We start from the raw sequence: 72,089 nt of genomic DNA, 5'->3' as shown, positions 1-72,089 counted from the left end.
ACAAGTCAGCCATCTTCATAGTTCATTCTGGTCTGAGAACTTTTAGCAAGATATTTACCTTAATATATAGGTATCTAAGAGGTCAGTTTTACATTTATTTACACAGATTTGGAAAATATACTCTAATCATTTGCATGTTGTGAGCCTTACATGCCAATCATGGATATTAAAAAAGTGGCATCTAAGAAGTGCTAGGGTTGCTCAAGAATTGCGACCTTTACTATTGAACAAATGAAGCAATACCGAAAGGTCAGAGCTACAGCCAATGGCTGGCATTAAGGAATGAGGAGGAGAAAAGCCCTAACTGATACTATTAACTATCTAAAGTTTCATTCCCAACAGTTAGTTTTGTTCAACTTTGGGGAGATTGAGACATGCAAGCAACCCTAAAGGGGGACTGAGACACATAGACTGAAAAAGCCACTTTCCATCACCTTCCCCCAAATGTGCTGCAACTGAGGCTCTAATGCTCAGACCCAAGAATCTCACTGCTTATTTAGAACATTAAACATGACTATCCTTGTAATTAGAGCAAAATTCTTATGGTTTCAATAAAATGAAATTATATTTTGGAACATTATGGCTTATGTAACACGATTTAATTTTGAGCACAGTAGTAATTAATATATTGTCCATGTAGGTGTTTGGAAATTAGTCAGTGGGTGAATAATTTAAATGTTGACCAGATTGATCTTGTAAGGACTGAAATTATAAAGACAAGGGGAAAAAAAAAGATCTGTTGATTTCAGATTTGTTTGGATAGTGTTAAAGTTAGGGAAAGAATTCATTTCCTGAGGGCAGCTAGGTGGCATAGTGGATAGAGCACTAGCCCTGGAGTCAGGAGGATCTGAGTTGAAATCCAGCCTCAGACACATTACCCTGACTAGTTGTGTGACCGTGGGCAAGTCACTTAACCCCCCACATCAAAACTTGGAACTAATGGACACAATTTGGTTCACAATAATGGTTTATTATGATAGTGATTGAAGTTAATATCAGCAGTGGCCATTGTTTGGGTGCATGTGCTTTCTCTTATACTTATGTGAATAGATACAACAGTGTCAGAAAAAAACAAAACAAAAATGAATTAAAACCTGGATTCAAATTCTATCTCTGATCCCTATTGACTACGTGATCCCAGTCGAGTTATTTAAACTCTCAGTGCCCCAGACAAATGCTCTAATTGTCCATATTGACTCCTGCCACGTGCATACACACACACACACACACACACACAAACACACATGCACGTGCATGTGTGTACATGTATATATTCATATATACATGTACATATATATGTATACACATACATACATACATACATACATATATACATACATACATACATACACACAATTGCAAGAAGTGTTCCAGTCCTAAGTAGGGAAGGATTGTTTTGTTTTGTTCACGGTACAGGAGAGGGAGAAGAATTGATTGTTTGACTATATTCCAAATGCCAGACATATCTCATTATTTTCAGTAGACTTCTTGATGCTTTAGGAATTAACGTCTATCATCCATGGGTTGCTCTTTATACTTTCTTTCTCTTTATGGCATGGGACATATAATCACAATATCTACCATTAGATAACCATCCAGTGAGAATGTCCCTGTCAGCACTAAGCTGTGGAGACTTGCCAGATCAAAGATTCATAGACTTAGACCCTGAAGGAAACTTGGAGGTCAACAAGCTGCTACCTTTCATTTTATGGATGAGGAAACTGAGGCCAAGACAGATTAAGTTACTTGGTCATGGTCACATAGACAATAAATGTCAGAGCCAGGATTTGAACCTATGCCTTCCTGACTCTTAGTAAAGTTTGTTTTACACTATAACTTGCTGCTTGTCTACTATGTTATAAATCAGATTATCAGTTTTGGCTGAATTTGAAATCTTAATTATATTATCTTACTAATTGTTGTCTTAAATATTTAGTATTTCTGGGTTTAGTTCCTTCTTGGTCAACTGACAACTGTATAATCTCATTGTTTTCTCTCCTCTAGAAAATTCATGGAAGCATAAGATTTAGAATAGCCTGGAGTCCCCCTGATTAAATTAAAACAAATTCAACTAACACATTAAATGCTTGCTATTTAAAAAGAAAATATATCATCCTACGCGACTTCATTATTTTGCTTATGAGGAAAATGAAGCCTCAAAATGTTAAGTGACTTGCTCAGTATCATAGCCAAAAAGCAGCAGAGGTGGTCTTCAAACTCCAGTTTCCTGGTTCTAAATCCAATGTTCATTCCACTAAAGCTAATTTAAGAAATCTATTCTATATTTCAAGATGGAATCTTGTATGATATAGTACATGACTAGCTTTTTAAAAATTCTATTGCACAACCAGTATATGTAGAACTGTAAAATCTGTATTGATATGAGTCAAAGTTATCTACAGATATTTGGAAATATTTTTCAAAAATAAATAATGTTTATATTTCTTAACATGAAAAATAGATATTGCATCTCACCAAACAAAATTCCACTGAAGCAGAAAAGAGCTGGGGAAAATAAAGTTGACATTTCTACCCCATAGGACTCTTCACTGGGCATTTTTGATTTGCTCACACTAATAGAAAAGGAAAGATTATATAAGTTTGAGAAAGGGGAGAAATATTAGCCTCACAAATATGGTCTTTTTAGTGTCAGATGATGTAATTTTGCTTTCTTCTCTTGTTCAGTTAAACCACATATTTTTAAAAGGAGAGAAAGAAAAAAGAAAAAAGAAGGAAAATAATGTTGAAATTATGAAAGAGAGAAGGAGAGGAAGGAAGGAAGGAAGGAAGGAAGGAAGAAAGGAAGGAAGGAAGGAAGGAAGGAAGAAAGAAAGAAAGAAAGAAAGAAAGAAAGAAAGAGAAAGAAAGCAAGCAAGCCATATATTCTATGACCTGAATACAACTGCTGGGGACTAAAAGAATGTCTTTGGATCCACAAACTGAGAGCACCCCTCTCCTGAGTTGGTCTACAGATCAGCAGGAACAAGTATGGCCTTGCTAATGACCTTCTTTCAAGCTGTCTGTGCCAAGCTCCCTATAGTGCTACTAGGTGCAAGACAAGTGTCAGCAAGGGGCCATTAGAGAGCCATCACTGTGTGCAAAGCAGGCATTTTAAAGTCCTTTTCCATCTGCTTCATTCTGAGGCCAGTGACAAGGCTTGCAACTAAAGAGCTTTCTCCCTATATTCACTAATTCAATTACGAGCAGGACCAATTTGAGCTGTTACCTGCAATGTAGGAGTCACAAGACAAATGAGAGAAGCAACAGTACCTCAAATGCAAGCAATTTCTTTTCGGTCACTTGCAATGCTTCCTCATCCCCCCTCCCAACAAACTTCAGGCAGCTGTTGAATTTAAAGGACTGAAGATATGCCATTGGGAATACTCACTGTGGATACTGTGTCATTCTCTGTTCTCAACAGACACATCAGCCTCCTGCACTACCACCACCTACTCCTCATTTTCTTCTTTTTCCTCCTCCTCCTTCTCCTGCTTCTTCTCCTTTTCCTCCTCCTCTTCCCCCTTTTCCTCCTCTTCTTCCTCCTTCTCCTTGCCCTGAGCCTGGGTCACACTCTGCTCCTTAAAAGGCATATTAGCAAGGATTCAAAACCTGTGAGCACTTCAATAGGACTGTCTCCTGCATGTAAAAAAAAACAGTAATAATAATAATAATAATAATGACAGTAATAATAATAATAATAATAATAATAATCAGATAGGAGAAGAAGGAGGAGGAATAAAGAACACTGAAAAGTGGAGAATTTTGGATAGAAGGGGCAATATATTGTTTTGGAGATGAATACTCATGAATTTGCTTGGTTCCTGGCTTCCATGGCTTTTTTTCAAGATTCAACTCAAATCCCATCTTCTGCAAGAGGCTTTTCTCAGTTCCCTATGCCATCTTCCCCACTAAGGCCTTCCTTGGAGATTATCTCTCTCATATACTGTCTACATCTTATACATAAATGGTTGTTTTGCATGGTATCATTGCTATCTGAAGTCCTCGAGGTCATGGCAAAGGTTATTACTTCTCTTTGTGTTCTCAGTTCTTTGCACACTGACTAGCACACAACAGGTGCTTAATAAATGCTTTTTGACTGAATGAGAAACAATCCTCATTATCATCATCATCACCATCATTACATAGCTCTTTAAGGTTTGAAAAATACTTTATATATGGTATTTCATTTCACTCATAATAATTCATTGAGATAAACACTGTTATTGTTCCCATTTTATAAGTAAGGAAATCAAGACAGAGTGATTGTTACTTGTCCACAGCTAGTAATTATGTAACGTACAGTTTGAACTCACATCTTTCTGACTCTAAGGCTAATGTATTATCAACTATATTAACTGACTATTTCTGCAAATAGGTAGCATGTCTTATTTTTCACTGTTAAGATGCTGTTTGCAGATGTATTTATTTCACTCAATCACACTGCCAAATAATTTAATTGATAATGAGAGATAATTTGGGTGGAATATTAGGCATCTAGATATTACAATGAATAGAGCACATAATTGAAGTCAGGCAGACTTGAGTTTAAATCCTGACTAAGACACATTGTATGACCCTGAACAAGTCACTTAACCACTTTCTACCTCAGTTTTGTCATGCATAAAATGGAGATGATAACAGCACCTACTTCCCAGGGTTGTTATAGGAACAAAAAATGGCATAATATTTGCCAAGTGCACAGAAAACTTAAAAGTGCTATAGAAATGCTAGCTATATACTTATTTTTATTTATCATTATTATTATTATTATTTCTGTCATACATTTGGGGACGCTGAGTAGTATATCATTTATCCAAAGAGCCAGGGATAAACTGAGCCAGATCTATGAAATCCAGGTAGCATTCTTGACCTCATAGGTATTTTCCTCCTCCTGTTTTTATTGTCACATATGACTGAGGAACTGGAATGGCTTCCAACAACTCATAATGTTCTCATCACCATCTCCTAACAATCTTAGCCCAAAGGACTTGAATGGGAATTCAGAGGACAAATTATTTCCTCTCAGGTCAGTGGTCTTGTGCTTTGCTGCAGGATGAGAGGAGTTTTGGGGAGGCAATAATTCCTTTTTTGGAAATTCCATGGCTATTTTTGGTCAGGTCAGTAGATGGAAGGATGATTGAATCATTTCCCATTGTTTGAGATGAAGCAAACAGGAAGAGAGCAAACAAAGAAGAGGAGGCAGAGAAGCCAGGTGTGCTCACAGGAAGAGGAAGAGAAAATGCAAAGAGAATGTAATCAGGATGGTAATAATGACAAGGAGAGAGTACTTTAAAAATTGCAAAGCGCACTCCATAGACTAACTCACTGAAGCCTCCCAATAACCCTGCTTAGTAGATAATAATCTATTGTTATCTCTTTTTGTTATTAAATTTATTTACTATTTAATATTATTATTTATTATCATTTTTCCCTTTTATTAATTGGGCAGCGAGGCGGTGCAGCAGATAGAGAACTGGGGCTGAATTTGGGAAGTTTCATCTTCCTGACTTCAAATATGGTTTCAGACACTCACTAGCTGTGTGTGACCTTGGGCAAGTAATTTAAGCCTATTTGCTTCAGTTTACTCATCTGTAAAATGAGTCAGAGAAGAAAATGGCAAACCACCTCAGTATCTTTTCCAAGAAAACCCAAAATGGGGTCATGAGTCAGACACTATTGAAACAACTCAATAACAACATGTTACTATTGCTTTATTTTTAATAGCTGCAAAATAAAGATAATTTGGTGCTTGCTAGAATAGTGAAAAAGAGGCAAGAAAACCAATTCTTTTATCTCTATAGCATTTTGAGGATGAAAAGAATATAAACTTGTATAATTCTGATGTTAAATAATTATCAGTGTAACTTTATTTTGTACAATTCTTGCAGGTGAAGACATCTAAGAGAACTGAATAAAAACAATTTTAACATCTTGGACTTTACAGTTTGTGAATATTTTTGTGTATTTTTTTTTATTTGATCCCTACAAGAGCCCTGGCAGGTAGGTGATATTATTATTCCCATTTTACAGATGAGGAAACTGAGTCTAAGAAAGCTAATTAACTTGCCCAGTGTTACACAGCTGGTAAGTATCTGAGGCAGGGGTCAGACTGAAGTCTGCCTCACTCTAGGTAGGGGTGTTCTAGCCACTGTACACCCAAACTGCCTAACCTTCCACATATAATAACTGTTATTATCAAATAAAATATTTGATAATATTGGCAATGTGGTTGAGTAGAATCAATACTAGATTTGGCTTCAAAGGACTTGTCTTCAAATCCCAGTTCTATTATTTACTCAGCGGTCTCCTGGCAAATGTTTAATAGCCAGGTATTTAGAAAAAAAGTATCTAATCAGCCTCTGAAAAACCCAGAAAATATCACCCCAGAAAAAAAAACCTGGAACAGCTGAACTAGAAGAAAGACAGGGAACAGCAGTGCATCAGCCCAGCAAACGGGTCTCCCAGTGCCTCAGGAAAGATAAGGGAAGCAGCATTGCAAGAGCCCCCAGGCAGATAAGCACCCTGCAGCATTCATCTGAAAGGAGCTGAAGAAAGCAACCTAGAGTCTTCCTAAAGCCCCAGCCTTGCTGATTCCAACCCTACACCAGGTAAGCTGTCAGAACCCTACAGCCTCCAACTGTCAACCAGGAGGAGATCCTGAAGCCCAGGTGGTAGAGCCAGCAAACACCAACCCCTGGACCTCCGAGTGCCTCAGTGAGGGTGGGAAACTGGCAGAAACCAGTTCAGAAAACCACCAGGTGCCTTGGCACTATACCTCAAAGGAATCTCTCAGTGCATTAGCAGAAATGAGGGAGGCAGCTTTGCAAGGGGTCCCAGGGAGATAAACACCATGTAGCACCCATCTAAAAGGAGCTGAAGAAAGCTAAAGGAAAGGAAAAGCAGGCAACCTAGAATTGCCTGAAAGTTATAGCCTTGCTGATTCCAGTCCAACATCAGGTAAGCTGCCAGAACCTTACAGCCTCCAATTGCTAACATAAGAGGCCCCAGCACACAAAGCCAGTGACCAAAACCTAGGCTCCTAACACAAGAAGCTTGGGTCAGTGCTCTCTGTTCCCCAGCAGGAGAGCTCAATATCTTTAAAGGCCAGGGAATAAGGAAACCATGAGTAAAAAAAAAAAATGTACCATAGATTCATATTATGAGAAGAGTGAAGATCAAGATAGAAATTCTGAAGAGGACAACATTTGCAACAAACCCATGGCTGAAACATCAGAAGGGAATATGAACTGGTCTGAAGTCCAAAAAGCCTTCTTAGAAGAGCTCAAGAAGGATTTTAAAAGTCTAACGAGAGAGGTAGAAGAGTCCTTAAAAAATACAATTGGCCATTTGGAAAAAACTACACTGAAGAAAACAAATCCCTAAAAAACACAATTGGCAAACTGGAAAAAAAAGTATACTGAAGTAAAGAAATCCCTTAAAAATACAATTGGCCAATTGGAGAAGGAAGTACAAAAGCTAACAGAAGAAAACAATCTGTTAAAAACTAGAATGGGACAAATGGAAACTAATGACTGTATGAGAGAGCAAGAATCAGTCAAACAGAAAAAAAAATGAAAAAAAAAGATGAAAACATAAAATACCTCATTGGTAAAACAACCAACCTGGAAAACTGACCCAGGAGAGACAATTTAAAAATTATTGGACTACCTGAAAATCATGGTGAAAAAAAGAGCCTGGACAATATCTTTCAGGAAATCATAAAGGAAAACTTCCCTGAAGTCCTAGAACCAGAAGGTAAAATAACCATAGAAGAATACATGGCTCACCACTTGAAAGAAATCCCAAATTGACAACATTGAGGAATATAATAGCAAAATTCCACAATTACCAGATGAAAGAGAAGGTGTTGCAAGCAGCCAGAAGCAAAAAAATTAGATATCCTGGAACCACAGTCAGGATTGCATAGGACCTTGCAACTTCTATATTAAAAGACCACAGGGTATGGAACATGATATTCCATTGGGCAAATGAGCTTGGATTGCAGCCAAGGATCAACTACCCTGCAAAAATGAGCATGATTTTTCAAGGGAGGAGACAGATATTCAATGAAGTAGGGGACTTCCAAACCTTCCTGATAAAAAGACCAGAGCTCAACAAAAAATTTGATCTTCAAGTACAAGATTCAAGAAAAACATAAAAAGATAAATGGGACAGAAAGGTGCAATATGTTGTTAATAAAGGTGGGCTGTTTACATCCCTACAAGAGAAGAGGACACTTGCAACTCTTGAGAAATGTATTGTTATTACACCATGTTAAAGGAGTGTACATAAAGGGGGTGGATATTAGTTGACTCTAATGATAAAAAAAAATCTAATCAAGTGGGTTTAAATGGATCCAAGTTAAGTGGATTAGTCTGATTTTAGAAAATGTACTGAGAAAGGAGGAGGCAAACAAGGGTAAATTACATTACAGGAAAAGACAGAAAATCCTATTACAGCAGAGGGAAAGAAGGGTGGTGTGGAGGAAGGGGGAGAAAAATTTTAAACTCAAAACCATATGGAAGTGATTGTTGATAAATCAAAATAAATTAATAAATTTTTTTAAAATTAAAAAAATTCCAAAAAAAAGAAAAAAAAGTATCTAGAAAACACTTTTAAGTTTAATCTGTATTATTAACATTTCTCCATCCTGTTCTTAAATTTAGGCAATCAGTAGTTAGTTTTAAAAACAAGGTCTAATTTGTAATATTTGCTTATTTATTTCTGAGGTGTAAATGGTCATACTGAAAATTTGAATAATTGGCTCTTGTGAGGCAGTATGTGTTCACTCCAGCACAACCTTGTAAAACTATTTAACAATACTTAGCCACTTCTCTCTGGACTTCAGTTTTCTCATCTAAAAATCTGAGAGTTGTACTATATCAGTGCTATTTGACTCAAATAGAAATGAGAGCCATTAAAACATACATAAGGATCCCTGTAGGATGCATAGTAACTAGAGGGGAAAAAAAAGTTAACATTATCTATGTTTTATTGTACTTTTATTTGTTTTGTTAAACATTTCCTAATTATAGTTTAATTTGGTTAGGAGTGCACTCTGGAGTGTTGTGGGGTACGTGCTGCCATCGAGCCAAATGTTAAAAACATCTGGATTAGATGACCTCTCGGGTCCCTAACAGGTCTAAATTATACAAACAAATTTGGCGTAAGCAACACTCAGGAATAATTGTAGACAAAATACATGGAATTCTTATGATATGAAGCAGAAACAAGACCATAGTGCTTTGATTACTTGACCTTTAGAATGTGTAATCAAGGTAGGTATTATCTGTTAGCAAGAACCATTCTCTGAAAGATAAAGGAGGTCATCATTATCAGAGTCCCAGCGGTTGCAAGAAGATTTTTTCTTTTGGTCTGATCCTGGTGAGAAAATTCCTTTTTCTAAAGCACATTAGCAGCCCTTCTGGAGTCTTGAGTTTTAGAAATTTTCCTGGGAGTACTGAGAGTTAAAGTAATTTAGTGCTGTATAGCAGAGGCAGGATCTGACCCCACATCTTCCTGAATGCAAGACTTACTCTCTGTCCAAAGATCTCTACCACCTTATCCATGAGGTTCCACAAGGAAGCAAAAGTCATCAGAGCAGGAATTAAATATTTACAAAATTAATACCTATTCAATCTTCCCTCTTCCTCAACATTAGTCTATCCCCACTGATATGGCCATTATCTTTATGAGTCAATTTCTGAATGGTTATGGATAGGCACTTGAAAATGATGATTTTAACATAAAAGCATTAAGCCTTAAGAAAACTGGTGATCTCAAATAAATTTTGAAGAAATGACCTTTATGATCTTGTTATGAAAACCAAATATGAAGTAAAGGATATTATAACATATTATATCACACAATTTTGTTTTGAAAAAGCATGTTCCCAATTGTCAATATTTGTTCTAAGAATTGGGACATAGCTGCAAGGTTAATGTAAATTTTGTTAATATAATCTAAAATTTAAATATACATTTTGAAAATATACAAAATATGTTTATTTTTACATAAATATAAAATTAAAAAAAATATTTGTAAGTTTTAAATTAATTCATTCCAGTCAAGGAAATGTAATAAGCATTAGTTAAAAGCTTACCATGTGTCAAGGACTATGGTAAGCTTTGGGTATAGAAACATAAGCTAAAAGAAAGTCCCTGTCCTCAAGTAGCATATGTGTTAATGGGGAAAGACAACGACAACAAAAAAAGGAGATCTAACCAGGGAGGCAGGGAAGGAAAAGGTAAGGTATCCATTGTAGGGGGCCTCCTGATGAAGTAATAGAGTCAGAAACAATAATGGGGGAAGGAGAGAATGAGGCATGGCCAACCTGAGCCTGTCCCTAAAATAGAGACACAGGGGGAACATGCCAATGGGAGAAGGAGGTCAGAGAAGCGGAGATGTGTTCCAGGGTGAGAAAGAAGCTGAAATATGTGACAGTCATAAGAATATGAAGCAAAGTCTAGAGGAGAATATAGGAATTTTCCTTGGATAATGAGGAATATCTCTCTCTCTCTCTCTCTCTCTCTCTCTCTCTCTCTCTCTCTCTCTCTCTCTCTCTATATATATATATATATATATATATATATATATATATATATATTATATTTGAATATCTCTATATATGCATGAGTATGTGTATGTATATATATTTATATGCATGTATATATACATACATACATATACATATATGTATCCATGTGTATATGTATATGTTTAAATACATCTAATCTTTTCAGAAACACAGCTTATATATAAAATTAGGCAACTATGTCAGTTTTTAAAAGAATTTCAAACTATTGACCATCATGTAACCATATGTTTGAAATCAGTAATAATTAAAAATACAAAGTAGACTCCTCTGAGTTCTTAGTTCATACTCATTAAATTGGCAAAGATGGCACAAGTGGAAAGAATCAATGTTACAAGGACTATGGGAAGGTAGATACACTAATGCATTGTTAGTGGAGTTGTGAAATGCTTCAATTATCTTGAAAAACAATTTTGAATTATATGAGAAAAGTGTCCCTACCCTTTTGACACCACATCTACCTCCTAGCCATAAATCTCAAGAAGGATAAAGATAGAAATGAAGATACAAAATATAGCAAAATATTTTTGACAGCAATTTCTATGTCAATAATGTAACAGAAACAAAGTAAGTGAGCCTCAGTCCAGAAATGGCCGAACAAACTGTAGTAAATGAATGTACTGGAACACTAATGTTTAGTAGTAATTGATTAACATCCAGAATTGAGAGAAACTTGGGAAAGTATGTAGGACCTTATGCATAGTGAACTAAACAGAAATAGGAAAAAAAATATACTGGGTGACTACAATAATGTAGCTGAAAAAATATTTACAGGAAATTAGAATCTGAGCAATGGCAATAACCCCTCTATGTCTCAGGGAACAGATGATGAAACATAACTCTTCACTATATGTTTCCAGTTCAAATCCTGCTTATGCTCATAGTATCTGTGTGATCTTGGATAAGTCATCTAATCTCTGAGTCTTAATATCTTCATTTGTAAAATCATAGGGTTAGGAGAGATAACCCACAAGAACTCCTCCTGTTCTAGAGCTGGGATCCTATAATAATCTTGGTACAGAGGCAGAGGACTTAGGTCTCTGTGTGTGTGTGATTGTGTGTCTGTGCAATATTCTCTACACAATGATAGTGTCAGTTGTTTCTGTTTCAAAGGAGAGTTCAGTTCTGGGGGAGTGGAGTAAGGCAGGGAGTGTATCCAAAAGTGATTGTAAAGGAAACACAAATGACATAAATAAAATGGTTAAAAAAAAAACCCCAACAACAACCAAAATACCATTTAGTTCTAATTTTGTGGTGTTCCATGCTTATTTTTCCTAGATTAATCTTCATTAACTTCAGTGCTCTTTCAGAAGGATTAAAAAAGATGTTTTAAATATTTCCTTTAAAAAAAATCTCCTCTACCTTGGAGATTGGAGATGTTTTCTCATTTAGATAATAGGATTGATTGTAAAACCAGGCTACCTGTCCTTCTTTGAAATTACATGAATCATTTGACAGAAAATGAGAAGCCCTCACCCTAGTAATTGCTGTCAGTTTTTGACACCGATTTGTACAGATACCATAGAGAAAGGTGGGAGACTCAAAGTCTGGTTCTGCCTTTAACCCTTGAGATTTGCACAGGGCTCTCTGTGACTCCTCATTCTTTCTGACCTCATTCTCTACTCTGTATTCTGCTCTCTGGTGACAGCCCAGTCTGTTCTCATCCCACGTCTGAGAGAAGACAAAGAGTGAAAGGATGATTGCAAAGACAGAAACACCTTTTTTATTTTGAGAGTGCTAGCAAAGGAGAGCCTATTAACACACTTCACTTATTTTTAATCGCGTTCTCATGTCAAAAGGTAAAGATGCTCAGGTTCCATTAAAGCTCTCCCTCCACAGACACAAATTAAGTGGAAGTATCTCTTAATTTCACTTCCACTATGATTCCCAATGGCTCAAAAAGAGGAAACAGAAACTGTGCCATTAGTCATACTGTAGCTTCAGAGTTTGAGTCACAATTCACTTTCAATGGAAATGTTTCCTCATAAGCTCACTTCTTTCATCTCTGATCCATTTGAAAGGGAAATCAAACACGAGGTATGTTCAGCTAAGGACTTGGTTTGTCACTCAGACCTCTTCCTGTGATTCCCCCAATCTAAATCTGTCCTTGCAGTCAGTCTACAGAGGGAAGAGAGAGTTGAAGATGCCAATTCTCTGAATAAATACCCATCAAGGTTTGTTGATATTTCATTACAGTGAATAATGTGGAGCAAGGTCGTCACTTCGATCTGTTAGGACAACTTGATCTTGACTGGGGAGCTACGTAGCCAGTTCTTTCTGTGGTCATACCTAAACACTGGCAATTCTTTTCATATAGATTTTTGGTTTTGAGATTGTCAATCCCTTGACTCCCCAAAGCAGCCTCATTAAGTATACTGTATGATGGACTGGCATTATACCACTATTATAGGAATGCAGGGTAATCCATAAACGATACCAGGAAAACTTGGCCTAAAGTGATTGTTTATTCTTCCCTCTCTCTCATTCCTTTCAACAGCCAAGTTTATTTTAACTCTTATATCTGATGCTTTCCTCTTTTCTTCTCCTTCCTCTACAACCACTCCAATTTAAACTCTTTTTTTCCCTTGCCTTATTAACCAGTGGGTGAGCATCTGTTTGCTTCCCACTCAAACCCATCCTTCATACCTGAGTAAATCTCCCTAATGATTTTCATTTTTACCCTTAGTCATAGGTCTGAGTGTGTCAATCTCATGTTCAAAATTTGCCAGTGGTTCCTTAACTGTAGAGCCAAACATAAACCTATCTGTCTTGCCTTTAAATTTCTTTGCAGTCTGGACTCACCCACCCTTTCTAACTTTGTTATACATTAGCTCTTTCCACTATCCTATTACTGCTCCTGAAAACAACACTTCTCCCCTCCCCCATCTCTCCACTTTTCTGTCTTAGGAAAATTCTGAAGATCACCTGGCAGGATGAGATACCAGACACTGAGGTCCTTTCTCAAACTAAACTGCCAAGCATTCAAACTACTGCAGAGAGCATGACTACAACGGGCTGGCCACATTGTTTGAATGCAAAACATATGCTTGCCAAAAAGACTATTTTATGGAGAACTCACACAGGGCAAGCGTTCACATAATGATTAGAAAAAGTGATACAAGGACTTTCATAAGGTCTCTCTGAAGAACTTTGGAATTGATTGTGTAACAAGAGAGACAGTGGCACAGGACCACCCAGCCTGGTGTGCCCTCATCAGAGAAGGTGTTGTGCTCTATAAGCAAAGCAGAATTGAACAGCTCAAAGGAAATGGAGGATGCACAAATTTAGAGAGACTACCCCAAATGTTCACATGGACTACTTGTGCTGGACCTGTGGTAAAGCATTCCAGGCTCATATTGGTCTGATCAGTTACAGTCAGACACACTGTAACTCGACTCTAACATAGTGTTATCATTTCGGTACTCTTTGAGAATGAAGGACAACAATCAATGTCTGCCTTTACAAATGTTGTCCCTTATTCTTGAAATGTACTCCTTTCTCATCTCCAACTTTTAGAATCCCTACTTTTTTTAAAACCTTAATTTAAGCATTACCTTGAATGTGAATCCCTCTCTGATTCCTTCATGTGATGATATCATCCTTCCCACCAGATATTTGTATGGCACAGTGGATAGAAGGCCAGGCCTGGAGTAAGGAATACATATCTTTGTGAGTTCAAATCTGGCCTCAGACATTTACTAGCTGTATGACCCTGAGCAAATAGTTTAACTCAGTTTCTTCATCTGTAAAATGATCTGGAGAAGGAAATGGCAAACCACTCCAGTATCTTTGCAAAGAAAATCCCCAAATGGGGTCAAAGAGAGTTGGACATATCTGAACAGATTGAAAACAAAATTAAAAAAAAAATCTTTCAAGCATATTGTTAAATTAATTACTAAATGGATAATAGTTTGCTTTTTCTACCCCTGGAACTTTTTGCATCCTCATTTTGTTTTTCAATGAACAGATTAGTATATTGAAGGTATATGAATACAAAAGATGTTATAAATACTTTATATAATCCACAAAAAAAAAAAGAATTCTAGATATTGAGGGGTCACTGATGTTGTCATCCTTTGATAATACATACATGGTGCTTTCTGTCAAGATTAAGAAGAGGTTTACCAATGAGATATTGATGTAATCTTCTAATGCTTTTATGAAGATATTCAATTGTTCTCTGAAGCTGCTTCCCCCATGACATTGCTTGATGCCTGTACTTATGGGTATTCTCTGATAGTTCCACTTTCCTTCTGTGATTCTTACTATAGTAATGCCTTTAATATACACTCTGTGTGTGTGTGTGTGTGTGTGTGTGTGTGTGTGTGCGTGCAATGTAGTGATTAAGTTTTTTGGCATACAGGGTAAAGGATTTTGCTAGTATTTCAAGCACCACTATGAAACATGTATCCTACTAATCATAGATCTTATCCAGTTTTATCCATTTCCAGATTTTCGGAGGACTAGAGTCTGTTCCTTTGCTATTGCAACTATTTGGTTGTCATTATGTTCACATATACACCTTTTCTTGTTTGATCCAACCTGCATTTTTGTTGTGTTGGACTTCTTGTAAACATATAGACGACCAGAACTTTTTCAACTTTTTTTGTTTCTGTCTTCTTCCTGATTAATTTTGAAGACTATATAACAAAATTTTTTATTGCTGTTGAATTGTAATTTTATTTTATTCTTTACATTATTTGGACTCATCTCACAGTAACCTTTTGATATTTGTTTTTAATCTCTGGTTAAGAGAAACTATATTTCTTACTGCTTTTCTTTATCAGATTCTTTCCCCATGTTTTTTTAAAAATTTTTATTGTCTTTATTTGTATACAATGTTGTTGAAGTTTTCTACTGTGCATACCAATGATATGTCAACGGAATATTTCAATATTTAGATGTACATCATTAATCACCAGCTTTGTTATTACATATAATTTCTGGAGTCTGCGTTGATCGAAGCTATTCCATGATTTGAAGTCCTTTGACTGCTATAACTTTAGCTTTTGATGACTCTTTGAGTCCAACTGTTACTTCATCTAATGTAGGCTTAGAGATGTGCTCTTGTTTACAATTATCCTGCACTGATTTGTAACGCTTGGATTATTAGAGCTGAGACAACAGTGTGTAGTCCTTCTGCTTAGTTGATGAGATTTGTTTGTATTTTTGTTATAAGATACTGCTGAGACATAATGAAAATATTTGTGTATTGAGTTCTATGGACACTAATGTTTTGCCTGCTTTTGTGGTGAGTACCATCTTCACTGGGATACATCCAGAAGATGAGCATTGACATTTTTTATTTATTTCAGTCTATCTTCCCTTCTTGTACTATTAAAACACAAAGAGGTACCGTTTGTCCTTCTATCCTCTCTGCCAAGATAATCAGCATGATGATTTCAGGTAAGGACACTCTTCAGGGCTAGGTTACCACATATATTTCTTTTATTCTTAGGAACAGTTACATCATACTAACTGGGGTACTCCCTCAATCAGAAGTATTGATTGTGCCCAGTTGTATATCTTATCAGGATTACTGTCAGACCAGCGACAGCTCCTGTAATCGTCTGAGGCCAAAGAAAACACCTGATGCCCTCTTTGATATTCCCTACTTTGCTGTCATGCCTCTTCACACACACTTCTAATGGCATAGTCAATGAGTTGGGATGATATTATTATAATCATTGCTATTTTCCTCCTCTTTCCTGTCTTAAGCCCCACCAGTGAATCTTATCAGTTCTGGATTCTTACCCCTCAGAGCTTTGTTCTCAGCTTTCCAAGGGGAAAGCTCTTGGATCTTACAAATAATCTATGCAGATGTCATAATGTGAGAGGTCTATTTGGCCCCCTTCAGGTAATATGTGCCTAAGTAGTCACCTCTGGGAGATAATACTTCATGCCTAATAAATGACTCTAATAGTGGCAATTTCAATCCCCATGAGAGCTTTCTGGGAGAATCACCTCTGTTTAGTTTTAGTCATTTTAGTAGTGTCTAGCTCTTCATGATCCCATTTGGGGTTTTCTTGGCAAAGATACTGGGGTGATTTGCCATTTCCTTCTCTAGTTTATTTTACAGAAAAGGAACTAAAGCAAACAGGATTAAGTGACATGCTTATGGTTATGCAGCTATTAAGTATCAGGCTGGATTTGAACTCAAGAAGATGAGTCTTTCAGATCCCAAGCCCATTGCTCTGTTCACTGCACCACCTACCTGCATTCTGTTCTTCTGAAAGCATACTACATAAATAAGAGCTCATAATATGTGTATGAAGAGCCAATGCTGGCAATAAGAGAAAATATTATTATTATTATTATTATTATTGTTACCACTACCACTACTTTTTAAATTTCCTGAGTGAAAAATTAGCTTCTTTTTTTAAAGCTAGTTATTCAGCTATATGTTTAATCCAGACTTATTCTCTATTGCATCATAAGGTTCGAGCACTGCCTACATTTCAGTCTTGTAGGGTTCTGGAATACTCCCAACCTGACCCTCAAAGAACAATGATTGTCTTCTTCAATCTGAAATTTGATTCTCAGAGGTATTAGTGTAAGTGAGTTGTATCATAGTCCCTTAAAATTTGCACGAGTAGGGAAAAGAACTTTGATCTCAATAACATAGGGATCTCTTGGTATGAAGATCCCTTTTACTGATGTGGAAAATTCAGGAGAGTGTTTCAATGAAATAACTAGAAAATTGTCTGGAATTTTATGGAGGAGGGGGTCATAGGATAAAGAAATGTGGAAACAGACTCAGAAAAACTGTGATTTGCCCAGGTTGACAAATCTAGTATCAGAGTCAGAATTTGAACTCAGGTCCTCCTAACGTTAAGTTTAATATCCTCTCTGCTGTGTCTTACTGAGAGTTGAAGTGATTTTTCCAAAGATACATAATTAATATTGGAGATAGTGGGTGCTGGTGGATTAAATCCAGGTCTTCGTGATCTTAAGCTTAGCATCCCATCCACTATGCCATATTGCCTCTGGCATTGAAGTTTAGTGGCCTTTAAACATATATCTGAAGCAATTTTATTTTGGGTTAAACAGAGGCATCCTGGCACAGTGGATAGAGCTAACTTTGAAACCAGGCAAGAACAGGTAGATTTCACCACTTCTGACCCATACTGACTCTGTGAATCTGGGGAAAATCTCTTCATCTGTCACTGATCTAGGCAACTCATTAACACTCTCCGAAAACATTGATATGAAATGGTAGTGATACCATCCTCATCTGGGAGTTCCCTATACTAATGAAATCAGAAGCCCAGGCCCTATCACTTGTGCTAAAAATAATCAGCTGTGGTGTTTGATTCCTTAGCTCTTCCTATGAGGATTTCATGCTGTGTAGATATTTTAGAAGCGCTGAATTTAGGGGATGATGCCAAAATCACCCCAGTCTCTCTTTGTTCAACGTTGGGTTTTATTTCCTGCCTCATTTCTCCTGATCTTGGTGACAAAGAGATAAACAACCATGCGATACCCGCTAGAGGCTGTAGTATCCTCCAAATGTGACCGTGCCCCTTTATCAGATGTTAAGACTTTCAAAGAAGTGACTTTTAAAGAAAAAAATCAATTCCCATATGTCTTTCCAAGTGAACATCTATTGAACCCAGGAATCCATCAGAATTTATATTTTTGAACTTACACAGTGTTAAACTTTAGATCAGCAGTGTGATAAACTTTGTCCAAGAGGAAGAGGGAAAATGAGGCACTTCAGGGGTTGGGAAACACAGCCAGACCCATGCACTGTTATCTCTTTTAATTTTCCACCTCATTAACATCTCCAGTGGGGAGACGCTGAGCTTGCACAAGTTGGGTTCTTTTGTTGTTAACCGCCTTGCTGCAAGTGATTGCTACTCCTCTAATGCAATTGTCTATGGAAACATGCACACCAGCTCAACATATTTTTTGAAAAATTAAATGCAAGAATATGCCACACATGTCTATATTTTTGTTGGAAATTCAAGGGGATAATGGCTTATTCAATCCAATTTAGCAATGTGTATTAAATGCCAGTTATGTGTAAAGATACTACACAATACGTAGGGATCCAGAGACAAAAAAGAAAAAGAAAAAAGAAACAAACAAACAAATAGTTTCTATTACCAAGGTGCTTACACTCTATACTTTCATTAAAGGCACATAATAGTTACACAGCTACATACCAAGTATATATGAAACAGTGCAGAAAGAGGAGAGAGGAAAGAGTAACAGAAATGTACATGAGGAGGAGGAAGTGAGAGAATGAAATAGATTAAAAACTAATCAAAGCTATTAAGAATCATTTCTGATTGGATTGCGTAGACATGACCCAATAATGTACACATACATTTTCTGAGCAGGCAACATTTAGAACAAAATTAAAAACATGATAAAAAAAAAAAGCATTGAAAGCGATGGGGCCCAGCCATGTTCCAAAAGAGAAGTCTGTAATTTAAAGCCCAGGACCTGGAACAATGCAGTTCACAGGGGACCCTTTCTGAGGCCTTAAAACATATGAATGTTCTCTGATGATCATTTGAAAAATTTCCTAAATGGATGATAGCTTTCATATACCAAAAGTTTACTGAAATGTTTAACTTTGATAGCTTAAAACTACAATAAGGCATTGAGGCTTTTGTAATACCATGTATGTTTATTTCTGTGTGTGTACATGTTTGTTCATATGCATAAGTGTATAAGCATGTATGTGGGTGGTATGTGTGTATGTGGGTGGTATGGCTCTGTGGTCTCTTCAGTGTGCAAGAGCTCCCCCTCTGTGGAAATTTCCTCTCACAATACAGATCATCAATCACTCTGAAAGGGGAACTTAGAGGTGAAGCGATTTCCACATGCTCCTATTGCTGTATGCTCTAGAAACAATGTGACACAAAGTCAAATGCACTGATAGTTTAGAAACTGTGAATCTAGAGACCTTGGTGTGACAGAGATGGTAGGGGATTGCCATATCACCACCATTCTCTTTATATAGGTGTTCACAGTCACAAAGCATGCTCACATATACTAGGCTTACAAGGCCAGGCAGGCAGGGAAAACACACACACAGAGGAGGAAATCAGTGAAAGAGAACATAGCAAAGCCTACCATGAGGAAATGTCTGTACCAACATGTGCTGATATCATTGAATATGTTGCAGTTTTTAAAATGAAGCCCCCTTCCTTAAGAGTGTGCAGGCCTTTGTGGCTGGACCAGAGTGCTCATGAAAGGGAAGAAGGTGTAATAAAGCTGGAAAAGTAGCTTGTGAAAGACATTAAATGCCAAACAGATGAGTTTTTATTTTATCCCGGAGCTGATTGGAAACCATTAGAGTATCTTAAGAGGAAAGTTACATGGTGGACCCTGTGCTTTAGAAAAGTCACATTAGGAATTGTATGGAGGAGTGATTGGAGTGGGAGGAGACTTGAGACAGGGATTCTAATTAAGAAACCATTAAAACAGGCACTGTGTTAAGCCATAGGAATACAAAATGAGGTAGTAACAATTTCTGTCCTCAGAGAGTTTGCATTCTAATGAGGATAAATATTTAGAGAAGCAGGTAATGTGCAAAATACATACAGAATGGGTAGAAAGAAATCTCAGAGAAGAAGATATTAATGATTAGAAGGACTGGGAAAGGCCTCCTACAGAAGGTAAGATTTGGGCTGAATCCCAAAGAAATCCCAGGGAACTGAGAGATGGAAATGAGGAGGAAGAACCTCCCAGGCATGGGGGACAAGACAGTGCAAAGACACAGAGATGGAGAATAGTGTGTTGTAGGCCAGTGTGTAGACCAGGGTGGCTGCATCATGGAAGACGTGGAGGGGAGTAAGTATGAGAAGACTTGAAAAGCAGAAAGGTAGCAGGTTATGAAAACACTTAAATGCCAAATTTCATATCAAATCCAAATCCCCATTTTGAAATTATGATTTCAGTGAATTTGGGAATTTTAAAATTCCTCCATTAAAAAGGTAAGAGCCTTCAATTTCTCCCATAGTGAATGCTTAAACATCATCTCTTCTCTTTGTAATTACTAGATTATTAGTAAATATGTCCAGTTCCATCTTAAAGCCCCCAGTACAGTCACAGCTTAAGCACTTGGCTAAATATTTTAAATGCATTTAGTTAGCTAAGGTTTAAGTATGCTTAGTTGACTAAGGTATCAGACCCACAAAATCAACAGATAAGTCACCCACAAGCCGCATGAATTTTATGTTTTGAATCCTGGAGGTATTAGGAAGTCACTGGAGTTTATTAGTTATAAGAAAAGGTCATGGTGAAAAAATCACACTTTAGAAAAAAATGACTTTATGAGCTATGTGGAGGATGGGAAGAGACTTAAGGCAAGGACACCATTGGGGAGGTTATTGCAGTAGTCAGGCAAAAGACAATGAAGACCTGAGCTCGTGGTAGCTAAGTTGAAAGGAGTCATAGATGAGAGATATTGTGGGGTTGGGCATGTCAAAATTTGGCAACAGAGTAGCCTGTGGGTGTGTGGGGTGGAGAATCAGGAGTGGAGAATGACACTAACATCGTGATCTGGGATGTTAGAGAGAATGGTAATGTCCTTGACAGATACTCATGGGGATGATGTTCTTATCAGCACAGGCCTTCTTATGGAATATCCACTCTGTCCATATATGTTGAGGAAACTTTTAGGGTCTTATTACTAGAATTGCTTTCACTCTGGGATGAGGAAAAGGTATTCTTTGCTTGGGGCCACCCTCCTCACCTCCTTTCATCCAGTAGGATAAGGCAATAATCACTTATACAAATGCTATTAATAGCTCGCGATTAGTAGCATATTATTTATGTGGCTAAATAGTCACATTTAGATATGAACTACAGTTTCTTCTTTCCCCAGTGGTATTTTATACCTAGGAAAGCCTTCTGTCTCCACCCTTTCCATGACACTGTTTTATTTTTCTTAGTATCTTATTAGCATAATCCTCTAAATCTGGATAAATGGAAGTGAATTATTTTCCTTGCTAAAATGACGGGCTGAGATTCTGTGTCACTTTGCAAAAGGATGATAAATCTGCACACAGGCTTTGTTCATATTTGTCAGCTTAACCAAAGTCACTTTCTCGACATAAAATTCACGCGGCTCGTGGGTGACTTTTCTGTTGATTTTTCGGGTTGGAAACCTTAATCAGCTGAGCATACTTAAACCTTAGCCAACTAAATGCACTTAAAATATTTAGCCAAGTGCTCAAGCTGTGACCATTTTGGGGGCTGTAAGATGGAACTGGACATATTTGCTAATCTAGTAATTACAAAGAGAAGAGATGATGTTTAAACATTCACTATGGGAGAAATTAAAGGCTGTTACCTTTTAATAGAGGAATTTTGAAATTCCTCACATTCCCTGAAATCATAATCTCAAAATGGGGAATTGGATTTTTTTTTCTTTCTCCCTGTCGCAAATGGCTGTGCACCTCATTCAGTCTTGATGTCTTTGTCTCTGTCTCTCTGCCCCTGTTTCTGCCTTGCTATCTCTTTCATACATTATCATACATAAATGCACATTTTACTGCTTTCATGCTAGAGATGTGCTTGCCAGATGAAGATTTTGTATTGCAAAGGACTGTTGTTATTTGTTTTTATTTTATTTTTTATTGCCCAGGCTAGAAATTCAGTGGCCTGTCATGGGCTTCCAATTCCCCTGCTGATTGGAAAAAGAAGCTTTGACTTTATCTGCTCCACACCCCCAACCCCCAGCCCTGGCCCAAAGCTGGCCTAGCTCAACCCTTACTCAGGCAGCTTGGTAGCCTTCTCCTGAAGACTTGTGATGTTGATGCCAGATTTAGTGTGGTCACCACTGGCTTAGTCCATTGTAGGTCAAGAGATCCACCATCCTTAAACCTTGCCTTCCCTCCTCAATTGCACCCCACCCCCCTAGCCAAATTTTAGAAGTGTATCATCAAGGGCAAAGCAAAGGACTCTTCCATTGCTTTAAAGGCCACAACTTTGAATATTTACATAAAAGTATCAGGAAACAACACACAACCACAGCTGGGTTATAAGTCTTGCAGCGGGCCCTGATTCCCAACGTACAGTGAATCAGTGTTCCACTAATTTCTGAGGTCCTTTTCCATCCTAAATTCTATGATCCTGCTTACACATCCCACTATTGTTTCCCAAAGTATATGGTAATAAAAAGTCAATGTTTGCATGGACTTCAAGGCTCACCAGCAGTGTCTCAATTCTCTTCTCCCCTCATTGTGCCATCTCTCCTATTCTTCTCACCAAACTGATTTTCAGTTCTACCATGCACGTCTATTTTCTCTCCACATGCTATTATTTTGTCCCCAGGTCTGAAACTTTCCAATGTCACAGCATACTACAGCAAATCCTTCCTTTCACTCAAAACATGCGTAGTCTCACATCTATGCCGATGCACATTAGGCCTATGTCTAATTTCAGTTACTGCTTCATTTCTGCATCTATTGGTGAATTCTTTGGATTTGGAGGTCTTCAAGCTAAGGCTAAATGAAAACTTGTGAATGGTGCTTTAAGTAAGAATTGGACTAGATTTTTCACAAGGTTACAGATCTAGGGCTGGACAGACCTCTAAGGCAATCTAGTCCAGCCCCCAGGTCCTCTAACTCTAGAGTGAGTTAACTTTCCACAGCATTAGTGCCTCCTCATAAGGAACCTCTTATAATCCGGCCAACTCCGGAATTCCATAATCAATCGTCCTTCAGTCGTATCTGACTCTTTGTGACCCCATTTGAGGTTTTCCATTTGGCAAAAATACGGGAATGGTTTGGCATCTCCTTCTCCAGCTTATTTTACAGATGAGGAAACTAGAGGAAAACAGTTAATTGACTTGCCCAGAGTCATGCAGCTAGGAAGTGGTCTCAGGCCAAAGTGGAATTCAGAATATGAGTCTTCCTGACTCCACGGCTGTCACTGTACCCACTTTGCTACCTAGCTGCCAATAATTGATCTACATTTACTATCATCAGTATTATTTTGCATGGTGATTTTTAGTTCCTTTTAGGTCTTAGTTTATTATACTTCCCTAACTAACTAGCTTCTGAACATTTTAAGGTCTGTAGGAACAGCATGTTTTTCTCCCACTTTTTAAAATATCTTTATACCCTACCTCTCTCCAGACTCTCTGATACCTCCATCTTAGAGAGCCAACAACATTAGTAGTAACATAAGGGCACATTCAATAAAGTTTGCTATCTGACAGTCAGATGGATTATTGGGGGCACTCTGAACTTGTCTTAGAAGAGACAATAATACTGTGAACTGTAAATCAGACAATTAAAACAAGGGCCAGTGGAAAGATAATTCCGTTTGTTTCAGAAGACCTAGATTCAGTTCCCAGTTCTGATACTTGTTAGTTATTTGACCTCAGGAAAAATGACTTTATATCATCGACTCTTAATCATCTTTGACAGTAATACTTGAATTTATTCTCAGTGTCTGCCCGTGTGTGTGTGCGTGTGTGTATGTGTGTGTTTGTGTGGAGAGCTTTGTATTCTCTAGTGTACCAAGGTATAGCAAATATTTCATCCTCTTCTTCAATTCTTCCCCTTCCCCATTTCCACCCTCTCCTCCTTTTCCTTTTCATCCCCCTTATTTCTATCATGATAATAGTTTTCAAATGCTAAGCACCATGCTGTTGATAGAGTCAGCCTCCAAGTTGTGTTAAAGCCCAGCCTCCAATACATACTGGTTCTATAACAGACCCTGGGCAAATTATCCTCTCACTCTATAGAACAGATGACGAGCTGCATTTGTAGAGAGGGTTTCCTTCTTGGGAGTTAGTTCCCTATAACAATGAAATTGCGGGTGCTGTGTCTCCCATCCCCCATGATGCACTTGAGTGCACCCATGCACACATATAGGCATGCAGACAAATTCACCAGTGTAATCCTATTATCTCTTTACAGTGTTGAGTTGGCTTTCATTATTCAATGTCATCATGCCACAATTCTAGCTTATTCTTTTTTTGCTTTTGAACCCTCAAATGCTTACAATGCACATCCCTTGAGAGGTATGGAGATACAATAGTATATAGTGCTTGTCTTTTGGCAGTAACATGTGCTTCATATATTTCCAGTAATGTTTAATTCAACATTTTGCATCAGGTTTGGGTTAAAGCTTTAGCTTATTTTTGCTACTGATTATTTTTTAACCTCAGAGAATACATATCTAATCCAGCCGAGGACAGAATGGTTAGAATTGTGGAGAAGGAGGAGGGAGGGAAAGTTACCCATAGCAGTCTATATGAAATAAATCTGGTAATGCAATTCCCAATGGACTGTAAAAATCTGTTATTAGTTAATTATCAAGACATTTCTTCTGAGCTATATTAAATTATCCCATTTGTCTTCTGATTATTATTCCAGTGTCATGTAAAATTATGAAATGGGTGAAGAATGCCTCTCTACATACTAATTTTCTAACATTAGTAATTCTACTAATGGTGGAGTTGAGCTTTTGCTCACCCAATTGTAAATAATTCATCCCTGACATTTATACTTGTCATTCCTTTGTTTCATTGGCAGCTGTATACTTTGCTATTAGAGTCATATGTTTATTCATTATATTTCATCATGACTCTGTTCCCAGTTAGCCCTGTAGGTTAGAGGGTACAGCTAATGAATTCAAGGCTATGAATTTGAGGGTCAGTTATTTTTATTTGCCTCTATAGCCATAGGTTATTTTCCTAACCTTTGTAAGCCAATTCACACGGCTGTGTCATCCATCACAAAAGATATGAGGCGATGGAGCAAAATTCAATCAATCAAGCCACAAATATTTAATGAACATCTATTATTTGTCAGGCATTCTGTAAAATAGAACGTAAAAGACACAGCCCTATCCTCTCCTAGGGTTCACAGTCTAGTTAGGGAGATGAAGCATAGACATGAAATATTAATCATCACAGGGCAGCATATGAGAACCACAGTGGATGTCCAGACAGTGAATGCAGCATGCTATCAGAGTTCATCAGCTACAATATTTGAAAATAAAGGGGATCTTAGGAACCATTTAATCCAAATTCCCTCATTTTTCAGAAGACAAAATGAAGGTCTGTGGAGATAAGGCAACTTGTCCAAGGTCCCATAGGGTTCATGGAATCTCAGAATCAAAGGAGACTTCAGAATCTATCTTACATGAACAGCAATTCCTCATACAATTCCAAGAAAGTTATTAAATTTTCTACATATATGTTGTTTCCCTTCACTAGAATGGAAGCTTCTTGAGGGTAGAGACTTTCCTTTTTGTCTTTGTGTGACTAGCATATAAAATCATGGCTAGAACATAGTAGGTGCTTAATGAATTCCCAGTAAATCAAACTGAAGAAGTTCCAGTGACCTCAAGGATAAAATGCAAACTCATTTGGTACATGTCATTGCTTGAAGACCTCCAGTATTTTGACTTCACATACAGAGCATTCTCCACTGTCCCATGAATCCAGAGAAAAGGTTAGAAAAATGGTCCTCACTGATAATGATCAATAGTGTTTACCCCATATATAAGAAATAGCATGGGATGTCATGTAGCAGGCTAGTTCAATAGTCTTCTAAGTATTCTCTCTGTGTAAAATCTATCCATCTTCCAATCCATCCTTTACACAGCTGCCAAACTGATATTTGTAAAGCACAGGGCAGATAATGCCACTCTCACTCAAGAATCTCTAGTTTCTTTCAAAGCCCAGATTAAAAACCAAGTCCTCCATGTAGCCTCTTCTCATCCTTCCCTTCCTCACTCTCTTCCATATATATATATATAAAATTTCCCTTCACTGTAATGGAAGCTCATTTAGGGCAGGAACGTTCTTTTTTTTTTTTCTTCTTCTGAGAAGGATCTGACACAGTTCCTAGAATAGAGTAGATACTAAGTGACTGGCTTTTGGATCAAATTGAAGAAGTTTCAGACATCTTGAGGATGAAATGCAAACTCCTCTTTTTGGCATTTAGAGCTACTCAAAGCCTGCCTGGCTCCAAATCTAGATTGAGCTCACAGTGCTCTACTTCACATACTTTATGTTCTGGCCAGAATGGTCTCCTGGCTGCTTCCTGGACATGATTTTCCATTACCTACTTCTATCCCCTTTACACAGGCTGCCCCCTATGCCTGGAAAGCTTTCTCTCCTCACCTCTGGCTCTTGGAATTTCTAGACCCCTAAGAGGCTCAGCTCAAGTATAACCTCCTACCTGAGGCCTATTCTGATGATCCCAGTTTTTAGCATCCTCTCTCGCCCCTAGACCTTTCTTTGTCTTATCTGTGGACATGGTGTTCGCTGCAAAGAGAACATAAACTCTTGGAGGGCAGGGTTTAGTTAATTTTTGTCTTCAAATTCCCAGGATTTTGCACAGTGCCTGCCAGATTTGTGTTTTCTGGTTTAATTTAGTTGAATATCTTAGAAACTCCATTCCAGCACTAGTTTCGGCTTTTGAAACCTGGCACTTCAAGGCTGGATATTGAATATATGAGCAATTAGATCTGTGCTTTTATCTCAAAAACTAGAGTATAAGCCTCTTTCTAGAGCAGAAGTGCATTGTGCCACTTCAATTCAATGTACACTAAGTACCCATAAGAGCTGAAAGCTTTAAATGGGAACATGCCTACTCAGGGTGGTCCCTGCTTTAGAATTTATGTCATCAAAAAATTGGTGGCAAGTAGATGTCTTGTGAAATTCCCTTTAAAAGCTATCTGTTATAAGTTTCTAGTTTTTTTCCCATTCCTAAGAAGTGCTTTATCCAAGAATAATGGATAGCATTATGTCCAAACACTAATCTCCACGCATTCCATTAGAGATGCCTTTCCAAGGTGACATTGAACAAATAATGACTTTTATCTGAGTCAAGCCTTCAACCAGATTCAACTCCACCTAACTATATTATCATATAGTCTGCATCTCTCCATCCCCCCCCCCCGCCCCAACAAGACCCTGAAAGAAAGGCAGCTAGATGGAGCAATGAATACATATAGTATTGGTTTTGGAGTCAAGATTCAAGTGCAGATTCTGCCTAGGATACTTCTTAGCTATATGACCCTATACAAGTCACTTAACCTCTCCCAGCCTCAGTTTTCTCATCTATAAAATAGAGTAGTAGTAACTACTTCATATGTTTATTGTGTGGCTCAAATGAGATCACGTATGTAAAGTACTTTATAAACCTCAAAGCCCCATATTCTTGTTGGCTATTTTTCTTATTTAAAACAAAATAATTTTCACTTTGCTGGACAAGCTGCTTATTTTCAGTTTTTTTTTTTAAATTTTTATCTAATTAGGAAAATTTTATTTTTGAGCCCCTATTTTCACAAATACTCAAATTATTGTTGATTACTTTAGCTCTGTTTTAGACTCAGGACTTTCTGTGGCTCCTACACAGAAGGAAGGCCACATTTGGATTGTGAATATCCCTACACAACCATTTTGTTTTCATAAGCCTGGACTAAGCAGGCAACCATCTGCCCACTAAAGTTCAGGTAGGGTTTAAAATTCATTCAGGATTCATCAAAGTATTAGCCAAGTAAAAGGAAATTGAAGGGCTCAGCTTTTAGATGCTGTTAGGAGAAGCATCACCTACAGGACCACAGGCAAGATAGAGTCCCAAAACCAGTTATGGAGCACATATATATGTATTCAGTCATAGGGAAGAAGGGAGGGATAACTGACTAGGGCCCAGTTTTACTGAAATTCTACAATGTCTCCAAACGTTCCAGCATGGCTGCATCTCTGAACAATGGCAAAGTGTTTCCTTTGTATGATTCTATATCTTTAGTAAATATTCATGTTACAACAAGGTTGGGCAAGATAAATGAGTGGTCTATATAGTATACCAAAATCCTCTTAAGGTTTATTCTTTTGATAGTAAGTCATTTTACCAAAAACTACATCTGAAAGGGGGCAGCTAGGTGGTGCAGTGGATACAGCACTGGCCCTAAGTCAGGAGGACTTGAGTTCAAATCTGACCTCAGAAACATAGCACTTACTAGCTGTGTGACCCTGGGGAGGTCACTTAACCCCATTGCCTAACGAAAGCGAAAACAAACAAAAACTATATCAGAAAAAAATGACTAAAACAGCTATATAGAACTATTTTCTGCTGAATTACAGAGAAAACAAAAAAAATACTAAATAACAGTTCCCTAAAGATAGGAGTTCTGGTGTCTCAGAGAATACTCCAAACAAATGGCCAATCCTGTTTGGATTGTCTTTTCCCTGATTTACATTGTATCCCTCAGCAAACTCCCAATTCTCTGCATCCCTGATCTAAGGAGGAAATAGTATCTATGACTACATTTTCATGCATGTGGTCTCTTGTACAGTGGAGGAAATACAATGTTCAGGGGGGATAATAGACAATCTTTGTAACTATGCACATATCTGTGCATGGTCACACGTGAATCATAGAAAAATGGTAATGCACACTTCTGATTCAATGCCACTGGGGGAGATGATGGATAGTAGATCACTTGAATTTGAGACTTCTGAGCTGCAATAGGGCTGAAGTCTATTGGGTGTCTATATTAAGTCTAACATTAATATAGTAAATCATTGGAGGAGGGAATGTTGTTGCAGGATTCTTAAGGAGGGGTGAACTTGTTCCAGTTGGAAAAACAAAGATCAAAGATTTTGTGCCGATCAGAAGTGGGAATAGGCCAGGAGTCACCACTGTACTTTCAGTCAAAGGGAGCTGGGGAGAGCCAGACAGAGAGAGATCCAGAGAGAGAGACAGAGAAAGAGACAGAGAGAGAGGTAAGGAGGAGTGAGAGAGAAGAAGGAGAGAGAGATAGGAGAAAGAGAAAGAGACAGAGACAGAGATACAGAACCAGAGAGAGAAAGAGAGAGAGAGGGGAAGGGACAGGGAGAGGAGAGAGAGGAGGGAGGAAGGAAATAGAGAAAGAGACCATTTCATTAATTTGTAGTCAGTGAATTTATGTATGTTCCCAATACACATCTATAATGAGAGAGACAGAGACAGAGAGTTGGAGATAGACAGAGACATAGAGAATCATAAATGAAGAATTAGAAGGAAACTGTTCCAAAGCCCTTTATTTTAACAGCAAGGAGGGTGAGACACAGAGCAGGTAAGTAACTATCCTAAATTCATACAGGTTGTGTCTACAGTGAAATTTGAAATCAGAACTTCCTGATTATAGACTCAGCATTCTTTTTCTTATTCCTACTGCCTTATTTAGTATATGGATGTGTGTGTGTGTGTGTGTGTGTGTGTGTGTATGTGTGTGTGTGTGTGTGTGTATATGTGTGTGTGTGTGTATGTGTATATATATGTATGTGTGTGTATGTGTATATATCTATATCTATATCTATATCTATCTATCTATCTATCTATCTATCTATCTATCTATCTATCTATATGTATATATACACATACACACACACATAAAGATGCAGACAGCATCATGTACCTGATTAAGAATTGACCTCAGACTCAGGATGAACTGACACCAGTCGCTTTTCAGTTATTCAGTTGTGTCTGACACTGTGACCCCATTTGGAGGTTTCTTGGCAAGGATACTGGAGTGCTTTGTCATTTCCTTCTCCAACTCATTTTACAGATGAGGAAACTGAGACTAATAGGATTAAGTGACTCACCCAGCATCACAAAGTTAATAAGTGTCTGAGGCTGAATTTGAACTCAGGTCTTCCTGACTCTAATCCCAGCACTCTACTAAGCTGCCTAGCTGTGCTCCATCTGATACATATTAACCGTTTAACCACGGGAAATTAATTTATATTTTAGTGCCTCAGGAAACGCTCTACTACTATGGGTAACAGAGGCACTGCTGATGTGCACCAATAGAGGCAATTTCTCTACCATTAAATTCTGAGCCAGGTCCATGCTTGTATTTGCATGGGTACGTGTTTGTGTTTCTACAAACAAATTATTTTTTGTATGTATTCCTCACTTAAAGCCTACCTACACTTCCATGATTTTTAAATCATTTGTTTTAAATCATCAGTTGATCTGAAAGAATATTATTATTTTTTCTCCCCAGAGATTCCAGGGTAAGAAATGAACAGCATCAAAAGATTAGAATTAGAAGGTGATAAAGCCTCTTGGTATTGAGCACAATGCTCAATGTTCAGGAAGATTCTGCAAACAAGTGTCAGTGTCAGAGCCATTAGTCAGCAAAGTTGGTATAAAAGATAAAGCTGACATCAAGATCACTGCTGAATAAAGCCTGTGTGAGAGTTCATGGCAGTCACCATTTTACCCTCTATGGCCCTTTGTCATTAGAGATGCATTCTCCATTGACATAATTCTTTTTAACAATGACCTTGATATCTAACTATATTAAGGATGGTTTCAGGTCTGGATATGAACGATATTTCCTTTGCTGCTGATGGATAGCCTTAGGCCAGCTCCTTGGCATCTTGCTCAAAACTGTTAGTTTAATGGAATCCAAAGTTACCGATATACCTTGATAGTCAGTGGATGATAACTTGGTATCACCTGATGTGTGTTCCCCTTTGAATTAAGTAGGAGTCCTATGATTAATTTTAACTCAAAGTAAGTTTAAATTGAATATGTAGAACCTATTCATATATCTTTTGTGCTACCAACTCTAGATAGGTGGACAGGAAAAAATATATTTCTATCAACCAATCTATGTCTATCTTTAGATGCCTATTTATATCTATCTTTTGGTAGGTGGTGCAGTCTATAAAGTGCCGGACTTGGAGTCAGGAAGACCTGAGTTCAAATCTGTCCTCAGACACTTACTACCTGTGTGACCCTGGCAGGTCACTTAACCTTGTTTGCCTCAGATTCATCATCTGTAAAATGAGCTAGAGAAGGAAATGGCAAACTACTCCAGTATCTTTGCCAAGAAAATGCCAAATAAGGTTATGAAGTGTCAGATATGACTGAAACAACTGAACAACAATATATCTATGCATGTGTATGTCTATATGTATGCATGTACTATATATGTATTATATGTGTATGTATCATCTATTTTAGAACCTTCAATTTCATCTTTGTAAGAAGCTGCCAGTAATGAACTGCAAACTACCAATGCAGATGAGAACTACTCTGCAATTTACAATCTCAGAGAGTATACTGCAGAGGTCAGGTGACTTATCAAGGATCATATAGATGGTACATGTCAGATGTAGGATTTATTAATAAACAATTTATCATTTTATTAGACAATTTAATGATAAACAGGATTTGTTAAGCCCCTACTATGTGCAAGATACTGTGACACTAAGCACTTTTCAAATACTATCTCGTTTGATCCTCACAACAACTCTGTGTATTCAGTTCTATTATTATCCCCATTTTACCGTTGAAGAAACTGAGCTAGACAGAGGCAAGTGAGTTGCCTAGGATCACACAGCTAAGTGTTCAAGGTAGGATTGAAACTCAGATCTTCCTGACTCTAGGCCCAGTACTCTATCCAATGTACTACATAGCTGCCTCTACAGGCAGGTCTTGAACCCACATCTTCCTAACTCTGAAGTGATCCACTCATCCACTAAGATATCCTGCCCCTCATATATGTGCAGGTAATAATAATAATGATGCTGAAAATTCCTATAGAGCTTTAAGATTTACAATGTATGCTACATATGTTATCTTATTTCATTCTCACAACAACTATGTAGGGTAGTAATCATTATTCCCATTTTATAAATGAGGAAACTAAGATCAAACAATTGGCACATGTCTAAAGCAAGATTAAAACTTATGTTTTCCTGACTCCAGGTCCAGTGATCTTTACCACAGTGCTTATAAATAAATATGTTGGTAGATCTAGAAAAGATGTCAAAGACAATGTAATCCCTTCAGAACACTGAGGTCCAAAAGAGTTATCTGACTGGCCTATTGTAGTATAGCCAGGATTGGAAACCAGATCCTCTGACTGATCAGATTTTTCCACTGCCCCATGATGGAATCTGAGCCTGTCTTTGAGGAAGCAGTGTTACTTCAAAATCAGAAGTCTGAGAACCATGAAAGGAAAATGAGAGATAATATTTTGAGTGAGAAATAAAGGAAAGAAGAAAATACTCATAATGAGATGGTGCCCTAAGAAAAACCTACTATTGGTGATGGAGAAAAAAATAGTCACCACCTCCAACAACTTCTGTTCCTTTAGTATGGCTCAAAATTTAATAAGAGGCTTTAGAAGAACTAATGCCTTTCTTGAAAAAAAAAAAGGATAGGTTACAATAGGTAGCTTGAAGTTGAAAAAATGTAATATTTGAGGGGTCAAGATGTTTTCTTTATTAAAAAGGAAGAATTGCAAAAAATGATTCTGAGATTATTTCTTTCTGGCTGCTAATATATGGGAAAATTAAATGGAAAAATAAGATTCTCTGTGATATTTTTGGCATGTAAGCCCCATGTAAATGTGAGTTATTACTGTATTTGATAGTATAGTCAATTTATTTAATTCTTCCGTAAGGCCATAAGAGTGGTATCAATGGACCACAAAGGCAGTGCTATAGAGTTTTAAAGTGTTACAGTTCTAGGAAATCATCCACTAGTGATTTCTTTGCCTGAACATAATTTTGTTTATGTTCAGTTGTTTTCATTTGTGCTGACTCTTCATTACCCCATTTGGAGTTTTCTTGGAAAATATGCTGGAGTGGCTTACCATTTCCTTCTCCAGCTCATTTTATAGATGAGGAAACTGAGGCAAACAGGGTTAAGTGACTTGCCCAGGAACATGCAGCTAGGAAGTGTTTAAAGCCAGATTTCAACTCAGGAAGATGAGCCTTCCTGACTCTAGGCATGGCTCTTTATCCACTATGCCACCTAGAAGTCCCTTGAAGAGAATGGGATTCAAATAGTATTGCCCTGGCTGGTTGCATATCACTTTGGAGTTATTCCACCTTCTTCTAAGAGAGGCTTTATTAATTTTTTTTTTTTAGTGTCATGGATCACTTTGGCAGTTTGGTGAAACCTATAAATGTTTTCTCAGAATAATATTTTTGAATGCATAAAATAAAGTACATAGGATTATAAAGGTTTATAGGACCAACATTTATTTGATATCACCTCTTTCCTCCAACCTGCAACGTATCTAGGCCCTTTCTCTTTGCTTAAAAGAAGACACAATAAACCCTCCCATTCCTAGCATATCTTCTTCCTCAATCTAATTTTCCCCAAATTCCTTGACACAGCTTCCTGGCCATCTAAGAGCGAAAAAAAATCCAAGTCATATTGAATTGAGGCCTCTCAGATTTTGTGGATATCTGAAGATCATACCAGTCGCCATATACTTTACCATATCTTTCCCTGATGACCAGATCCAGTTCCATATGAAGGGACAAACTCCAGAGAAACTAAGTGCTACTGTATCCTTGCCAAATATCTTTACTGTATTAGAGTACAGCAAACCTTCCTGAATTAGCTATTCAATTACTGTTGTGTGCCTCAAATCATCTGAACATCTGATCTAAACTGAGATTGCTAGTGTTAGAGTTACATCTAACAAAAGAGAAAACAATTACATTGAAATAAGTTATTAAATAGTTAAAAACAAAGAAAAACAAGTTTACAAATTCCATATTAAAGACTCCACTCTCTAAGGTTTTTTGTTTTTCCTCTCTCTCCTCTCTCTCTGTCTCTCTGTCTCTGTCTGTCTGTCTGTCTGTCTCTCTCTCTCTCTGTCTCTCTGTCTCTCTGTCTCTGTCTGTCTGTCTGTCTGTCTCTCTCTCTCTCTCTCTCTCTCTCTCTCTCTCTCCCCCTCTCTCTCTCTCTCCCCCTCCCTCCGTCCCTCCATCCACTCATTTATTTATCTATCAATATATAGAGATGTTCATCCTTTGTTTTAGAAGAGAATCAATGATATCGCAGGGTGATGTCTTGACTTGCTCATGAAGTGGAGTTCAGTGAAGCAGAGTTGTGCAGGCATCTGCCTTACTCTTTTTTCCTGAGTCATCAAAGTTGAGTGGTAGCACAAAAGTCAAGAAAACCGGTGATGGCCCGGAATGCAGCGGATGATCTTGACATCTTCAATGTCTGACCAAACTGTAAGCACTGAACAGCACCTGTTTCATCTGCCTTCCTTGCCATTGTAATTGTTCTCATCTGCCCATTTAGCTAGAGGAAATCTTCTCATGTGCTTTGTATCTATTGCTTTTTTTTGGCAGAGCCTGAAAAATGTCCATTGCTTGAAAGTCAGTTTATAAAAGCATTACATTTAGAGCTCACTTTTAAGTGGAGAATGGAGCATTTGAGAGTCTCTCTTTAAATTCAGGGCAAAGTATTGCTTAGGTGTAAAAACTGCTTGAAAACACAGGTTGAGAAGGCAGGGCAAGTAGGAGACCACTTAAGAAAACTGATGTAGTCTGGCACAACACTTGATTCTCTCTGTAGTGACAATAGTAAGAACTATAACCAGCCTGCTGTTTCAATTGTTTCTTTGCTGGTGAATGCTATCTTTGGACTCTCACTGCCTATATAAATATGTGGTAGCACAGTGGATAGAGTGCTAGTTCTGGAGTCAGCAAGACCTGAGTTCAAATCTGGCCTCAAATACTAACTAGCTGTATGTCCCTTGGTGAGTCACTTAACTCTATTTGCTTCAGTTTCCCATCAGTAAAATGAGTTGGAGAAGGGAATGACAAGAAAATCCCAAATCGGAGCATCTAGGTGGCACAGTAGATAGAGCTCTGGCCTTGGAGTCAGGAGGACTTGACCTCAGCCACTTGGCACTTAGCAGCTGTGTGACCCTGGGCAAGTCACTTAACCCTGATTGCCTCACCAAAAAGCAAAAAAAGAAAAGAAAAAGAAAACCCCAAATAGAGTCACAAAGAGATGGAAACAACTGAAAGTGACTAAACAACAAAAACAGCATGTAAATATGTGAAGGATATATAAGTTTTGATTGTGTAGGGAACAGTGTTCCTCTACAAAAACAAATCAAAATCCAACTGTGAATGAGTAGACAAGGCCTAGGGGGCGGATATCTTGCCCAGGGTCACACAGCTACTGTCAGAGACAGGATTGGAATCCAGATCTTTCTCATCTGAAGCCATCAATCCATTACACCATGATGCTACTTATCACAGTACCTAAGAGGAGTAAATTCTTTAAGGGGGTGGGCCTTAAAGGCAAGCTACTGCACAGTCTCTATTTTTGATTCCTATTTTTCATGTTTTGACTGAATTTCAGGTACTCGTTCCTTACCTTATGAGTTACATTCAGCAAACTAACTTAATTACTGAGCATTCCACTACAGTAAAACTCCCTAGGATTTTTCTGCTTTGTAACTTATCCCTTAGAAGCAAGGAGAAAACCAACTTTAGCATTTTTATTTCAATAGTCATTAGCTAGTTATTTCTAGTGGGATCTCTACCCTGAGTACATCTTAATGTTCTTGCAATGCTTCATGAGCTTGCATTGAGAGTTCTTCTAATTACCAAGCTCCTTGTCCCTTGGCTTGAACATAGTGTTCTCTCAGGCACAGTGTTCATGAAAAAAGAGATACCATGAAATGGAAAAAAAAAGTAATAATAACATAATCATCTGTGTTGTCCAGGAAAAACCCATTAACAATTAAAGGGAAGAGTTAAAATAAACTCTACCAGAAAGCATACATTTCCTCTCTCTGTTGTGATTGTATTGTTATACAGTTCACTGCTCAAATTTAGCAGAGGTCCAGCCGATTATTCAAAGAAATGTTTGTTAAAGAGTTCTAACGTTGCTTGAAATAAGAAGTGAGAGGCAAGAATTATTGAGCTATAAGCACCTTGTGATAAATAGATTCCACCTTCATTCTTTCCTAGCTTTGTTCTTTGCTTTCAGACTTCAGTACCATGCTATCTCAACTTAGCACTTCCTTCAGTGCTTAAGAACTTCTTTCCCTGAAATATTCAAATGTTTTAACCATAAGAAGGTGATGGAGAAGCTATTAATATATACATCTTGGGCTAGTATTATAGAAGGATAATGAGGTGGGCACACATTTGAGTAAGATGAATTGATTGGGCCAATCTGTGTATTAATATTATTATTATTATTTTCCATTTGGAAGTATAGTTCCTGCTAATTAAAAAATTCATTAACCTGTGAATGACTGATGCCCACAGTCATCCTGTGTTGATTAGATCCTATGAGATACACCAAAAAAAGCATATGACAAAGTACCAGCACTCAAGGGTTCTTGCAACCCCCTGGGAGTGCATGAGGCAATAAAAGAACAACGAAATGAAGAATGTCATCAAATGCTAAATCATCTGCTTTAGTTTATACGTAATGTTGGAACTCAGAGAGAAGTGGTCAAGGTGGGTTATAGCAATGAGGAAGGAGTTCACAGAACTGTGGGATTTGAGCTGGATCCTAGTAATGTATTCAAAGTCAAAGGTCATGTCTACAAACATGACTGCCAAACATCCCTGTAACACTGTCCAAATCTAGCTTCCCATAATCTCATTGGAACAGCTGACTTTATGGCAGTAGAATCCAGAGATATCTCCGTACTTGCACTTATGGCTATCATGCTAGCAGGGTCTTTAATAACCTCTGTCATTTTCTTTTCCATTTCAGACTTATTAAGTGCTTACACTGCATTAAGTAGTGGAGATACAAAGAAAAGCAAAAGGCAGATTTTGCTTTCAAAAACATACATTCTAATTGGAGAGACATCATGTTAATAACTATGTAAATATGTATAAACACACATACACACACACATACATAAAATAGATAGATATACAAGATAATCAATGGAAGGAAGCACTAGAATTAAATGAAGGGGATGGGAAAGGCTTCTTGAAGAAGATGGGATTTTTGCTGAGATTTTGAAGGAAGCTAGGTATTTCTTCTCATTTTCCTTATTATATACCCAACCCAACCCAATGTGATAGTTCACCTATTAGGTAAGATAGATTACAGTCTCTTAAGCACTTCATTTTTCTTACTATCTATGTCTTTTAGGGTTACTAAGCAATTGTATTTCTACCCTGACACACTGAAAATTTTTCCTGTTTAGATGCAGCTATTTATTTTAATTCACTTATGTCTCTGGTCATAATCAGGAAATCAGTTTAATTAAATTAAGTTCTGAAACCCAAATGGACCATAGAATCATATATTTAGAGCTGGAAGAGACTTAGAGGGACATTGAATATAACCCTTTCATTTTGTAGATGAGGAAATTGAAGCCCAGGAGAATTAAGGAACTTTGCTCAAGATCATATAGAGAGTCAACTGGAAAAACTAGGGCTTGGACCAAGGTTCTCTAGCTTAAAAAAAAAAAAACTAATCAACAAGCATTTATTATGTGCTTTCAATGTACCAGGCACCAAACTAAATACCTGGACAAAAATTCCTGCCCTTAAGAAACTTACATTTTAATGGATGTGTCATAGTGCAGTGAGATTTCACACAAATTATTTTGTCAACATTTTCATATTACTCAAAATGTTTATCCTCCCAATCTTCAGAACAGAATTTTCAGACAGACTTCTTCTTTTGCCCTTATTGAAAAATAATCCTATTCAAAGTGGTCCTATTAAAATATTAAGGAATCTGAGGCTAAATTTGAACTCGGATCTTTCTTACTCCAGCACTCTTACACTTACAGCACTCTATCCACTGATACACCTAGAAGCTAACTCCACCCTAAAATTAAAGTCTCCATTGCTTACTAAGTACTCCTAATATCTTAACAAATTAGGGGGCCAGCTCATTTTCCATTTACCAGGTCAAGACATGCACACTAATGGATATCCACAATGGGTTCTCCCTATAATAGCACGCCATAGACTAAGCAAAAGGTACGTTCTTCCACTTCATTCTTCCAGTGTGAATTGTTAGTGGTCATGAATGTCATTAAGGAGACACTAATACTCTAGGGCTGGGACAATGTACTCAGTACAATGCCTTCCTCATGTAGAAAAATCTAGGACAACTCTATTTTCTTTAGGGATTCTGTCTTTCATTTAGCAATTATGTGATTATTTTATAATGATAATTAGTTAAGTCTCCTGAGAGTAAATTGCATTGTTCCCTTGTTATTTTCCTCATTGATCATCTAACAAACTTTTATTAAATACCTACCGTATACCGGAAACTATGGACGGTACTAGGAAAACAAAGACAAAAAATGAATCTATCTCCAACCTCAAAGAGATTACATTCTCTAAGGGGAGACAAGATGTATACATACATAAGTGTAAGCACTAAATATACTCAAAGTAAATATAATTTTGGGGTAGGAAGTCCTACCTCAGACGCAGGATGAGCTAAGTTTTTATATAAACTAACGATTCAAAGCAACTGAGGTGAGGGGGATATTTCTTCTAGGAAAAGGGGGAAAAGGGCAAAGGGGAAAAAAAACATAGGAGATAGGAGGCCAGTTTGGTTGGAACATATTAAAATTATGTCCTAGAACTTAAAACGCTGATTATCACTTATTTAAGTGGCAGTCATGTGCACCAATGTCTATAAGTCACAGACAAGCTGAATAGGTGCTGTGACAGACTGTGCTAAGCCAAGTGTGGCATGGGTGACCTGTTGCCAAACTTAAAACTCATTTCTGTCCCATGGATTGTGCCCCCCCCCCGCCTCCCAGCTGTAGCAGTAGTGGCACTGAATTGTGACTGCCCACAAACATGGAGATGGCATGGCTTCATTACAACTTACCAGCTGATGTCAAATGATCGAAAGAAGGCCCCGTGCATATTTGGTTTTACGTGTTACCTTTTAAATATGTCTGACGTGTCAACAAATCATTAGATGAATTAGAATTTCACCAAATGAAATCATAATGTGAGGGGTTTTTTTTCTTTGTTTTTACAAATGATTTTTTTTTATTTGCAAGGATGTTTTCTCTCATTTGCCCAGTGCACAGATGCCTGTATCTAGTGCTCTTCAGGGAAAATAAAATAAACTAATTATTGAGTGCTCTGAAACTGATTCTATGCAAAAAGACTTCACTAATGATAGATTTACAGACGTAGAGTTAGAAGGGATCTTAGAACTCCTTTAGTCTGACCTCTATTTTACAATGATGAAAACTGAGGCCTCAAGAAGTAAAACAGATGGCCAAGGTATCATGAGTATCACCTGGTAGACCTAGAATTTGAACCCACTTCTTCTGCCTCTGAATCTAATGCTATTTCCTTAACCAAAGTGAAATTTAGAATAGTTCTCAGAACCCTTCTTTTGTTTTGCATCTAGGCATCAAATAAGTGTTTGTGGCCATCTCAGTAGAATGCCATATGTAGCACACATTCATACACACAAACACACACACACACAGAGTCACACATAAAGCAATATGGCATTGGTAATATGGCAGCTGAGTCAGTACACCCTGAGTTCAAGTCACAGCTTTATCACTTATTGGTTGTGTGACCTTTGACAAGTTATTTGCATTCTCAGTTCCCCAGGCAATTTTCTAAGACCAAAGGTTCCAGATCTGCATGCCTGGAAACAGTTTCCTCACTGGAACTTCCCTATAGCAACAAATTTATGGATTTGTCCAAGTTAAAAAAGCAGTATTATCACCTTAGCTCTGAAATAATACCTACATGTTAATTGCAAAATATTTTCTTCTGGAATTATAGATCCTACATTGTCATTGATTTTTACATATTGATGAAATAAAAATGAGAAGATCTTTATAGAAATTTATTAAATAAATGAATGAATGCAATGAATGGGGAAAAACATTTATGAAGCACTTACTATGAGCAAAAATGTTTACTAAGCAGATATGATTGGGTATGCAGATAGAAAAATAAGCAGCTGCTGCTCTCAAGAACTCACATTCTCATGACAGAGAAAACTGTGATGGGAATTTTCAGCTGCAAGTCAAATGGCATAGTCCCATGGTCCCTAGGGTGCTTATATCACTGTTTGGAGCAATGTTAAATGTGTCGGCATTCATTTCTCAGAAAGTAAATTTTGGTATTATTCCTTTTTCATCTCTCTCTGAACCTGAATACACATAACCAACTTATATTTTTAAAACTGAAAGAAAAAAAAATTTTTTTTTTCATATTTTACTTAAAGACTTAGTGAGACACCACACTTCAGAAAATACAATTATGAAATTCAGGAGGAGTTCCAAATAGATAGAACAACAAGATTGTTCCTTTTATTCTGAAATTCTTGGGACAGTAGGATATAATTCCAGGGTTCTGAGAAATCTTGTTATATTTTATAACATTAATAAAGTTATTTATCTTGGATAGGAAAAACTCATTAAAAAGGAAACAAAGCATAAATAAAAATTGTCACTAAAATAAAATGTGATCAGAATTTAGAAGATACACCCAAAACAAGTACACTCTAAATGTACTCTCTCTAATGAATCATAGCAACCTCTTTCAATATTCTCGGAATATTTGGGGGGGGGGTTAAGATACTTATTATTCTCTTAATGTTTGATGTACTAAGCGCTACAAGTACTGTGTTTGTGATCGTAACAATGCAAATTAACAAATAATCACTGTTTGCTCCATATTGTAGGAACTGAGGGATGATTGTTTTAATGAATTGAGGAACCAGGATATTATTTAAATATAGCAAATGGCATGTGTGTTACTGCTGAAATGAGTAAATTGTTTCTTAAACAATATACTATTCCTTTCTCTCCATCCAACTACAAGATAAACACATTGACATAGCAGTTTGGGAAATAAGACAGGCATCATTTAGGTAATAATTTGTCATCAATCTTCTGTTCACAGTAGGAAAGAAGTAAGCCCAGGGACAATTTCTAAGTACACCATGAACTTTTTTTTCTCTATTCACTTCTGGTTGGCAGAAGAGAGGAATGAGGCAGTAAGAGAAAAATATCCTGAAATTATTCTGCAATGTTTCCTAAATCTTTAAGTAAAAGTTTATGTTTGATAATTTCATAAATTCAAAGTTTTAAAAGACATTAGATTTCATCAAGTCCAATATCCTGATTTTACCAATGAGGAAATCAGCTTCAGACACAGATAAGTTAAGTGACTTGCTTTGAGGCTACATAGATAGTAAGTGACAAAACTGACCTTTGAACCCAGGTTCTTTAATTCCAAATACAAAGCTTTTCCTACTGTATCATGATGCTTTTTCCCCTCTTATGCTTAGTAGGTGCCCACTAATTAATGATAGACATGGTTAAAAATGTATTTACTATCTTAATACACACACACACATATACATATACAAATGTATATACACACATATAGTAAGATACATGCCCACACACACACACACACACACACACACACACACACACATAGTTACATCTAGATACATTCATAATTCCCTAAGAAAAGCATTCAGTACTTCAAGTGAGTAGCCTGGAAGGTAAATGGAAATTTTCTGGGAGGCCTGTAGTTCATTTGCCCCTTTTACAGTTATCTAATATTGAGGAATCTTGTTAGTTCATGAAAAAACAAATATGATCATTGTAATCCACATGGAGGACAAGACACTTGCCTGTCTTGCACCATGCAATATTCAAATACATCATCTTTGAGCTCTCTCTCTCTCTTTAGATAGACAAACATACAGATAGATAGATAGATACATACATACACACATGTATATATACATACATAATACATACATAGATGGATGGATGGATGGATAAATAGATATATAGAGCTACTATACATAGAATGTATATACAGTTAAAATATACACTGATTACTTTCTATATATACATAGATTGATAGTTATGCATATGTATATAGAAATATGTTTCTATATTACTTTCATGCTCTGTCTCTCCACACACATATATAAGTATATGTGTATATTTTACTCATGTAGGTCATGTGAAGAGTCAAGTTTGTCTAAATGTATCTTACGGGAAGATTTTGATAGCTATCTTAGGAATATTACTCCTCCTAATTCTTCAAGGGAAACTTAGATACCCTCTGGGAAGGGAACAAAATACGTAGACATGAGGCTGGTCAATCTGCTTTCTCCTGAGAGAGTGATTTGCCAGACTCAAATTACATCTATCTCTACTCAATGCCCCATAGTGTGAATTTACGGGAAACTATTTTTTCGTAAGTTCAAGCTGTTTTCTTGTTCATTATGCCTTAAAAAGAAAAGGGTACTCCAAGTTTCTATCCAATGATTTGACCCCTTTCCACAAAAACTAATTACACAAAAGACCATCCCAAATAGTGAATAGTGAATAAATCCAAATGTTTCACACACAGAAATCAGGGGAGTTATACATATAATAATGTACCAGACAAAGCATGGAATGAATGAGCTTTCCCATTGGGAGCAAAATTTCTTGGGTCAGCCAACAACATCTCTAATCTTAGTTAGGGGAACTTCCTCAAAAACTCTAGGGAAGGAAGCTAGAAATTATGAATATTTAGGTGGGCCAGTTTTCCTGTATATGTCTGCCTTTTAAATTCTGTTTCTTTTTTTTCACATTTTTTTCTAAAGAGGATCCAAAATCATTTTTGTCCTCTGTCAAAGCAGGAAGGAGTCTTCAAGTTCTCATACCAGCTCTCTCCCCAATACAGGCATGCAGCATTGACTTATCACTCACCACTCTGTGAACCAACATGGAAAGTCCTATGTGGATTACTCAGGCTTGAAGTCTAGGTATTTATAGGTATATTATGAGTATGTATACATGCATACATAAACTATATGTACACATTCATAACACATATATGTATATAACTATGTATGTGTATATACATATGATATATACATGCATGTTCTTCATGAATATATATGCACATGAATAAACATATTATTTATTTCTTCATATAGTTTGTTTTGATTTCCATGAGTTAAAAAATATTACAGTAGTTTTAATTTTACCTGCGAACAAGAAATATTTTTTTATTACACTTATGGAAATTTTACTGAAGTCACAATTGTAGAAAATACATTTTTGCCAATATCCATAATGATGAAAATCTACACTTTTGTTATTTATGTTGAAGCATGAAATGCTGGCTGAACAAAATATTACTATGTTGAATGTTTTAGAATAATTATAAATGGAGAACAAACAACAGGGCATGGCATGTGAGGATAAAACTAATTTGGGACTTTGTTGTTAAGAATTTTTGTTTGTGGGTACAAGGAAGAGAAAAGCTTCTACAATTTTTTAAAGTGAAAAAAAGACATAACTTTCCCAAATAATACTTGATTGAAATGTACAAATGGGCATATCTATTCAATTTAATTCAAAGCATTAAATTATTATTGAGTATCCAATATGTTCAGAGCTCTGGGCTAGAGACTAAAGGGTACACTGAAATGAATAAGATCCATTATCTGGTCCACTCTGTGTCGCTGAAGGGAATGCATATATTGGTGAGAGTGTCATGCAAGAAGGAAGAATTATTTTAAATTTATATGCTGCTGCTTTCAATAAATTCATATTTAAAGTACTTCCCTCTAATAAAAAACTAGTATAAGTTGTGTTTTTCATGGCTGATGCAGTCCCTTGGAATATATAAATTTGACTCATTCCTAGCTCTTCCATGGGTATATATAATACCCTTGCCCTACCTGACCCCTCCCCCCAATGACCCCAACAAAAATTGGGCTCCCAGTAAGTATTTGTATATAGGGCAAATTAATAATAAAACACGTAAGAAGCAGAAAAAAGAATTTCATACAAGTTCAGTTAACAAAGGTATCATTACATTTCATTCCCTCTCCCAAATGTTTGTAAGTACAGGGGCTTATTCCCATTGGAAATAAACTCATGTTACTAAAGGGAAAAATCACAGCAAGGACTAGTGCAAGAATCTCAGCAAAGTACAGTTTTTTGTTTGTTTCTACTATTTGCCATCTTCTCTTGGAGGATCTACCCACTCCCCTTTTGCTATTCTCCTTTCTCAGAATCATCATTGTCTTACTGTGGTATGTGAACACTTGATTTATAACTGTCTCTTGGTTCCTGCTCCTTCCTGTATCTCCACACTTTGTGTGGCACCACCAGATTGTGGTAGATCCCCCAGGTGCCAGGAAGTTTCATTACCTTCTTACCACTGGGCCTGAGGGATGGGATGATGATGTTGCCTTCTATAGCAATAGGGAAGGGAGGATTGGGGAAAATACATTTACGTCTGTCTTGGACATATTAAAGTTAAGAAGTCTATTGGGTACTCTATTTAAGATATCTGAAAAGTAGTTGGAAATAGCAGATTGAAGACAGGCAGATAGATTAGGGCAGCAAAATTAGATTTGAGAATAGTCCTTATAGAGGTGATAATTAAATCTATAGAAGCTAATGAGATCACCAAGTGATGTAGAGAAAGAAGAGAAGAGGGACCAGGACAGGTAACCTGAAGGATACCTGTGGTTGGAGAGCATGATCTTGGAGAAGATCCAGCAAAGGAGACAAAGAAGGACCATTTATATAGGTAGGAGAAAAACCATGAGAATGGTGTCCTGAAAAACTTATAGAGAATAGAATATCCAGGAGGAGAGAGTGATCAATAGGAATGAGAATTGAGAAAAAAAACCTACTGTATTTGGTATCAAAGTGATCATTAGTAACTTTGGAGAGAGCCATTTCAGTGGAATGATAGAAGCCAGATTTCAAGGGATTAAAAAGAAAGTGAGACAAGAGAAAGAGAAAGCACATATTGTAGGTAGCCTTTTTGAGGAATTTAGCTACAAAGCACAAAAGATATAGGACAATGGCTAGCAGAGAGGTGAGGATGTTTTCAGGATAAGAAAGACATGGGCATGTTTGTAGGCAGTAGATAGTGAGCCAGTAGAGAGGGAGAGATTGAAAAAAGGTGAAGGAGCAGGGAGAACAGAGATGGCAATCTGATGGAGGATACAGGATGGAATGGACTCACTTGAACAAGTTGAGGCCACATGATTGGCCCACTTTCTCACATCATATAGACTTGATTAGAGTGTGAAGCCCTCATTTGGGTAGCCCTCGGTCTTGTCACATTACTGGCCAACCTTCTTTTCCAGAAATATATTTCTTTGGTGACATCCTTTACACTACTTCACTTATATAGTCCTTCATTGGTAATGTGTTGTGGACCATTAACACCAATCTTGCCCTTTGGGTGACCCTCAAATCTGATTCCTCTGAAACTTGTATTCCATGATCTGTGGCTAGACAAAATCAGTAGAAAAATACTGTTGAAAAGATGGGTATGACTACAAGTAGAAGCTTGAAGTCATTAAAAGTCCTACAGAATGTCCCAGAAATGATTCAATCTTATACCAACATGTTCAACAGTGTCATTAAAATGCTTCAATGTGTAGGAGTGGTATGTGTCTTGGGGAGAGGAATGATGGGATGCCTCCTTGGACATGGTAACGTATTCTAGACTTCTTTATTTTTGCCAAACTGAGCACTTCCTTGAAAAACTTGCTCTCCTAATACCAACCCTGATCAAAATATCTGTTGGTAAAGAATCAGTACATCAAAAAGTATTTTTCCTATAACTTCTTGGCTGTTGTCGGAGCCTTCTGGCTCCTGGTTATGTAGGCTTGAGGATACTGGGTGAAATACTTCATTGTCATTAGAATGCTCATCATTTGTTTCTTTATTATGAAAAGGAACAAGACCAAATCCATCTTTGAACTTGAATTATTAAAACCAGTATGACAAGTTTTTTTTTGTTTTCTTTCTTTGTGTATATGTGTACTGAAAGGATATTAATGTGACAAAATGTTTCAGAATACAAAACATAGATATCACAGTTTGAGAATGCAAACAGAATTTTTTTAAAAATATGATATCCTGGACATTTTTTTTTTTACTAATGCTGAGTAAATTTACGCTTTAATCATATAAAATATATAGCTCTACCCATGTAGATCTGGAGTAGTGATCAGGGCAACATGGCTCTTTCTCCTTGTTTAAACAAGGACACTTTTTTGGCTTACGTGACTTTTTTTTTCTTTTATGACTCCTTCCAGGCACAGAGTTTGGCTCCTTTTTACAAGCAGGCAGTTTCAGTCAGTCTCATTGTTCTTTGAACTTGCCAGTCATAGGCCTTTTAATGTTTGCATATGTGGTAGTGATGATTCTCAACCAGCAGAACCTATTCCACACCAGAGTCAGAAGTTTTTTCTTATTCTAGATATTCGAAGCCATTAAGTGTAATTTTTGCAACCATTGAACAATGGGCTTTGGATAGCAACATTTCCTTCCACTGCCTTGAATAGGATTGGTTACAGAATGATACAACAGTCACTGGGGGATATCCAACTTCTACCACTCCCTCAAGAGCAAAATGCTCTCGGAATGGCTAAAACTGACTCCCTGAGGGATATGTCACTTTCTCTTCACGTGAATCATTTCTCATAGATCTTCATCCTGTAGCTGAGCTCACTCCCAATTATTCATGGCCATTTGGGGCACATAGCCTAAATGGAGATAAGTGCAGGACTTGATGTTCAGGGGCCACACTTCATGGACTCCTCAGTAATCCCATTTCTGACTCCATGTTTCTTCTCCCACTGGAGGAAGAGGTCTAGTCTAATACAGGTTATATCATCAAAGTCATAGAGCTCATATTTCATTAAGCCAAGATTCAAATCCAGTTTCTCTTTCTTTATGACTTTCTATTATACCAAGGGAACAGTGTAGTGTACTGGGCAGGTAACTGGTCTTCAAATCAGGAACACTTGAGGTTAAGTTTCATCTTTGACATATTTGAGCTGGGTGATGCTCGACAAATTATTTGACCTTTCACTGCCTTAAGGCAATTCTCTAACACAAAATAATGTGAAAGAATGTGCCAACTTGCAGCCATAGAAAGAGTTTCTTCACCTAGAAGTTTCCCTTGCAAATGACATCAAAGATTACAGCCCTCTCCTTATTAACTATTTACTTCTTCTACTAGGTTGTTCATGTTACTATGGGATTTTCCAGAAGTTCAGTAGAATAAAGCATAATGTTATTAGTACTAGTTATGGTAGAAGTTGACCATTTTTTGCATTGTACACTCATCAAAGGAAAAGTGTTATTTAGCTGTTCTATTCTTCACAGCCTCATACTACCTCAGACAGTGCAAATACTACATAAATAATTGAGGTTTTTTTTTTCTATTTACTTTGAAGTGTTTTTATATTATGACCTATAAGAAAGTCATATCCTTAATATTTCAAAGTTTCACTGAAGTTGCCTTTATAGAAAACACCCCTTAATAAAAACTGGGCCCAGTGTAACCCTAATCATTCCAAAATTATCATTCAAAAACACATGTACATAATAAAAAGCCAAAGGTTAATTTTCTATAGCAAGCTAAAAAAATAAATCTCATAGGTAAGTTAACACTCTGTAGCAAAATGTTGTTTTTCATTCTCTACTGGCTTCGTTATTGTTACAAAGAATTTAATTTCTTAAAAATGCTTATGCTAGTGGGCCTTAAGATAATTAAATAGGTAGCATGGGATAATGTGTGGAGTAAGAAGGTCTGTGTCTAGCCTTTGAATTTTGAAGCATAAAATAGCAGGATTTTTCTGTTTAGTAGAGGTCCAGCATCAGTGAAAATAATTCTAAATACACATGAAACTCACACACTGTGATAAGGCTGCTAGTGATTGAATAACCTCGCTTGACTTTTTGTACTTAAGAACAAATTAGAAGGTTTAAAAGACTGACATACTTCATAGATTTCAATCTTCTTGTTGTGTTTGACTGAAGAAAAATGAGTAAGACTGGACTTTCTTTTAATGAGCTTTTGTTTATTGGGATATCAAGATGTGCCAGCAATTTTCCATACTTTTCTTTCTGAATTTCCCTTGCTTGCCTTATATGCTTCTTGAAATCAATGTGTCAATAGAAAAAAAGGTAAACTTTCTGGTTTAGAGAAATATAGTCACTGAAAATGAGAATAAAGAAAGTTTCTTCTGACAGATTACTGGGTTAACATGGCTCAAATTCTCTCAAGATTTGCTACATCAAGGCTTAAAAATTGTAATAGAGAAATATCCACAGTTATAGAAGAAAAGTTAAGAATGGTGAGATAGGTGAGTGCATAATCTTTTTACCTACTAAAATAGTTTATATATGTACATGTACACATATGTATGTTGTGTGCATGTATTTTTGTATGCGTCTTTTACTCACTTTGCTATAGGATGTAATTGATCATGAGTTATAAGGGCTGCACGTTAGAAAGGAGGCAAATGCAGACCCAGCATTAGACTGTGCAACTGTTGGGCAAGGACCAGCTCAGCTGAGTTCAGAGAGTCTCCAGGATGGCCATGGGATGATGGTTTCTTCACTCACCGTGCTTTACAAAGGTCTTTTAGTGAGACGTAAAAGTGTTTCAATCTGTGTAAGTGAGTGAAATAATTCCTCTGATGAAATAATATTTCCTTGAAGTAAAAATTGAAAATGACTTAATGACAACAGCATATATTACTGACATGTGATATATATGACATATGATATATGTGATATATCATTATATATTATGTATCATATCATACATATCAGATACAACAATATGTGATCACACATGTATTACTGATAAATATGCACATGTATACATATGAGTGTATGTACACACACACACACACACACGCACACTGAGGTTGTTTGTTGTTCACCCTTTCTTCTTAAAGAAAACCAGTGATATCACAAGGGTGATTCCTTGACTTATGTGTGAAATGGATTTAAGTGAGGTAGAGCCTCACTCTCTTCCAGAGCCATCAGAGTCTCGTGGTAAGACACTAATCAAGACAACTGGTGATGGCCCAGGATGCAGTGGGTGACATAGGTCTTTTTAAATTAAGGTCTTTCCCAGGTCTCAATTTGTCTGAGGAAATGCCTGTTCAATGACTAAGGGCTTGGCAAGAATCGAGACAATTTATGGCCTGGTTTACCATCCCAAAAGATATATATGCTGCTGATACACACATAGATAGGTAGACAGACAGACAGATATACATACAAACATCTACAAATACATACACAGCAGAGAGATTGGTCCTGGATATATAAAGCCAGCTAGGTAACAAAGTGAATAGATTCCTAGACTTGGAGCTGGGACGATTTGGTTTCAGATACTGCCTCAGTGACACTTATTAGGTTTCATGACCCTGAGCAAGTGACATAATTTCTCTCAACCTTAGTTTCCTCCTCTGTAAAATAAGGCAAGAATAGCATTTATTATCCAAGATTGTTATGAGGATAAATTGAGCTGGTATATATAAAGTACTTTACAAACTTTGAAGTGCAATATATATATAAAACCTATTATTATAGAGCTGATAATTAACCTAAGAAAGCTGACCAAGTGCCCTGGCCTAGACAACCACATGACCCTCTGAAGTCTCCTCACCACTACCCCCAAACTCTAATCTTTGACCCCTCACTTCCCAGAGCTTCTTTATGAGTTGTCTTCCTTCATTAGAAAGCAAGTTTCTTGATGTCCAGAATGGCTCATTTGTATTCATGTCCTCAGCATCTCTCTCTCTCTGTCTCTCTCTGTCTCTCTCTGCTCTCTCTCTCTCTCTCTCTCTCTCTCTCTCTCTCTCTCTCTCTCTCTCTCTCTGCTCTTGCTCTCCCTTTCTTTGTCTGTCTTTGTCTTTCTCTTTCTCTGTATTTCTCTCACCCTCTCTTTGTGTCTGTTTCTTCCTGTCTCTTTGTCTCTCTCTGAAGGAGGTCAGGGAAACTACAAAGTAGATTAAAGAGGTCAGTATCTGGTACAAGGTCAACATTCTAGTTAGCTAAGAGTTTGAGTTTACTGAACTTTTGGATTATCCCAGGCCTGGAAAGAGCCCAGGAAGCCACTCCAGCAGAGCAAACTATCAGCAAAGAGGCCAGTGCCAGACCAGCCACTGCCACCTACGCCAGAGCTCTGTCTACCACTGCTGCACAAGGGAGACAATGACCCTGAAGCCATGGGGCTGCCATTGGGAGCTGGTAAAAATATATAGTAACTGTAATCCCTGCTGCTGGGGGAAGCTGAGGCTGGGAGATTGCTTGAGCATGGCAGTTTTGAGGTTCAGGGAGGCTAAAGTTGTTGTGGTATTGGTATTGTCTATGAAAAATATGGTGAGGCTTTGTATAAACAGGGGCAAACAGGCCCAGGTTGGACCAATGTAGCAGATTAAAACTTCCATGTTCATCAGTATTGAGATCAGACCTGTGAATAAAGATGACACTTTCTAGCTGAAGTGAAAAAAAAAAGACAGGCAAAAATATCAATTAATAATTAATAATAATAATAATAATAATAATAATAATAATAACTCTCCTTGATTTTAGGAAAAATTCTAGTTGTGACATAGGTCCCACTGACCAAGTTGAAGATTCGTATTAAGTATCAGGATCTGAAATTCTACTTTATACAATACATTTATATTGTGATTATTAATTTAGTGGATAATAGTATACTTTTTTTCTGTACAAAAGATGACCATTAAATTGTTGAGCTGTTGCTATTTTCTATTACAAAGAAGTATAGATTTGTTATGATTATTTTCCACATTTTTGGTCTGAGCTTGTGATTTTGTTGGAAAGAAGAACTCCTGGTTTAGAAATTCCTTCCATCTAAGCAGATGGGCAATCTGACTTTAAGTTCTAGTTTTAGGTAACGGCTTGGGTAAATAAAAGGCTAAAGGAGCTTGCCTGTGGTCATAGAAGAGATGATAGATGTCAAAAGCCAGACTTGAACCCAGGTCTTGCTATCTCCAATGCTCTATATCCGTTAGGCCATGCTGTCTCTCTTCATCACAGTAAATTAATTTTTTTCCTGAACCTTTTTCTTGAGAAGTAAGAATTGAAGGTGAATCATAAATATGTATTTTAGTGAGAAAAAAAGATTTTCCTCTCAATGTGTCATTACATTCTAAAATAACCCTTAATTTTTTTAAAGGTATTGGGGAAATTAAAGTCCATTTTCATACTCTTGAGATCAGCATTTGTGAGAGATTCATTATATTTGCTTGTTACATCTAAAGTCCATTTCTCCTTTTGATAGAAGCAGGATGGAGGGCTGAAATATGGAGAAGAAAATGAAAATCCATTCCTAACTAAATGAATTTACAAATGACTGAATTCTGAGACAGGGTGGTGGACATGCAATTTGGTGGTGGCTATGAAATGGCCTATTTACATAAGGCTCTTCTTTAGAAGCCAAACTGAAAGCCCTAAAAATTAAAGGGTTGCCGTTTTTGATTTAGTTATGATTCACCATCTGTTTCATGGAAACTGATATCAACCCTTTGCAGCTGAGGCAGCACTTGATATAATCCCGAAGAAACAGAGAGGGAAGTTATAGCACTCTGTCACGATGGGGATAGGCAGAACAATTGCTCTCTAGTCACCTCCCGAGTAGCAGCTGTAAGGCAGCTATGTGGTGCAGTGGAGAGAGAGCTGGTCCTGGAGTCAGAAAGACTCATCATCTGGCCTCCGATACTTACTAGTTGTGTGACCCTGGGCAAGTCACTTAACCCTGTTTGCCTCAGTTTCCCATTTCCCAAAATGGACTAGAGAAGGAAATTTCAAATCAATACAGTATCTTTGCCAAGAAAACCCCCAATGGAGTCACTAGAAGTCAGACATGACTGAATACAACTGAACAACAACACAGTAGCAGTTGTAGGTTTCTAGACTCTAGCTCACTTCAGACCACTAAATCAGAATGTATTTCTTCTTGCTGATCTCTCTCTTATCTTCTAGCAGTCCAAAGTCCACAAGTTCTGGTTGACTTTTACTGAGCATCAACAAACAAATGGCCTGTATTTACAAGGGGCAGGAAGACAGACGTTTGATGGTTTTATGGAGATGTTGATATTCTTGTTCTATTTTTCTTCTACAACTAAATTCAAATTCAAATGCCCACTCTGTGGGTCCAGACCTCTACAACCTCTTGAGCCCCCTAGAGGTGAGCTTCCCTTGAGTAGTCAGCGTGCAGGCACAGTCAGCTAAAATAAAGGCATAGTTACAAAATAGTCCACGCATAAACTTGGGGTGTATTTACCTAGAAATTCAAATAATGTTGTAGGGAACATGGAGAGATTTTAGAATACTTGGGGAGTAAGGCACACGTATAGCTTAAGAAAACTCATACTTCTGGTGGTATAGATGGACAATTTCCTTTCTCATATATATGTATGAGAATATGTATGTATATATATATATATATATATATATATATATGTTTTGTGCATATATATAGATATTAGCGCCTGTTATATGCTGGACACTGTTAAGCAAAGAAGACAAAAATCTGTACTTTCAAGGAGCTCACAGTATAATGAGGGAAATAATATGCAAACAACTATTTAGAAATATAAAGCATGAGTTGAAAATAATCAACAGAGAGAAGGCAGTAGAATAAAGAGGAATGGGGGAAGGCTTACTACAGGTAGGACTTTAGACTGCACTCCAAAGGATCCAGGGAAGCCAAGAGGCAGAGATACAGTTGGAGAACATTCCAGGCATGGAATTCAATCAACAAAAATGCTTAGAGTTGGCAGATGAAGCATAGGATGTAAGAAACAGCAAAGTGGCCAATGTCACTACATTAAAAGCATGTGGTGTGGGGAGAGCAGTTGTAAGGTACAGAAAGACAAGATAGGGGTGCAAGTTAATAAGGGCTTATTTTTAAATAAAGGATTTCAGACTTGATCCAAGAGGTGAGCCACTGGAGTTTATTGAGTAGGAAGATTTATTGAGTGGGGAGGGGGGATATGGTTAGACCAGCACTTTAGGAAGATCATTTCCTAAAATGTGTGTGTGTGTGTGTGTGTGTGTGTGTGTGTGTGTGTGTGTGTGTGTCAGTATGTATGCCATCTACTAGATTGAAAACTTTTAGATGGTAGGGACTATGGCACTATGATTTATTTATCTCTTTATCTCCCAAGCCAGGGTACTAATGCATACAAAGCATTTCATAAGTGTTTGTTGAATAAATGCCAGACTAATGTTAGCATGGTGTCTCCTTTCTCTAGCACTGGAGAATATTTTCTTTTTTTTTTAATATGGGTGAATTTTTCAGATAACTGAAATTTACCCTTTTAAGTGGCAATTTTCCTTTTAATTTTAGTTTTGAAAGAAATTATGAAATGCATTTCACATTTCCTTTGTTTCTTAAACAAAGAATACATAATAGAATTTAATATTTCTTGATGGCTCAGGATCATTATTATGAACAAGAATCACTCTATTGATTGTAATACGGGAAGGTCCTCAGAATTTATTGAACTGTGGAGGGCTGTTTGCCTATAAATTAAACATCCTTAAACTTGTGAGCTTAAAAACTAGAAGCAAGATGACCAAACTAGTCTTCTTTTTTCTGTCAGCTTCCATTTTTCATGGTTTTCAATGGACTCTGCTGACATAATTGTTGCCTAATTTTACTTGAAATTATCTGGGTCTCATGTGGAGATTAGTTTCTCTCCTATAGAATAAGGATATGTGGGAAAGGGGTTATTATGACTTTCAGACCCTTAGAATTTAACTCAAGATTCACTACTCACACTTTTAAATGGTTGTTTGTGATTTCCGGAAGCCTGTTTTACTCAACAGATTGTAAACTCTATGTCTTGTTTATCTCAGCATCATCCCTTTGTGCCTAGCCCAATGTACCCTAGACATTATACCTCTGTACCTCAGTGGATTCATGACCTCATTGATGCAAGTGCCCCTCACGCCCCACCCCCTGCCACTGGAAGCAGTAGCCCATTTACACTGCCACATTGAGTGTCTTGTCCATCTCCTCCTTTTAATTCTCCAAATACTTTGGAAACAATGTTCTCTCTAGGCCTTTTTAATACAGCACTGATAGCAGTTCAACAATAGGCTATTTGTCTGTTGTCTCTCATTCTTGCTATCTTACCAAGTTACTTCCTTCTTCTTTCTGTTCAGGCATGTACTTGAAGGTATTTTCCATACAACTGCTTGTACACAAGTCATCATTGGTAATGGAAGGCTATATACATATATATATATATGTGTGTGTGTGTGTGTATATATATATATATAAAAATTACATCTACCATGTGTCTCTTCATTGTCTTTTTGGGTTGTTGACAACTGGTGACCTTAGAAATGAACACTGGACTAAAATGGAGTTAGAAGGCCAACTATGAGGACTCTCCCAGTCCCATTGCCCCTCATCCCATCTATTACACCTTCTCTCCCAAATTGTTGTATTTTTATATAGTTGTCTTTTTAAAAAAATCCATACATGTATATGCTATCTTCCCAAGCAAAATCCTTGAGTACAGACATGAAATAATTGTTGTCTTTGTATTCTCAGTGCCTGGCCCATAGCAGGTCTTCATTAAATGTTTATTAAAGGGTGTGCCTTTAAAATTGTGCCGACTCCTGAATTTATTTCTTCTGTGTGTATTTATCCAGGTTCAATCATTCATTTTGACTTCATTTTCTCAATAATTATATTCATAGCAGTTAACTGACTAAACAAGCACCGTTGTATTGATTGCTGAATAGGTTTCTTCTGTGTGCATTTATTTAGGTCCAGCCATTTTTTTTTCTCAAAAAAAAAAAACCCAAAACTATTCACCCTATTTTTAAAAATACTGTTTGGATACTAAAATGTTGAGCCCAAGTATGTTGGTTCCATATACTACTAAGTGATTATATTTATTTGTGAGTTGAAGGGAAGTTACTGATCCCGACATAAGTACTGGATTTGGACTAAGAGGGCCAGTATTCAAATCTTGGCTCTTTCATTTACTTATGTGGCCTTAGGCAAATCATTTAACCTCTCTGAGACTTAGTTTCTTCATCTGCAAAATAAGATTGTACTATGTAACTTTTACGTTTCTTATAGCTCTAAATCTTTGATCATGTGATCCTGTAAGATATAGGTTCTGGGAAAACAAAGATATTCCAAAGGCATATTTGCTTGAGAGGCTTCATAGTGGAATTGAAGACAACTCTAATGGGAAGTTATATGGAGGATGAAATTCAATGAGTGGCCAGCAGATGCCAGTAGTACTTGAGGATAATCAGCAGATGATTGCCCCATGGAGAAAGCAGCTCAGCAGGTGATATCAGTAACTCTGCAATAAAGATTCAAGTGGCCCTTTGGAGTCAAAGAAGTATTCAAGGTGGAATATGACCTCAAGGGTGTGAATTATTCAGACAGAATAACTTCTTTCTTCTCCACATTTTACCTCTTCCATTACTGGTGTGGCTATCTGTGGGAAGTCTTGTCCATGTGTATATGCCTGTGAAAACATTTGGAGGGGCAGTATTTCTTTCCCTCTGTATTTTGTAGTCAAGAAGACCTGAGGTCAAGTTCCACTGCAGAAACTTCCAAACTGTTTGATTCTGGGAAGTCCCTTAAATTTCTCAGCCTCAATTTACTTATCTGTATAACAGGTACTTACCTTACATGGTTATTATGATAAAACATCAAAAGAACATAGCAGACCTTAACAGCATTATATAAATGCCAGACATCATCACCATCACCATCATCATCATCATCATCATCATCACTATCTAAATCACTATCATTATCACTATTATAAAATGTCAAATACTGCCTGCCTTTATCCGATTTTGCTTAGAACATTTGATTAACTTATGTTCAAAATATGTTTTAATTCTAATTCAACTGTGTTCATTTATGACAGTGAACATATTTACAGATATCTCTGGATAATTAATCTCAGATTTATAGAAATCTATCTGAAATTTGATAAAATGGAGAAAAAAACAGAATTAACAACATGTAGGAGTAAAAACATCAAATTCATTTGCCTGGTTAAAAATATGATTGTATGGAGAAAATTTTAAAATGCATTTACATTTTAATCATTCCCTCACTTTGAGAGGTAGGTGGGAGATAATATAGAGAACCTGCAGGCTAACATTCAAAGGAGAGTGATAGGATCAAAAATAGAAGTAGTCAGACTAGAAGTTTCAGTTCTACCGTTCAGTTGATCATATAACTTGTTGAGCAATATCATATCCCAGTAAATGAATATTTAATAAATAAAATAGGTCTGAAGTATACATTTAGTAAAATGTGAGTATATCCCCTACTATTTTGTTTAGTATTCACTTGAAAAGTTTCTTTTTCAGTTACCTCATAATACTGGCAAATATTCATTTATAAGCTCAGCAATGTCTAGCAATGTGGCTTACAGAATTATTTATTATTCAATTTTATGACATTTTCTGTAACACTTTGGAATGACATAAGATTTTAAAAATGCATTTAAATGATATTAACTATTATTATAATAAAGGTACTTATGAATCAGATCACAATTATGCTTTGTGTAACATTTGATGGAAAATCAACAGTAAATGGAACTAGCAAATGAAAACATAAGCATACTGTAAAATAACTCATTACTTTAATTTATTTTAATTTGTGCAATATAATATTAAGAATGTTTAATATGAAACCAGTGTTAGTTCAGAAAAGGAGGAGATATTTATAGAAGATTCAGTTGTAAATATAAGTACATAATTAAATGAAGTATGCAAAATGAGAAAATGTTAATGTAGTTAATTAAACTTTCTCTAGTTTGTTCCACTTCTCCTTCCTGCCTATTGATTACCAAGCTAATAGAGACCCATTTCTGAAGTCTCAAAAGCCCTCAGTCATTTATGCTATGAAAAAATAACATTTTATTCTGATTACTGGAGACTTTTTTTCATTAGAAAAATCCAGCTGATAACTAGAATAAACAAATGTTCATTTCAGGATACGTGAAATTATTAATTGAAAGCGATTCTACTTGACCCATTTAAAAAAGTCTATGGTAGACTAGGTCACCATAAAGGCTGCACAATGTATTTGAGACTAAAGATGGTGTTAATGATATTTGTATGCTGGGTCACAGTGGTATTTTTTTCCAAAATGGGCATCTTGGCAACTTGCCAATGTGTTGATATTTTAATATTATTTAGTCTCTCCCTGTTTTAAACCTCTCTCTCACCAGATACTCAGTATCTGGGAGTTACTGTGGAGTTTTTAGAAAGAATATGGGAGGAAGAAAGAAATGGGATGACAGATGAAGATAACTATTGTTACTTGTGACATTTCCTAGTGGGAATTTTTGGAGACTTATTGTTTCTCCTCTACTACTGTAGAGCCTGGGTGTGGAACATTGACAGAGCCATCCTACTACAGTATCAGGAGGTTCCATTTTTCTATTGTTTTCCAGCTTATACATTCCATGGAATACTTTTGGAGTCCCTCAGAAGACTGCATTTCTTCATGAGAGTGGAGTTCCTGGGATCATAGAGACACAGCTTCCTAATCTTAAAGTCTCACTGTTCTCATGCTAATAAGAAATGACTATCCCAACACTTCCAACTTCTCTACATTGACATCTAGGCCACAGGATGGTCCATGATGATAAAAGTATTACTCTGAAAACAACACCTCTTTATTAGAAGGGGGTAGCATTTTTGCTGTTCATTCATTGTAGTCATGTGTGACTTTTCATGACCTCATTTGGAGTTTTCTTGGCAAAAATACTGGATTGGTTTGCCATTTCCTTCTCTTTTTACAGATGAGGAAATAAAGGCAAACAGGGTTCAGTGACTTGCTCAGGGTCACACAGCTTGTAAGTATCTGAGGCTAGTTTTGAACTTAGTTCCTCCTGCCTTGATCTGCACTCTGAGTCCACCAGCTCTCTTTATAGAAGTGGATAGCATGTTCCATCAAAAGTCCTTGAGAAATGTGTTTGGTCATTGTATTGACCAAAGTTCCCAAGTCTTTTAAAGTAAATTATTTGTTACAATATTGTTGTTATTGTATGTATAGATTGTTCTGATTTTACTCATGTTATTCTGCATCATTTCACATAAGTCTTCCCAGATTTTTCTAAAATCATCTCCTTCATCATTTTTTCAAGAGCACAGTAATATGTTACCACATTCATAAACCATAACTTGTTCAGCCATTCTTCAATTTATGGCCATTCCCTCAATTTCCAATGCTTTATCACCAGAAAAAGAGATTCCATCATATTGTCTGTCCATGTGAGACCTTTTTTTTTTTCTGTCTTTGATCTCTTTGGGATATATTCCTAGTAGTTGTGTCTCTGGGTGAAAAAGTATGCACAGTTAAAACACTTTTGGTAACATGGTTGTAAATTGCTTTCCAGAATGACTGGCCAAGTTCAGAGCTCCACCAGTAGTTTATATATGTTTGATATTAATTTAATCGTGGAGACATTTATTACTCAAAGAAACTGAGAATCTGCAGTTGATAGCATTCCAAAAAATGACTGTTTCATATTTCAATGTCCTTAACAGACCCAACTATGCTTCTTTTAGCAATACTTTCCTTGTTCCCAACCTTCATACAGCAAGACTCCTGAAATTTGCCATTTCTTCTGTGGTGTTAAACTGATAAGAAATGACTTAAGCCTGATGGCCTGAGGTGTGGAGATTTTCAGAGCAGCCTAAAAGCATGTGGATGGTCTTTCCAGTCTGTCATTGAATTTTCTAGGATAGATCTTTATCAATAATTCCATAGGCTTAATAACAGAATACCTTGTTTTTTTAAATAATTTTCTTCCTCTTTTTTCATGAATTCTTTTCCTTCTATTCTACCAATGTACTTAGCACAAAGTTGAGTCTCTGCATTAGTCTTCAGGTCTGATGTTGTCAGCCATGAAAATAGGCCATCCCATTTAAAAAGAGCTCTGGCCTAAGTTAGACACTGTCCTTTAAAGGAAAGAGTAGAATGAAGTCTCTATAGCTAAGTATTAAAGCAATTGTGAAAAAAGCTGAGGAAAAGCTAGAAAGTCCTAAAATAACACCTTTATTTGGGGGGAGTTTAGAGTAAAATATGGATTCTCTGCCCCACTATTGGTTGTTGGGAGAGAGAGAGAGAGAGAGAGAGAGAGAGAGAGAGACAGAGAGACAGAGAAAGAGAGAGACAGAGAGAGAGAAAGAAACAGAGAGAGACAGAGAGAGATAGAGAGACAGAGAGAGGGAGAGACAGAGACAGAGACAAAGAAACATAGAGGCAGACAGACAGTGACAAACAGGCAGTGATAGAAAGACAGACAATATCAGAGATATAGACAGAATCAGAGTCATATAAAGGCAGAGAGAGACATGGAGAAAATATTAAGTGCTCATTATATTGAGTTTATTCAGTGTTTACTTTGTCAGAAAAACAAGACAGCCCTATTTCTAAAGGGATTTATATTCCAATAAGGAAGACAACATATGAAAGGAAACTAGAAAGGGATGGAAAAGAAGGGAACCCAAACTTTTAAGGTAACCCTAAACAAGTTGGATACTGAGTTGTTGGGAATAAAACAATGAAAAAGTAAAGCTGTAAGCTTCTCATGGGCATTGTCAACTGGGTGGCACAGTGGATGGAATGTTGGGCTTAGATTCAGGAAACTACAAGTTCAAATAATGTCTCAAACATTAATTGTGTAACTTTAAGCAAGAAATTAAACTTTGTTTCCTTTGCTATCGGATGGGGACAATAGCATTTATTTCACGGGGTTGTTACTGGGATAAATGAGATAACAAAGATGAAGGTCTATATAAAATATTATTATAATTTCTTTTTTGCCTTTCTATTCCATGTGCCTAACAAAGATCCTAAAACATAGTAGGTGTTTATTCATTGTATTTTGGTTCACTGAAAATTACTAAGGGAAACAGACTATAGATAGAGATTTGGGTCTCATTGGTATAAAGGTGAAGTAATGGGATTGGGAGAGGATTCTGGGAAGACGGTGAAGTAGGTCAGAAAATTCCAAGCTCTCAAGATTTTCCCCCACAAAAGAGACAAAATAGCAACTTAGGGAGAGCAAAGTTCAGGTAAAAATAAATAAGAATAGGGGCACAACAGGGGTATTCCTGGGACAATTCTAGAAGATCAGAAGAAAAATCCCAGAATGAAATTTGGTCCCTATAAAAAGTAAAAACATCCAGGCTAGGGTCTATGTTAACACCCAGCAACAAACTGCTTAAAAAAGAGGCAAGCCTTGGGGTTAGCTGGTTTGGGAGGCTGCTTGGGATACAAGAACCTTTACTCCGGGGACTGTAGGGTGAGCTGGATTGAAGAAACCTCTACTGACAAGGAATGCCAGACCTAGCTGTGCTGTACAGAGCAGCAGGGGTGAGAAGGAACCAGTGCATGCCCAATGCAGAAACTGTGGGCACTTACAGGAGGCCAGAGATTTGGCTTTGGTTCCATGCCGGAGGGAAGAACTGAAGATCTGAAGCAAGAGGCATCATCCCCGTTACTCCAGGGCTAAAGGTGATTACAAAAATTAATATTAATACAAAAAAGCAAAGGAAGAAGAGAAAGAATCCAACCATAGAAAGCCATTATGGGAATACAGAAGACTGGGGTTCATCTTCAGAGGAGGATATTGAAGTAAAGAATCCCCTCCTACCCCAAAGAGTAAAATCAAATGGTCACCTGCCCAAAAAGAGTTCATAGGAAAACTTTATAAAGACTTGAAAAATTGAATGAGAGAGATGGAGAAAAACTTCTTTTTTTAAAAAAAAAAAAGTAACAATACAAGAAAAACAAGAAGACTGTGAAAGGAAAGTCAACCAATTAGAAAAGGAGATCCAGAATCTTAATGAAGAAAATGTCACCTTGAAAATTAGAATTGAGCAGGCCGAGCCAGCAAAATTATAAGAGATCAAGAAATACTTTTTTAAAAAATGTGAATAAGGAAAAAATAGAAAAGAAAGTAAAACATCTTATAAGAAAAACAGCATATCTAGATAATAAATCAAAAAGAGAAAACATAAAAATTATAAGATTAACTGAAAGCTATGATTAAAAAAAAGAATCTTGATACAATAATACAAGAAATAATTTAATTGTCCTGAAGCACTAGAACAAGGGGGAAAAGTAGAAATAGAAATGAAATTCATCTATCACCATTTAAAAGAGATCATATGAAGAAAACTCATAGGAATATTATAATCAAATTTCAAACCCCCCAGCTCAAAGATAAAATATTAAAAGTAACAAGAAAAAAAAACAATTTAAATATGATGGTGACACAATTAGAATCACACAAGACCTAGCAGTGAAGACATTAAAGGTCTTGGAACACTATATATTGAAGAGCAATAGAACTGGGGCTCTGCCCTAAAATATTATACCCAGCAAAGTTCAGCACAATCCTGAATGAAAAAAATGGACATTTAATCAACTGTTAGATTTTCAAGATTTTGTTAAAAGAAAAAAACAAGGAATTTAATAGAAGATTTGACATACAAGAGCCAAGAGAAACATAAGGTACATGCCAAAGACTGATTACAAGGGATTCAATAAAGACAAATCATTTACTTTTTATATATGTAAAATATAAAACGTATGTCTAAGATTCTTAAATGGGTAGCTCATAAGAAAGATTGAGGTGGACCTGAGTATGATATGACTTCAAAAAGTAAAATCATTTAGGAACAGCTAAAAAGAATAATTATTTTATAGAAATGAAATGCAAAAGGAAGAATTGATTCAGGGGAATTAGATGGGGGAGGAGGGCTGGTAGTTCTGATAACTTACTTTCATTGTGAATGGGTTTAAGAGGGAAAAATACATATATATGTATATATGTATATATATATATGTATATATATATATATATATATATATATAAAATATGTATTTTGAAGAGTATAAAAGTCTTCTAAATTTAGAAGAAATAAAATGGTAAGGGGATAAGGATGGGGGAGAGGTCAAGTGAAGGATCTCCAGAGGGGAGGGTGAGGGAATAGGAGAATAGGCTATAGAAGGGTGTTTAGATTTATGGGAATGGAAGGATAGGGGAGAGATCCTTGGAAGGGAATGCGCTAAGTAATAGAAGGGCCAGGTAGCGGGTAGAAGTAAAGTAGGGGAGTCAGGATGGACAGGAAAGGAGATATGCACAAACATAAAAGCAAAGATAAGGAGTAGAATTTATTTGGGAATGCATATGTCTGTATATGTAAGTATATATGTGTATATATTTGTAGATATAGAAAAAATATATCTGCACTCAATCGTAGCCTTTGGGGGAAGGGGGGAGGAAAAAAAGAACAAAGTAAAAAAAAAGAAAGAAAGAAATGGGGCTGGATAAGATAACCAAGGGTTAGAATGGTTATAGAAAGGGAAAAGTCAACAGGAGAGAGCCATTTAAAAAAGTTTATGGATATGGATATGGATATGGAAAAGCAGAAGAAAAGGAAACAAGACAGAGAAAGAGTTAATTGAAAAATCATAAGTGTTGGTCCCTGACCCCAGAAAACAAGAGAAGTTGCCATGTATTAGTTTTCAAAAGTCCAGAACACCATATTTTTGAAAGCATTAGGCATTAACAATAGACTCTTGATTTTTTTTTTTGCCTATTCATAGCATGACAAATTTACTACCTTCTATCCTCCTCTTCTTGCAAGTCCTTATTGTAAAATATTTTTATCAATTATCATATTTGAAGCAATAAATACATTAGTCAATATGCATTTATTGAGTCCCTAATGTATCTGAGACATTGCTCTAGGTACTGGGGATACAAAAAAAAATGAGAGAGAGAGAGGGAGAGAGAGAGAGAGATAATCTTTAGTAAAGAAGTTAACATTCTACTAGGGAAGGTCCTTAATCTTTTTTGTATCAACTCCTTGGGCAATCTGGAAAGCCTATGTACCCCTTCTCATAATGTTTTTTTTTTAATTCATAAAATGAAATATATAGGATTACAAAGGAAACCAATTACTTTGAAATACAGTTCTCAAAATATATTGTTAATAGTACATGGACCCCAGGGTAAGATCTCCTGTAAGATTAGAGATATACTAATACACACTAGTTGGGAGCAGGAACCACTAACTTTGACAATCAAAACAGTCTCTGACTGAGCTGACCCTGAAGAGGAACTGAGTTTTCCAAGAGACAGAGACCAACTGTGGAACACTGTATTAAAAAAAAAAAAAAGGAAAGTTTCATTGTAAAGAAAATTGAAGGTTAAAACGCACATTTTAATATCATTGATTTACCCAGCTGTCATTTATCATTAGAAAAAATGCTTCCATATTCATTCTGAAACCATGTGATAGAATGAGTGAACACAGAGTTTACTCACTTTCTCCTTATACTGCCTTATCTGCCTTCTTTCTGCCTGCCAAGCTATATTATCCACTCAACATGATTTAACATTTTGAGCACATCTGAATGAATGTGAGCTCCTTCAGTGTGAGGGAGAAGGCCTTATTTTAGAAAAATTTTTGCTGAAGTAGAATGAGGCTCTCGCTTTGATAGCTGATTTGTAAAAAACGAAAGAGGTCTGAGGGGAGACAGAGTTGAATAATGTTTTATTCTGGTGTAGGGATAACAGAGATGATGTGCTTTAGGAAAGGCCCTTGCTCACAGCTGTGCATCTATTCCTCACTTACATCTTTTCAGCCCAAAGCCCTGCATGCTTTATTTGCATAATTGAATACTATATTTATTTAGAAATTACTCTCCAAAGACTCGTTCTCTCTCTCTCTCTCTCTCTCTCTCTCTCTCTCTCTCTCTCTCTCTCTCTCTCTCTCTCTCTCTCTCTCTCTCTCTGTCTCCCCCCCCCCCATTTCACATTTATATAAATGGTTACTTCTGGGCAAACTACTTTTCAAAGCCAATGTGTATGTTTTGCTAAACTACATTTGGGGTGGTTCATTGATCTTTTAAATGAAGGAATAAATATTTCTTGTGAGGGAAAAAAGGGTCTTATTATACTGTACAGAGATTCTTCTTTAAACCTTCCTACTCCATTACTATACATTTTAATAAAACTTTTATTAGGCTTTCTGATGAGAAACACAGCAGGAGATGTTTCCTTCATTAAAAAATTTAATGGTCTTAAGGGGCTTGAGAATGTTGGATTCCTGTTTTCAGATTCATTACGTTTTTGTTATATTTGGCTGGTGGGAGCTAAGTAGAAGGAAAATCATCCTATATTATCTTGTACATAATAATCCACTTTTTATATGATGCTCTTTATACAATCTGATCTTGTAGACTTTATATAGTATGTAATAATTTTTTGGTGATATAGAATTTATTAAGTTCCTATCCTGGGGAAGTGGGTATAATGCACACACATTTAGAATAGAATATTTTGTCTGGATTTCATTCTTCTGATGACATTTTCATTTTTATGCTGCAGTAGATGCAAATCTGAAATTGTTGCAGTTTATTATATATTTAATCTGATTTTGGCTTCTAGGGTTTTTTTAAGATTTCTTAGGCAGTATACTTTAATATGCATAGAAATATTCACTTTATGTCTAGAGCTGAGCTAAGGAAAGGATTCTTATGTAAATTAATTCTTTAAAATTCTAAATAGCATCTGCAGACAAACGGGGGAAAATGACAGGGAATTAAAACTTTAGAGAAGGTTTATTTCCAATATGATAATCTATTCAAATAGTTCATTTTCTTCTCAATCTTACAGGCACAATGGCAAGGGTGACTCACTGCGCAGGAAATGAAATTTACAAAAGCTTGTGTCAACATACATTTTTAGTATGTTTATTTTTATATAATTTTAAAACTGCTATTGAGTTCCAGGAGTAAACTTTGTTATTTCTCATTTTTATTTTGATATTCTTGAGGTTGATTAATTAGGTTACTTTCCATATAAAATTCACTTTTATGAACCTCTAATTGTTTTGATCTGCCATGTGAATCTGTAATTTTTTTTTTCTGTTAGTGGACCAGCAGGCCCTCTGGCTCCTGATAGAATATTCTCTCCCATCTCTGTCACATCTTGGAATTATTTTCTGAGCCAAATAGAAGGTCAGTGGGAGCTCAGAAGTGTGATAGAGTAAAAGAGGAGAAGGGAAACAAAATTGTTTTGTTATCTGAATCAGAAGGCTGTGGAGCCCCCTTATGAGAATCCCTTGGTTCTAGATAATGAACTAGGGATGAATTTTAAATGGAAAGTTCCCAATGCTATTTGTCTGTACTTGCTTTTTCAGGATTCTGCCCTTACGTCTATCACCATCTATATTCCTCAATCCACTTCTTGTCTTCTATGTATGAGTCTATTTAGATTTATGTGTGTTTAAGCGAATTCTGTCTTCACTGGAGATTATTCTAGCTGTTGTTATCAGGTGAAGATGATACTATGATCTTAGGATCCCCATCTTTCCACATTTGTTTCTTACTTAGTTTACTCAGAAGGATAATGGTCAAATGATGAGTCACATTGCCTAATGAAACAGAGAAAAATGATGGATATGCAATGAATCGGCAGAGTTTTAGTCTGATATGTAGCTGTCAGATCACCACAGTAGCATTTATAGATGAACCTGAAAGGAAGGAAATAAATTGATATAATATATATAGAAGATGTACAAGAATTTCTGTATATATCCATTTGTATTATTAGTGAACTACAGTGAAAAAGACAGTAACATTACTGTCTTTTATCCCTAACCCATCAATGTGCAATGCTCTAAAAGAGGAAATAGAAGTGAAACTTGAGAAATGAAATTAGGAAGAATAGATGAACTAGAACACATATACAAGAAAGTAATGTATGGTAGGGGAAACACAATTTTTAAAGTACTTAGATTAACTTTTAATGTATCTTAAAGTGTTCCAAATAGATGGAAAGACCATAGAATATAGTATTAACAACAACAAAAAGACCTTTAGAAAGACATCAGTAAATACTGATTGTTTACACCTACTTCCTCATATCTAGGAAATTTTTCATGACAATTTATTATTCACAAATTGAGAGTGTCCTTGAGGAAGATATGAGGAAGAAATAGGCAGGCTTTCCAAAACTATTTCCCATAGGGAACTACATATTCATAGTCCCGTGATTCTCGAAAAAGAGTAAAGAATTCATGGCCTTGTTGAGGTATTTTTTTTTTCAAACAAACATCAACAAGAAAAAAAGATCTTTTCACCTGGTATAACAAAATAAAGCCTAAAGATCTCTCTTTCAACAATTTATTCAATATATGTATGTTAAGGTTAAATAAATTTTCTTGATATATATATATAGAGATAGCAGAGAGAATTTCTAACAATTCTTTGATTATCAATCTCAATACAATATTTCCTTAGTTCTGTTGAACATTTTCTACAAATACTACAAATGGAATTTTTTTTTATCTCATGGAGAATGATGAGACACATTAATTGTTCATGTTTTCAGGTGGCATTGTGTTGATTACATTCTCTTGAAATATCTCTTTAATGAAATCCAGGATTATTGAAAAGAGATAGACCTTGCAATTCATGCAGGGAAAAACAAAACAAAACAAAGCAAAACAAGTGGGTGAAGAATGTGTGCTAAAAAAGTTTAATCTTTTTAAAACCAGTATGCTCCAGGGATGCCATATGGCTATGAATTATGGTTCACAAGGGGAAAAAAAAAGACACATGGTAGGGATAAAATGGTTATTTGTTGTTATCATTGTCCAGTTGTGTCCAATTCTTCATACCCCATTTGAAGTTTTCTTGGCAAAGATACTGTGGTGGTTTGTCATTTTCATCTCCAGCTCATTTTACAGATGAGGAAACTGAGGCAAACAAGGTTAAGTAATTTGCCCATGGTCACACAGCTAGTAAGTGTCTGACACTGAATTTGAACTTAGGTCCTCCTGACTGCAGGTCTGATGCTCAATCTTCATCTAGGAAGATATCTAGAGGAAAGCCTCTAAAGGTTTTAGTATATCTTCTATGGAGGATTTGTGGAAGGACATGAATGCATGAATAAGAATAACAACAGATGAGGAGGTATGGATGAATTGTAATCAAAATCTGTGAGGGACAAAAATTTGCTCACATTGATGAATTCATCAATCCCCCAAAGTATGGAAAATTCCAATAGCTTACAGTTTGATTGGTGGACTCTTTAATTTGATCAGGAATTAGCAATAAATTTGTATAAAAATACCCTAAAATTTCATTGAGTTGAAGGGGTAATTCCTGAAATCAATCAGGCATTCTATTGAATAGCCTTCTCTCCTTTGCAATGGCATTTAAAGCCTTCCACAATTTTGTTTCTACTTTTCAGGCTTATTTCTTGTTTTTCTCCTTTATACACTCTCCATCCTAGTCAAAGTGGCCTAAAAGTTATTCCTTTTCTGTAATATTCCATCTTCCTCCCCTTTGCTTTTGCAAGGTAGTTTCCAATGCCTGCAATATAATTGTCCTTCATTTCAACCTCATATAATCCCCTGGATTCCTTAAAGGCCCATTTTAGGGACTACCTTCCATTTTGAAGAACTCTATCTAAAATCATGACATACTTAACTGTGGATTTAGTTTATATTTAATTCTCTGTTTAAATATTGCTTTCTGAAGTAGAATATAAACTTTTGCAGGGATGAGACTATAATTTTTTTTTCTTTGCATCCCCAGAAACTAAAAGAATATCCTCCACATATCAGGAAGTTAATATATGTTAGCTGAAATAAATTATTTACAAAATAAAGATAAATCAATAACTATTCTTTTTATGGAATTTACTTGTCTTTGACATATTCTTACATTTCAGGAAGCAATAGAAAATAGACTTATGCGAGGCACAAAATTAATGCAGAAAAGATAGTAATCATTATCATGGCATAAGAAATGAAAGACCATCTTAGCATCAAATATGAATTAACAGAAGTACAGAATACTTGGTCTGATGTGTCAAATTCCTTCTTCAAAGATTTTCTTTTAAATACTTTTATCAGCAATTATAGACGATATTTTTCATCATCACAGTCTTAGTTATTTATCAGAATTTGTAAAATTTTAAACTCTTTTTTGTTAGTATGAAATGAGGAGACCACTACACATATGTATACTTCAATAAATTTTGTTCCATAATAAAGTTCTATCTAGGTTGGAAATATGGTAAAGGTCCCCAGTAATCCCAATGTAACCCACTGAGCACTTATTAAGCAGCTATTATGTACAAGATATTGTTATAGATGTTGGGGATATAAAAATAAAATTAAACACAGTCCTTTCCCTCAAAATGCTTCTAGTTGTGGGATGGAGTCAAGATGGCAGAGTACAAGCACTGACATGACTGAGCTCTCCCCCAAACCTCTCCAAATACCTATAAAAATGGCTCTAAACAAATTCTAGAGCAGCAGAACCCACAAAAAGACAGAGTGAAAAAAATCTCTAGCCCAAGATAACCTGGATCATTGATGGGAAAGGTCTGTTGTGCCAGGCTGGGAGAGGAGTACAGTTCAGCCTGAACTGCTCGGGCAAAGACAGGGCCTTGGTGAACCTAGAGGAGGTCTCAGGGGACTGAATCACTTGCAGCTGTGGTGGTTTCCAGACTTCTCAACCCACAAATACCAAAGACAACTTAGAAGGTCTGTAGGAAGGGTCTGTTGAACCTAGGTGAGAGAGGAGATGGTCCAGTCCCAGTATTGACACAGCCCCAGGGTGGTAGCTGCTTCTTGAGCTCTTGGCCCACAGACTAATGGGGAATTGAGTGGCTGATCAGAAGGGATTGCAGGGATCTTTTTGGTGCTGAGGTAGAATTCTCTTGCTTCCGTGCTTATATCTGGGTTACAGTTCTGGATGATAGTCCTGGGGCAAGGAGAAGCATTGGCATGGTGGAGTCTGTGGGATGGTGAAGAGAGAATCCTCCTCACAGTTCCAAGGCAGAAAGGAGTGCTTGTGGGCACTCATAGACCAGAGCATAGGCCAGGAAAGGAGTAAACACCTCACCCTTCATCATACCACCTTGGAAAAACTGAAAATTTATAGTTCCTTGGAAGTATCTCCGAAAACAGCTGCACAAAACCCCTGAAGCTTAGGACAGTACATTCTCCTCATTAGAAGCTGAATCCTCTCTTAATAAAGAGTTTAAAAGTCAAGTAATTGGCTGGGAACATGAGCAAACAGTGCAAAATAAAAAAGTCAGACCATAGAATATTACTTTGGTGACAAAAAGATCAAAACATGTAACCAGAAGAAGACAACTAAATCAAAGCCCCTACAACCAAAGCCTCCAAGAAAAATATATTCCAGAAGTAATAGGAGCTAGTATTAAAACTAAGAATCACCTACCCAGAAAAACTGAGTATAAACCTTTAGGGGGAAAAATGGACATTCAGTGAAATAGAGGACTTTCAAGCATTCTTGACAAAAAGACCAGAGCTGAATAGGAAATTTGACTTTCAAATACAAGATTCAAGAGAAGCACGAAAAGGTAAACAGGAAAGAGAAATCATAAGGGACTTATTAAAGTTGAACTGTTTACATTCCTACATGGACAGATGATATTTGTAACTCATGAGATCTTTGTCAGTATTAGGGTAGTTGGAGAGAATATACATATATAGACAGAGGGCACAGGGTGAATTGAATATGGAAGGAGTATTCAGAATGCGCACTGTCTTGAGGTAGAAGGAAGGACAAGGATGGGGAGAAAATTTGGAACTCAAAGTCTTATGGAAGTGAATGTTGAAAACTAAAAATAAATTAATGGGTTTTTTTAAAGTACTTTTAGTCTACTGACCCTTTGCATACCATTCTGATGAATGCATTTCTATGAACTGTAACAGTGACTGATAAATAACATTACTTTTTTTCTAAAGGTTTTATTTGGGATTTTAGGATTTAGAACTGCAATAGATCTTAAAGCTAATTCAATCCCCTTCCTTTTCTGAGGACACTGAGGCCCAGAAGGGTTAAGACACTTTTTCAAAGATGCAGCAAAGACAGTGTAGTTCCATGAATTTTATTTTAACTACTCCTAATTATAATAGCTAATTTTGTCCAAGTACACTACACTTTATGTATTGCTTTCCACTATATAAAAAATACCAAGTAGGTAATGTGCTCTTAACCCATAGTCCTTTTAATTAATTTGTTTAAATAGATCAGGAAATTAAGCCTCAGAAAAAAAAATTATTGTGACTTTCTTATACTGACATGGTTAGGAAATTTTGGAAGCAGGACTCAAACCCTGGTCTTCTGCCTCTAAGGCTACTGTTCTTTCCATCATAACAAGCTAAGTTGGGGCCTTGCTTGTATAGGCAATATGGTGCAATGGAACATAAATATATTTGGAATCAATGGATATGGCCTTGAATCCTGCTTCTACTACTTACTGTGAAAACTTGAAAAATCACTTAACTGATAGGGCAGCTAAGTAACAAAGTGGATTGAGCTCTGGCCTTGGAGTCAGGAGGACCTGAGCTCAAATCCAGCCTCAGACACTTGAGATTTACTAGTTATGTGACCTGAGCAAGTCCTTTAACCCCAATTGCCTCGCCCCCCCCAAAATATATATGTGTGTGTGTGTGTGTGTGTGTGTGTGTGTGTGCCTGAATGACAGGAGTTGGACTAGATGATGCTTTGGCTGGTTTCCAGCTCTAAATTAAGTCTCAAAGACTTCAGAATAGCAAGATGTCTTTTTTTTTAATTCCCACAAGATTGAGCCTTACAATAGAGCTAAGCCAATGAAAAATTAAAGTACACAATTCAATTTTTCTGAAGACCTTGATAATTATATTTTTAGTGAGCCATTAAGCAGAAAGATTATTAAAAACAACAGGCAGAGGTATTGCACACTCCTAAATAAAAAAGATAGAACAGACCATTTCTACCTTAGATTCACAATTACAATAGGAACTTCATTCTCTATATCCATTAACTCATTCCTACACAGGAAGCTCTTATGTACACTTTTTTCTTATCCGTGTTTCATAGCTAAGAAACCTGAATACAAAACTCATTGAATTTTACAGTAATAAAGGGCCTTTGAGAACATTTACTTTCCATATAGCATTCTGTAAATCAGAAAAATGAGGCCTTGGTTACACAGCTAGTTAGTGGAATAATTTTGCCTAGAAGCCAGGTCTCTTGACTCCTAGTATCATATTATTTTGCCAAGACCATAGGCAATTAGGAAATAAAGATGAATTTTGTTCTTTTAAATCCCTGGGAAAAGATGATATTTAGTTTTAAACTAGCTCACTATTTTCCTATTTTATTTTACAATTGAGTTGAGAAATTTTTTTAGCCCCATCTTAGTATTCATTGACACCTACTATATTTCCAACCTTGGTTATCATCACCTATTTAACATATATCTGTCATCTATCTTTCTATTTCTATTTCTCTACCTCTCTATTTTATCTAGCTAGTTAGCTAAAAAGTTAGAAAGAGATAACTATGCCTGAATGTAATAGGTAGGATAGATATAATGTCATAATTAATTGCATATTACAATGTCATAATATTTGAAATGTTCTGGGAAATAGAAAATAGAAAAGCCATCTTAGATTTGGAAAAGATTTAGTGTTATTTCAGTAATCAAAAAGGGAAGAGAGAAGTGTCTTCAAAGTATAGGCTAATAAGCTTGATGTCAATTACAGGGAAAGTAAGAGAAAATATCATTAAAGAAATGGTTGGCAATCACCTAGGAGTCAAAGAAGCAATTGCAAAGAGCTTCATCAAAGGCAGAAAATGCCAAACTAACTTTGTTCCCAGTTTGGGGCAGAAATACTAAACAAGTATGTGAGGAAAGCTCTGTCGGCATGATTTATTTGAATTTTATTATAGTCTTTGAAAAAAATAACAAAATACCTCATAATATTCTTATGGAAAAAATACACATGGACTGGAAAAGAATAATTAGATGAATTCTGAACTGTTTAAGTACCTGGACTCAAAATGTAGTTGTTAACG

The sequence above is a fragment of the Phascolarctos cinereus genome, unplaced genomic scaffold, assembly GCF_003287225.1.
Source record: "Phascolarctos cinereus isolate Bilbo 61053 unplaced genomic scaffold, phaCin_HiC Scaffold_7;HRSCAF=346, whole genome shotgun sequence".
NCBI lineage: Eukaryota > Metazoa > Chordata > Mammalia > Diprotodontia > Phascolarctidae > Phascolarctos > Phascolarctos cinereus.
Note: the sequence above shows the minus strand (reverse complement) of the source record.